Source organism: Cydia fagiglandana, chromosome 3 (assembly GCF_963556715.1).
Source record: "Cydia fagiglandana chromosome 3, ilCydFagi1.1, whole genome shotgun sequence".
Taxonomy (NCBI): Eukaryota; Metazoa; Arthropoda; class Insecta; order Lepidoptera; family Tortricidae; genus Cydia; species Cydia fagiglandana.
Window position 1 is genome coordinate 6,791,774 of NC_085934.1, and position 72,089 is coordinate 6,863,862.

The following is a 72,089-nucleotide window of genomic DNA, read 5'->3' on the forward strand; positions in this document are numbered from 1 at the left end:
GAATTATAAGGGGTAACAGGAGTTATAAGAGGTGTATATTGACTGGGTAAGAGACCACCAGTTACCCTTTATTCAGTTAATATGTCACATGTGCGCCCTAATACCGGGAAAGATTGACGTTGGGCTGAATAAAAGATAATTATTAACATACTTTTACACCTCTGCCTTAAAAAACATATTTATATTGAAGCAAAAACCACCATAAGTCATTTTGTTAAAGTGTTTAGTTAAATGTTAGTACATGATCTTTTATATATTAATGTGAGAAAGATGTTTGGGAATGCAAGTTTATTGACATTATATATATACATTATCTAAGAAAATTTCAATGCGCCACGAGAATAATCAGGATTTATCTAAATTAATGATATAAATAAGCTATTGTGTAAAAACTATTTTAGTGGTTTGGACGGAATTATGAGATAAAAAGTTAATAATACGTTATAGGAAGTGCTAAACTAGTGATTTAGGTTAAGAACTCATGCACAAAACGTTATTGTTGCCCTTAAAAGTTGGAAAAGTAATTTAATTTTTGTAGGTTATATACAATAAAATGGCGGTCAATGTTAAAAAGCAACGTGAACCGTTAAAATTCTAATATGCAGCATACGACTGTTATATATCTGATTAAGATACTTAAGTGAACCACTATAAAGTCCAAGTCGTTCTTTCGATACACTAGTGAACCTCTAAACAGTTATAAGGTATCTTGTGAACGTTTAAATAGCCGCTATACACACAGTCTCAATGGTAGTATAATAGGCTGCTTAGCGGTAAACATGTTCAGCGCTAAGCCGTATTATGCGCCACATGTGTTCGATTATACGTCTATTGGTTTCATAACAGTTCACTCGTTCTCCCTTATAATAAGTCAGCAAAATAAAAGCTGCTTTAGCGGCAAACATCTTCAGTGATAAGCAGTATTATGCGCCACATGTGTTTCATTTATAGGTCTATTGGCTTCATATTAGTTCACTCGTGCTCCCTTAAAAGTCAGCGTAATAAAAGCTGCTTAGCGGTAAACATGTTCAGCGATAAGCTGTATTATGCGCCACGTATGTTCCATTATACGTCTATTGGCTTCATAATAGTTCATTCGTGCTTCCTTAAAAAGTCAGCGTAATAAAAGCTGCTTAGCGGTAAACACGTTCAGCGATAAGCTGTATTATGCGCCACAGGTGTTCCATTATGCGTCTATTGGCTTCATATTAGTTCACTCGTGGTCCCTTAAAAGTTAGCGTAATAAAAGCTGCTTAGCGGTAAACATGTTAAGCGAAAAGCTGTATAATGTGCCACATGTTTTCCATTATACGTCTATTAGCTTCATAATAGTTCACTTGTGCTCCCTTAATAAGTCAACGTAATAAAAGTCCACAATTACCTCCTTATACAGCACATGGCGTAATTTTATCCACTAAACAGACCTTATAACGGTTAAAGCATTTGATAACCCTTAAAGCTGTATATGTTCGTAGCAAATATACCTTTATATCACTCTTTGCGTATTAATGATAGTTTTCAGAGCCGTAATGCAGCTTTTAATCAGCCCTAAGCTATATAAATATCACTGAAATCTATTATACAGCTGTAGGACCACGAGTGTGCTGTTATAAGTGTCTTAATACGCACAGAGCGTTAGATAGAACTAAAAGTGAGTAGTTATAGAGCTATCTGTGCTACTTGGGAAGGCTCTCCGGGGTGCGCGTTAAAGTCACCAAGTACATATACCGTCTCAATGTTTTCACTACTGATGATTGCACTTACCGCACCAAGACAATCCGTAAAATCAGGCAAATTTTCTGACTTGTCCGTAGGCATGTACACGCTTACCACTATAAAAGACCTGCCACTCGTGGAAACCTTAATAGCGCAAATTCTCGGGTTACTACACTTTATCACTGACACTTGTTGAAACGCGGATTTCCTCCATAGTAGTGCCACTCCGCCATACGGCCTGCCTCGCAGCATTCCGGACGTTGTATCCATAGCACACGTTCCCGTACAATTAAAATTTGTATCTATGCTATCTAAGAACGAAATCTCAGTGTGTAATAGCCAGATTTCTTGCAACGCAATTATGTGATAAGAACGGCATAACTCACGTACACTATCAACAGAGCGTTTAACACTTTTGCAGTTAAACGATACTAGTTTACACATATCATTGCTAGACATTATTTTAATTCATTTTCCTCAATGCCATTCACAGCGTTATCTCTTTTCAAAACACGCTGCTTATAATGCGCAAACCGCTTGAAAATAATGCCTTTAGGCCAGATTTCTGCATTCAAAAACATCGGTAGTTTTTCTTTATTAACAAAGAATTTGTATGCACTGTGGTCATCTTTTCTCCTTATATTAAGTTTTTCTAAAACAACGTTTTCATTCGTCTTTGAAAAAATATATCCGCATATGTCAGATTCCAGCGTGTTCTTATGTACCTTCGTTATGAACATCGGTACCTTTGTGTCCGCTGCTCTGAACTTGTCATTAAAGTCGTTCGCAGATCCTAATTTCGACTTAAATTGCATATTTAGCTTACTTTTACGCTTCTTTCCCTCAACAAGCTGCCAGTCCTCCTCTTTCAGGGACTTAGAAGGTTCACTTGACGGTTTAGACGCTTTTACCGCTTCTGCCATCGATTTATTGCATACAAGTATTTGTTTACTTATATTTAAATCCTTATCGCAGCTAAACACCGTCTGGCCGGTCAGCTGATGCGCGTTCAACGAACCCGCCGAACCGGTTTCTTGTGCGACCGCTTGCATCGAAGTTGCATCTAACATGTCGTTATTTGCGTTTAAATTTGAAATTACACTTATTTCTAGTTCGTTCATGCTACTGTGTTGTGTCAGCGATTGTTCTGGCTTTCCACTGCTTAGCTCTAAGTCTAACACTGTATCATTCAAGTGAGGTAGGCCCATTGGACCGCTATTTAGGCACGATGCGCCTCTTGTCATATTTACATTTCTGAAACACGACGACGGCATCGATATTTTAGTAGTCTTATTTACCTGTGCTTGATTAATAAGATCCTCGCACTGTTCTTTTGTCAAGTAATTTGACTTCACAGCGTCTAACTCACATTTTAGGAGAGTAATGTCCTTCAGTATTTTTGTGACGTCCAGCGAGTTAAAGTGAGCCCAAGGTCAGTTTGTTTTCACTTTGTTTTTGTTTAACGTTTAGTATGACATCATCTGAAGTTACGTGGACGCCGGCGTCTGTCGCGGCTGCGGCCCCGTCAGTTTTGAAATAGCACTCGCGCCGCACCAACGTTCGTACAGTGTTTCCAATTAAACAGATCAACATGTCTAACATTATGGGTGAGTCAGTTTACCATATGCAATATTACCTATACCTATCACCCAACCATTGATTAAAATAAAAAAAAATATTTCTAATTTTATAATAAGAGTCGCAAATACCGTTGTTTACGCAGTGTGGCAGATAGTTGTTTAGATAGATTGACGCCGTATGACATTGTACGATTCTATAGATTTGGACAGGTAGAATAATTAGTATTTTTCATTAGATTATGATTGAAGCCGGTACCGCAAATAACAACCGGCTTTATTCTGGCGCAAGGCCAGACTCCGGGCGTGGTTTGCGGCACACAAAATTCGTGGAATCAATACAATTATTTTCGTTAGTTCCTAAGTTAGATCTAGGAACAAGAATATTTTCTACACCATCTATACTTTAAGAAACATAAACGTCCGGGGCTCAATGAGCAAGGTTTTGAAATGGCTCCCACACGCTTAAAAATTTCAAACGTCGATGCCGTTAGGTTTATGAGCTACACCCATGCACCTGATTAAAGTATTCCGAAATGTTTAATGATAGATTGTTTGCATTAAGTAGTTAATCTGTTCATACGATACGTTGTATAATGAATTGCTCATTATACCTGCTCAGTTCCTATCTAATTAAGGCGGTGTACAAAAAACTGAGCAAACTGTAAATATTTGCCGAACCGTGTGGGAAGTTGCACTTCGCAAACTATTTTCAGTTGTCACGTAGATATAATGCCGACATTTCGCGTGTCAGCTACAAAATAGCACTCAATTAGCCGGTTTTTATCCACGCTCTGTGACATTGTTGATACCTAGATCTTTACACAGATGTTGATAGCGTAAGATGAGATCACCAACCAACCTACTCGCTCGTTATTGATGATTGTAGGACGCTAGGATGACATCGGTTTGCGCCTAGCTCAATTTACCAATATCTGAGGAATTGACTGTAAATAGATCCGCCCCTTTATTTTCTAAATGGCTTGTTTAATATATCCTGCCGCGTGTACTGGACTGAACCCGCAGCTTGTACGATTTATTTAATATGAACATACCTACCTACCCAATTTAGATAAGACAGCACTTGTTTTTAGCAGATGACACAGAGAAGTCAGAAAATAATTATAAATTCTTTAATTATTTGACATGCATTCCTAAGAACAGTGTTATTTTCCTCCTAACTATTTTTACCTTGTGGGTAGATATTTGCATACCTGCCAGTACAATAATATAAAGGCAATAACATTAGCATTCAACTAGCATTAAATATTTGTTCCTCTGCTATTTTAGAGGTCAAACATATAATTGCCTAAATTAATAAAATGATGCATCGCAACAGCAGTGTCTTACCTGTAATATCATGAAAGCAATGTCATAGCTAAATTCATCAGATCTTAGATCCTATACATTTACGTAATTATCTAAATAATTAGTCACTAACCTCCAGTAGTCAGTCTCCTGGTCAACGGGCTGATCTCAAAGGATTCCTTAACATTGATTACTCTGCCACCCTTAGTCACGGCATTGCTCATCAGCAACAATACATACATACATCATATATATAAATATATGCCTTAACTAGTCACGAACATTCCAAATTCCAATACAACCTAGTCAAGACCTGGCACCTTCGCGTTACGCTTATCGATTGCTCCATATTTCGTACAACACCCTGATACGACGCCGAGATTTTATTGGATGACATCACCGTCTGACCTCTCCCGCGACTTAACGAGCACCTAGCCGTTCGCGCCATACGCAGAGGAATGCTTATTGCCGAATTATCAAAATGTAGGTAGATATTTGCATACCTGCCAGTACAATAATATAAAGGCAATAACATCAATAATTAGTCAGCACGAAAAATCAATAAAACTGTTTAAGTACTTATAAAGTATGGCGCTGTAGACTAAAGTTGGAATGCGTATGGAGCCACTCACCCGCATACCATAGCTGTATAAATAACTATTACATGCCCACTTACTAAATTTAGAATTCTGTTACCGAGTCGATCGGGCCCTGAATGGCAGCGAATAACCAAATAAGAGTGAAAAGTCTACATGCCTACGCTTCTAGAATATCGTTAGCACTAGAAGGCGTGCGTTGCTTTTATTATGAATGCATTTAGGTTCGAGTTTGCAACAAACATCGAATGCTTATGGAATAGATACGTGTATAGCTTATATTTAACGACATTGACTAATAGTTCCTAACAACACACCTATCTTAGTACTGAGGTCTTAATTTGTTGCAATACGGTTTACAAATACTTAAATAGGTCAACGACAATAGGTGTCGAAGACTACTTTATCTGGCTTAGTTTAGGTACTTTATAACCAATGTGCTTCTAAAGTTTATGTTACAATAGTAATCAGCAAAGAAAATACATTTCCCTACACTGCTTTCTTAAATTTTAGGTAATTTTTACCTACCGTCGCTTTTAATGTAATACTGCGAAACTGACATTTGTTACCTACCTTAGTGGTTTGCCTCCAATGCCACTCATGTTAATTACCTGTATTTCAGATGTGGCCACGGAGGACAACCTCCAGTACCATTTCTACCCGGTGTCCAGTGGCTCCGTGCAGTTCAAAGTGCGCGCGCCCAACGACGCTCACATCGCGCTCACCACCAACCCACAGGAGTCAGACCCTATGTATGAGGTACTTACATTAAGTATTTACTTTCTTCATAGCAACATTTTCTTCCTATGGTTTCTCATCTAAGGTTGGAACCCCGTAAATTATTCCTTGGTGAATTGCATGTCCTTACTTACCCACATTGATCACGGAAACAGTGAGTGACACACACACTCATAATTTTTTATCATCAATTTTTACAATCAAATGAACGCAACTTTCCAGGTCTTTATCGGAGGATGGGGCAACACAAAGAGCGTAATCAGAAGAAACAGGACCAAACCCGAAAAAGCTGAAGCAGACACACCCGGAATCTTAAACGCTGGTGAATTCCGCGGCTTCTGGGTCCGCTGGGACGGCGGCATCATCTCCGCCGGGCGCGAAGGCGAGGCCATCCCCTTCCTGTCGTGGCAGGACCCCGAGCCCTTCGCCGTGGGCTTCGTCGGCGTCTGCACCGGCTGGGGCGCCACTGGCACTTGGAAGATCGAAGGTATTACATCGACCTGAAGTCCCAGCGCAACTGTGGACGAAATGTACCCAACGACTCTAAATTTACTCTTTTATCCGCGCAGAATCGCCAGAATTCAATACTCCGGACCAGTTAGAATATAAATTTGGCCCGGTGGCCTGCGGAAGCTTGGAGTTTGATTACCGCGGGCCCCACAACGCACACATTTGTCTGACCAGCGCGCCGATGGAGGCCGACCCCATGTACGAAATCATGCTCGGCGGTTGGGAGAACACGAAGTCGGTCATTAGGTACTGCAGGCAACAGCCAGACAAGGTAGCGTAGAACTCGTTGTGGGTCGTTGTTTGTTTTCGATGTGGATTTGTGCCACTATTAATGGTAAACGTTCGTAGGTGACCGTCCCGACGCCGGGGTTGATGAATCCTAACGAGTTTAAGAAGTTCTTGATCGAGTGGCGATGCGGGCGCCTCATCGTGCGGGACGGGCTGACTGGCGGCGTGCTGCTGGAGTGGCATGACCCCTCGCCCTTCCCCATCGCGCACTTCGGCGTGCGGACGGGCTGGGGCGCGCGCGGCCAGTGGCGCATCAAGCACTTCGCCGCACGCGGCGGGCAACGTTGAGTCTCCTCTTCCAAATTGACGCTTTATTGTTCAATAGCTGCACGATACAAAATTATTAACGTTCGATGGATGTTTAGTTTATTGGCTGATATAATAATATATCTACCTTTACTTGTAATCTAATAACTCCTTAATTATACGTTATAAAGGGACTAGTGAGTTTCGTTGTTACATCGGTGCATTGGAGTGATTTGTGTGGTACGTTGGGTACATTTTGACAGTTACTATTTGTAGCTTTCTTCCGTTCTTTTGTTCTTCGCTTTAGAATGTTTTCGTTAACAGCGGTTTCTTCCTATCTTGCCCAAGTCATTGTGTTAATCAGCTTGAACTGTAGATGCAATGCACCAGCTATACCCACCCATAGTATGTACCAACATACATACCAACGTATTTGTCTATACTTAAATACGTTCATAACATAACCGATGAAATTTTAGTTACCTAATGCATGGTTTAAACAAAAATGTTTTTTGAATTTTGTAGAGCAAATTTTGTTAGGTACTATGACTAGTATGACTGTTGCGTTCCAAATTAAGCTATCGAAAATTACTTGCTAGAATTGAGTTGCAGTTCTTTTAACCTTTCATCCTGTTTTTAAGGCACAGAAAAGGTAGTCGCTTAGTAACAATAAGTACTTAGTGATATTAATATTAATTGCATGTCCACTTATTTTAGAATATCAGGTAGACGGATGTCTTGGTTTTTAACGAAGTTACATATCAAAAATCAGTCCTGTATCACGTCACAATATTCACAAATACTCACCTCGTCACTAATATTTAAACATCACACGCAAGCAAATTAACTGGTTAAGGTAAATGTACGCTTCACCGAATGCTTAAGCCCTAGACTTACGTTTAATTTTTTTATTCGTTCTGATATTTTCTTACGAATATGTTCAATACTAAAATAGAAACATAGATAAATTTGTCCTCATTTAAACATACCTATAAATTACTGAAATGATTGGACGTGTATTAAAAACATTTTTAAAGTCATTTCTTCCAATTTCCTTGTTTGTACCGTTTACCGAACTAAGAAACGTGATTTGCACATTATACCGAATAGGGAGCCCGCATTACCGAACTAGGAAATAATTGTATGAAAATATGGTGTTGAGTGGTGCTCAAACTTCAGTAGTTCACTATTAAATCCCTACTATGCTTCGTTTTTTAGCATTATAAAGATGGTAAGCGATCTTGACGTGTCTTTTTTATTGAAATAATTCTTTTGAAAAATAAGTCAGTAAGTAAGGTACGCAACAATCATAAAACATGTACGCATATGTATAAAATAATTTGGCTGTTTCATAAATTTTGGCTGGTCCATTTTCTATGGAAGGGTAAATTTTTTTTCACGATTTCGGAGTTGGTCCCATAGTAAAAGTTGCTCAGTATAATCCCAAAACCTCGCTGGGAATGGGAATGTAGTTAATTTTTAGCCACCCTGTATGTGAACCCCGGAATTTCATAACAAAAGATAAAAGTTTAAAAAATCACAATCGCCTACGACGAGAGGAATCTAAAAAAAATTTTTGAACATCATGCTTCATTATTTTTATTATCCTATTCAGTTTTTTTGTCCACATTCCAAGACTATTATCAGGCGTCCAATAAGTATGTTTAAAGTTTGAAAAGCGCTGGCATTGAAATAATGGTCACAAAAAATAAACATATAAATATCGACCTAGCCGTTATCGTAATAAGGATGATATTCTCATGAACGTCGAATAGAAACATGGCCTACGCAAACATGAGTTCGGTAGCAGAGACCATGGGTACCATTCACCGAACGGCCGTTCGGTGAACGAAACATGGAAAATATGTGGAACCTATTTCGCGAACGGATTTTGAAAATAGTATTTTAATCGTAATCAATGTGGTATAACTACAAATCTATCATTAAATTTAATACTTGAATCCATTACAAAACCGTACATGTATAAAGTTCTTGTTAATACTGACGTAAAATATCTAAAATTATTGTTTGATAATAGTCTTGCCAAAAACCTTATTTTGATGCCAAAAAGTCGTAAAACATGAACATTTCAAACGCAGTTTTATAATAATCTATATAGGTTATTGTTGTTCGGCAATTGCTCATAAAATTACAAATACATTAAGTTATTTGTGGAATTTGGTAGTTAATCTAAATAGTTCGTAATCAACCATTAAAAAAATAATTTCAAAAACATACACTTTCCCTGATTTCGGACGCTGTTCGATAATACCTTCCAATCAAATTGTCGGTGTACTCATCACCGAACTGACATTAAGCTTAATTTCTGATAATATGACTGCACTAAATTAATTAAATTTACTAAAATACACAAACTAATTAAGTAGTCACACTGAAAAACCATACTTTGAAACACAGAAATAAATTTAAAAGGTTTTATGACCTTAAGAAATATACGCAACTTCTTACCGATTTCTTTAAGGTTGCCCATACAAAGTGGCAATCGGGAGCAACGATCCGTTTCGATCAGTTGCCACGTCCCAACTGCGGGACAAATTGGCCGACTCTGAGGCATAGTTGAAGGGATAGGTATTTAACTCGTGGAAAAAAAATACGCAAGTAAATATCAGCTGTAAATAATCGACTTATAGCCTAAAATAGAAGAAATTCGGTGATACGGACGGATATTGAGCGTTCGGTGGAGCGTACTTTTACCTTATAGTAGCTAATTTTAACAGAACCCATGTTCGATAAGCGAGTCGTACGGTAAAGTAAACAGCTTAGGGGCCGTATATTTACTGTATTTATTAGCAAGACAAGTTCAAACGCTTAATTGGCATCACAGGGCCATTCCTCGTCTTAAGATCGCTTTACCATACGGCACGCTCCTGGCACGTTGAACAACCTCACGGTACAGGAAACTACAACTAGTTCGTTTCTCCAGTGCCTCCATCCGCGCCTCAAGCGGCAGCGCTGTACGCGTCGCCGCCCGGCTACCCCGGCGCGGGCTACCCCGCGGCGAGCCCGGTCGGGGGGCCAGGGGGCGCCCAGTGGGTGGACGCGGCGGGCGGGCAGGTGCCGCCGGGCGCCGTGGTGGGCGGCCAGGACGTGTCCGGCGAGCCCATGTACGTGGCGCGCGCGCGGCACGAGGGCGCCCAGCTGCCCGGCAAGCTGGTCTCCAGCCACGGCCGCGCGTACGTGCCGTGGGGAGGAGTCGAGAACGGGAAGGACGAGTACCAGGTTGGTTGTGGTTAATTTTGTCGCATAGTGCTTCCTTTGTATGTATATCCTATACAGTACAAACAAAGAGAATATAGTGTATAGAGACGGACTGTCAAAGTAAATTATGTAGCCACTGTTACTGCCATCATTCGACAGAACATAAAACTGTTAGAACGCCATTTGACTTTGATCATGATTTTTTCTTTTTGTATTTGAAAGAATAATGATCAAAGTCAAATCGCTTTCTAACAGTTTTACTCGTCTACTGTATTTACCATGCCAGTAAATCTCTATTTCAATTTATCTTTGGCACAAATAAATAGGTCTCCTTTCCGAGCGTTATGAGATGTGTTGTTAACTTTCACCTATACCTTCAGGTGCTGGTAGGCGGCCCCAACAACTGGGTGCCTTCCAGCGGCTCCGCCATCCCGCCCGGCGCGTTCCAAGCCGGCCAATCCGAGGACGGCGAGCCCCTGTACGTGGGCCGCGTGCGCCACGAGGGCAGCCTCACCATTGGCAAGGTATGTAACCACTAACATTTTAGCTATATGTACCCACTCAGGCGCGGATCCACCGTTGTGGGCACGGTGGGCATGCCCACAACCCTAATAGGGTGCCCTATTGATTCCCCGAGTAGATTTTTGTTTTATAGACGCTTTGGCAGAGAAACATTTGGAAGAATTTCATTAGGTATAAGTACGCAGAGTAGTGAGTTGATCGATACGCAGATTCACTTTTCGTAGAATGATCGTTTGGTGAATGTCAAAATTGCCCGAGTAAATTAACCATTGGCCGAAACACGGTACCTAGGTACATCTATATATATAAATGCAAGTGTCCTGACTGACTGATTCATCAACGCACAGCCGAAACTACAAAAGCCAGAAAGTTGAAATTTGCACACCAGATTGCATTTATAAAGTGTACAAGAGATAAGAAGCGATTTTGAGAAATTCAACCCCTAAGGGGGTTAAAAAGGGGATGAATGTTTGTATGGGGTTAAAGTTTTCTTTCAAGCTAGGAATTTGAAACTTCGTAAAAAGATATATTATTAAAATACAAGAAAACTAATTTCAGCGTTTTTGAAAATTCATCCCATAAGGTGGTGAAAAAGGGGTTGAAAGTTTGTATGGATATCAAACATTTTTTCGAGTGTGGAACTTGAATCTTTGTATTTAAGGATATTATTAGAAGACAGGAAAAGTAATTTCAGCGTTTTGTAAAATTCATCCCCTAACAAAGTTAAAAAGGGGTTGACAGTTTGAATCCACTACAAATGCTTTGAAACTTCTTAGAAAGACGTAATAGCCGATTACAAAAAATAGTAATTGCAACGTTTTTGGAAATTCAACCTTTAAGGGGGTTAAAAAGGGGATGAAAGTTCGTCTTGGAGTGCAAATTTTATTTTAAGCTAGGAACTTGAAACTTTGCAAAAAGGTATTAAATTAAAATACAAGAAAACTAATTTCAATGTTTTTGTAAATTCATCCCCTAAGGTGGTGAAAAAGGGGTTGAAAGTTTGTATGAATATCAAACATTTTTTTCAAGCTAGAAACTTCAAACTTGGTAAAAGGGCATTAACATTGTATTAAAAGTTTGTATTTTAAAGTTTGCATCGATGAAAATTATAGTATTCAAGACGTAAAATGTTCAAGATAAGAGTCCACGCGGACGAAGTCGCGGGCAACAGCTAGTAGTTAAATAGAACTCCTAGCTGTCATACACGCGTATTTAATTATTTATATCAGCTGACAATTCAAATTATTATAGTGATACAGAAAAAACAGCATTTTCTTAAATTGTTAACTTAATGAGTCTTAAATTTAAACAATCAGAAATTTTTGTACAATTTCTTAAAATAATTTCAGCTTTTAATTGACTGTCATATGAGTTTTAGAGCGCAGGTCTATATGTATGGGTACCTATGGAAAGGGTTCCATAGACCTTACAAAAAATCGCATGCCATTTTTGGTAAAATTCCGACTACTTAAGTGTAGGGGCAACTGCTCTACATGTGGACATTTTCCAGATTTTGGCCTTATTATCTGTACCAAATTTCAACTTAATTGGTCAAGTAGTTTCGGAGAAAATAGGCTGTGACAGACGGATATACAGACACACGAGTGATCCTATAAGGGTTCCGTTTTTTCCTTTTACGGAACCCAAAAAATGCATTTTTTTTTAAGTTCACGATGGTAGTCTATAGTTAGTAGTTCTTTAAATACCGACAGTGTCCACAGGTAAAATGAATCATTTATGTGAAACCAGAGTCTACCAAAAATTAGTCGACTTAAAGTTACATCTACGAATAATTGACTCAGCAAAACCATTTTCGGCGAAACGTTGTAAGACTGTTACTTGTAAGCGAATCGACAATCTACTAAAAATTGGTCGGGGAATCATTAGGGGAGGTACCCCAGCTGAATACAGAGCCCTAATTATTTGCAAGAATATAGATTATTTACTAACAGGGGCAATTATTTCTAGCTTAATGCCAGCTTTTAATTTACAGCTGAAGGAGTTTTTTAGCGTAGTTATCCATCTAAGTGTGTATAGACTGAAATAAATGGCTTGCGATCCCTCTGCGAATTTATTGGTCGGTGAATCATCAGGTACCCTCGACTCACACTTGGCGGATTTTGGAGTGGCTGTGACCACAACCTTTTTTGAGGGCTGGATCCGCGCCTGTACCCACTAACATTTTAGCTATATGTACCCACTAACATTTTCATCATCATCAGTAAAATCAGTAAGAGGACGTCCACTGCTGGACATAGGCCTCCCCCAAAGAGTGCCACAATGACTGGTCTTGCGCCACCCGCATCCAGCGGACTCCCGCGACCTTTACCAACCAACTAACATTTTAGCTACTTTGTTTATGCAGTTATCATAATAACACCTGCGGGCGCAGCACGGTTCCATTTTTATCGACTATCACTATGCGCGTCCCTTTCGCACTAACATACTTGTTAGAACGTGACAGGCATGGTGATAAGGGATAAAAACGCGACCGTGCTACGCCGCCTGGTGTGAATTCCGCTTCCGTGCCGCTAGAAGCAAATTACCGTGGCGAACAGGGTTTGAAACTTTGATATCGCCACTCGTTGGATGGCAGTAACAGACATGATTCGTGTCATTCAGCTGTCCAACAGCACTTTTGTCTAGGTAGTCGCATGCTAAAGGTACACAGCATATACATACTTATACATTTATAGGTATTACCAACTTATTAAATTACGTGCATATTTATAAAACTAGATAAATTACGAGTATACTTACTATAAAGAACATATAAAGTACTTACCTACCTACGATTTTACGAAAATTCTGATTTGACATTTCATAGCATTAATTTCCCTCCTCAGGTTCAGCAGTCGCACGGCACCTGCTACATCGCCTTCGCGGGCCAGGAGCTCGGCTTCCCCGACTACGAGATCCTTGTGGCTTAAGTGTTAAGGTCGAAAATATGTTGAAAGTGTTGCCAGCTTTATACACTATTCCACACTGAAGCGTCCCACGAAAGTACATTCAAATTTCGACTTTATGATTGTACACTAAGGTCGGATTTCAAAATTTGTGGCCCCACAGGATGCTTAATTAAGAATTAGAATCCACGCTGGCGTGTTTTTGGTGCTTGTGAGTCAATGAGTTGTAAGCAGTTATCCACGCTATGACTATGTTTATTGCACTGCATAATATTATAGTTATTATTGTAATCATGTTTTTACATGTTTAATATTATATTTTTATTAAATTATTTTAAATTTATACTTTGTTTTCTTTTAACCCGAATTATAAGTGTTATTTATAAGAAATAAGATGTAACTCTAACTCAAATTCAACTTTATTAATAAATAACTTATTGAGATCGAACAGAATAACTTACCAACTGAAAACCGGACTAGGTTTTAAGTACGAATGTTCCCTTTTCAAATAAAGTTAAAATATTCTATCATCTGAAGAAAACCAGGGCAGTCGTCAGGATCTTCAGAAAGCACTGCAAATAAATCAAACAGTCTTTATCAGTACATATGGGTTAAGAATTAAATTGGTAAGTTATTACAAAATAAAAAGGCATACAGACACTGTCTCGAACTCATAAATAATTGATTTGAGTATAGGTAAATCACAATACTAAATAACCTATTCATATTCTACCTATAAATACAGTCAACTGTAAAAACATGGGTGTAGCCAATTTATTCAAAAATATGTCCCATAGTTCTTAATTGGCTGACAGAAAAAGTCTCAAGTTTAAAATTTTTCTTAACTGGCAACATCAGTCATACATTCGGGAGGGTCGTTGAGGTTGACCAGTGTTGCCGGTTTGAACTTGATAAATTGTAACTTGTAACTTTGTGATTTTACACAAATGGATTTCGGCCATAAAGGGAAGTGATTGTAATTTTGTATCGAAAAAATAATATGTATTAAACACTTACACATTCTCCTCGTCTGTTTCATTAGAGTAATCGGAGTCTGGCACATCATACTCTTCAATATCTGGCTGCACATATGACACTCTGTCCGATACGAATATTTTGTTAACACATCTGTCATTCTCTTTCGGAGAGACCAAAATTTCGAACTTTTTCACGGATATTTCTCTGCCTTCATAGGGTATGTAGCAAACTTTGTGTGAAGGGGCTACTTTGCCAGGGATAAGGTGCCCCTCGTACAACGCGCGTCCGATGTAGAGCCTCTCGAGGTTGTCTTCAGAATAGCCGGCAATGAACGCGCCTACTGGTATTTTGTCGTCACAGGTGGGAACCCAAAATCCGTCAAAGCCACAGAGAAGCTGTAATTAAGATGAACTAATGATAAACTAGGGAAGAATAATTTTATTGTTTGTAATATTTGGTTACTGAAAAGGGAGTTCTGACTTCTATGCATTCGAATTAATAGGTAAATAAAGTGCATAGGACATGCATGGATTTATCTCAAACAAACACTAGTTGGCCACAACATGACAATCATAACTTCAGAAGATATTATTTATGTTATGGTGTACTCCGTGTACTAAAACCACATTTATCCCGTGGTAATACATGTGCTGGTAATTAGTATAGGAGTTCCATGCTACAGTAATTCTGGGGCGCTCCACGGGTTATTGGACCATTGATACAAGTAGACCAGAGACCTTATCTCATTGTCATAAGATTTACAATGAGCAATCTATGTTAAAATTACCTCAAACTCTGGTTTCTCAGTAGACTGTCCTCCCCAAGGTATATAAGCCTTGCCTAAGGACCGTACGTACTTCCCAGGGGTCAATGAACCCCTGTGTTTGGCTCGGGCGATGTACAGGTTCTCCTTCTCAAATCCGCCCACTAGCAGCTCTTCAGGCAGATCTCGCCCAGGCTCATATGTGACCCAATGAAGCTCACTACCTGTTATGGGCTTGAATTTGGTCTTTTCTATTGATGGTGGTACTAAAACATTCAAAAATATAATTAGAAACACAATACTATTTGTTTGGCTTATCAAAATATTTGAAAATTTTGAGTTGAAGAAATACTAATAAAACTAAAAAAAATAATGTCTTATTTTCAGGCATGCATATGCATAAAAATAAAGCATAATTTATAGACATATAATGGTTGCAATTACTTTCAAACCTCCAGTGCACAGGATTCCTCTGCTCAACAACTGAGAATGTGACATATTTCATGTCATGCACATCATTGATACAAGAGACTATGGGATCAGAGTATCCATCTCTGCCGAGTCGCACACAGCCGTTGCACCAGGTTAGCCAGAACTTGTGGTACTCATCGGCACTTAGAATGCCAGGTGTGCTTGCAGACTCACAGTGACGACTGCTCATCTTCTTGATAAAGCATCGCTGGCCTTCCCCCAATACTATCTAAATGGATTATAAGCAAATTTGATTAGACTTTAGAGACTTTGAGTGGTTAGTTGAGTAGCTTTTTAACTCCAAACTCGGGTCCTTTACTAGAAATCCATCTATCAGATTATGCGGTTTTGGTAGTAAAAAAAGTAATAAGGTAGATTGCTGAGAGGGTCAAATGGATTTACCATAGTTTGAAGTTAAGCAACACAGTTGGTCTAAGTTGAGATTTAGCCAAATTCTTGATGTGGCTGTAATTAGGATTTCATTGACTGGGTAAGAATATTTTGTTGTGTCCACATTGTCACATCACTTTTCATGCTGCATCACCCGATAAAAAGACACATTATAGGGATAGCTACCTGTATCTTATATTAAATGGTCTAGCTCCTGAATTTGCGGATCTATGAAATGAATTAGTTTTTAATAGCATAGCTCTTAAACAACCTACCCTTAAAGATAATTCCCTTAACAGGAACATCAAAATATTATAAGTAAAAATAAGTGTGAATATTTTACCCAAAAGTCGCAGTTGTTGGCCGGTTTACGAGACAGCCCTAGGGCAGCATTTCCTGCAGCTTTAACTTCAAATGCCAGGGCATTGCTTGTGATTTTGTAGAAAGCATTAAGATGTTTCGGCCAAGTCGTGATCTCTAAATAACATTGTTTTTATTAGGAGCAATAACAATATAAATAAATATGTTTGTATACCATATAACTTACCCACTAAATCACCCATTTATATAAAGAAAAAAGAAGGAAAAGTACTGTATCACCAGTTAAATGAATAAATGTTTATTAACTTGTGCTTTACCGACTTTTAAGCTTACGCTGCTGATGACTGGTAATACAATACAAGAATTAATAATATTAATATGAAATAAATGTTACTATTACATAAACTCTGAACATTTAAATACAATAAGCCGAAATATTATTATTATGTTCACTTTGTTTTATTTATTTATGACAAAAAACCATAATGACAGTTGAATGACAAACTAGTGATGTACCTTTTACAAATAAATAGCATTCCTTTGGTATCGAGTGGGTATCGATCAGAGAATATAATACTCACAATCGATTTCGTTGCGTTTTCCAATCAAGTATTGCACATGGTGCAAAGAACCATTTTGAGACATTAACGTAGTAAGTTATAATAGCTCTTTGGGTTCGACTCTTATCACGATATTTTATGCTAAAACACTTCAGTCGTCCTACTGGGATCCTACAAAAAATCTTCCTAGATAGTTAAGTGCAGTTGCAACAAAGAGTAGTATAATATATATATATATATGAGTTGCAGTTACTTATTACACTCAGTTACACCATTACGATTGTCATGTAATAATACTAATATATTTTAATATCTTACCTTACCTTGATATGAAACGGGGTCTATGATAATAGTTTGTTTAGTTATCCTCAACGCTGGATCCTACAGGTTCTCGGGGCAGAGGAACCGGAAGTGGCGGGACGACCTTGATACATTTTGTAAAGAGTGGCGGGAGTGTGCATCGGATAGGAACAAATGGCGGGAAAGAGGGAAGGCCTTTGCCCAAGTGGCCGTGACACTCTTAGGCACACTTGCACCATTCCACTAACCCGGGGTTAAGCAGTTAAACTATTAACCTAGAGTCAAATTGTATGGCTAACCATGGTAACTCCTGCTTTAACCGGTTAACCCCGGGTTAGTGGAATGGTGCAAGTGGGCCTTATAGTGCTAGTAAAAAAAAAACCTCTGGCACAGTTTCCTCATCAACGGAAAACTCAGGGCCCACTTGAGCAGGTATTTTTAATCTTGTAGGGCGCGTCGACAGCGTCGACGCTTCCCACGGAACAGCCGACGAATGCGCTCACTTTATTAACGTCTAGGTCACGTTACGCTGGACTGCGCGACAGTCTGGTCCGCCCGCGCTCGCGCGGTGACAATTTCACTGTAGGTACTGTTACCAGTTGCCGATTCGCACTGTATAATACCCACTTTTAAAATAAATAAGCTGCTTTGTTTAGTTTTAGATTATATTTTATGTTATTCGTGCACTTTGTAAATAATGTACATAATGTTTGTTTGTATTTCTCTGATGTAAGTGAATTATAATTCTTTTGGAGAAATAAATTCTTAAACCATAAACCATAAACCATGCCTCTTGTCCAAAGCACAAAATAGATAGGTACAGAAATCAATCTACATACAAAGTGCGCTCGAGCAACGCACACATAGACACTGCTCACAGACACGATATCTCGGACCAGTTGGGACCAGTGCGAGCGCGAGTGCCATCCGCTTGAGACACGCTTCTGTGAACTTTTTTGTGCAATAATCGAGAAACAAAAAAAAGTTATTATAACTGTTCAGTGGACGGTTGTTTAAATTCAATATTAAACGGTGAATTGACGTTTTTTAAGCTACTTACCAGTGGTTCCAGAGAGAATGCGAATTTATTATATTGTAGCATGGAGTGACTCACACACAGCTGACCACCCACCGCGAATCGATTTAATAAATTAATTGTTCATATTCCAATTGCCAGGCGACTTACTCAATACGACCAACCTATATGAACAAAAAAAATACGGTTGAACCCCAACAGTATACAGTACATACGAAAGTGCTATCTTCAGTATTGAAATAGAGTCAAGTAACAAATATCATAACAACACAGACAATAGGACTCCCAACCGTATAAGGACCAGAGCAAACAAACAAACCCGGCATATATCATGCCGACACCTCTAGATAACCATAACTCAATAATAAGGATTGTATAAAAAAAAAAACAGACATAATTTTAGCACCAAACTACATTGTATAAGCCATCTATAGACATAAGTTAACTTTGTGTAAACTTAGATATTAAATACCTAAATACCTATAGCAAACTATGATTTCAACATGTATAATCCCATATCATTTACATATATGATGTATTAGTGTAGCCCATAGGCATAAGTAAAACAAAAAAAAAATACACATAATAATGTAAAGACAAAAACAAACATAACTATGTATTTTTGTCTCAAAAAAAAGGAAGGACGTGTAGCATGGAGTGACTCACACACAGCTGACCACCCACCGCGAATCGATTTAATAAATTAATTGTTCATTTTCCAAATGTAATATGATACCATGTAATACGATATTGCAAGCATAAAAATAATGTTACATTTCCTCAACCTTGTACTTTAGACCTAGTGTAAAGAACAAAGGAAATGCTTTCCTATATAAACCGCACATTTAATTATAAAATACAATTGATATCCGACCGTTGCGTGTATCACTCATAAACCACCTTCTCCGAGCCGAAGGCTTACACTTCAATATTACACTTTAAAATATAATAATCGTGCTTATCGCCAATCTCGAAATAATCGCAAGATATTTTCTGTGACAAATTTGTAATATAACAATGACATTAAAATTAAAATATTTGAGTTATTAATGTTATTCATCATCATTAACTTAAGAGGTATTCTCTTGTCGGTGGAGTATTATTAATTTTTATTTCCATTCTTCCCGTTTCATCCTCAAAAATAAATCAAACAACTAGATACGAGATACGATACTATAGATACGAGTGCCACTACCACGCTAGTTTTTTGTGCATAAGCCATAGTTGACAACCCTAGAGCGACCGCCGAGCGTAGGTATGAAAAGTAAAGTACATACATGTGATTGACTTCTGTACCTAGCTCTTTTGTGTCCAAAGGTAGCGAGTCCCACAACCGAACCTCATAGAAAATCAAAGTCAACTTCCAGAAGCCAGATTGTCATGTCACAACTTATTTTAAAAGTAAAATCGCATTTTTGAATTAGTCAAAACACTTTTAATGATAATTAATAACACAACGATGCAAATGCTTTAAAATAATTACAAAAATACAATAACAGCCCCGAAAACTATTTATAGACAGTAATACATTTTAGTAGTACATGTTTATAATATTGTAGGTATACTTAATCATACATTTTTACACCTTGGTACAGTTGCTTCCTGAGTTTGTTAGGTATTCAAGATCTAATTCTAATACATGATAATTGAAATGTATTAGAATATGTAAACTGGGCCGTCAGGATCAGCTCGCTCCGCACTAAAAATAGAAAGCATGACCAAAACTCAAGTAACTTGTCAAAGGTGGCACCAAGCCCCGTTTCCACAGCTGTGTTTTTATTTAAGTATATTAACTTTATTGCACAGTAAAAATATGTACTATAGGCTGTCAACTAGAGGGCCAACCAGATTAGCAAGTAAAATTAATAAATTACAATAATAAGTTACAGACTTATTAAAGTTCTATTTCTAAAAAGTAAAATCAATAAATAAAAAATAACATACTTATACAATTGTTCATATAATGATATACTAAGTAGGTATTAAAAATTTTGATCAATATCAGATACCTTTGGTTGCTCCTAAAACATACCTTTGTTTGCACCAGTGGAAACAAGGCTTAGATTGCGTTGAACAATAAAAGCACTAAGGATATAAATACTGCACAAATAGCTGTTGAATTCCATTACATTTAAAAACTGGACTGAACACGATTATTTTTATAAAAGTTTATTTATCTTACGTTAATATTTGATACATTCGATTATTTGACTTGCCTACGGTAAATTACAAAAAAAAAAGGTTTTACTTAAAGATTTATAAAAATGTACTTAATGCACTTAACCAGTGGGGAGACACTCCACTTCGTTCGAACTCGGCTCCGTTCGGCTCAGCATTGCTCCGAGCAATTATTAGGGCTGGCACCACTTGACTTCCTTGTGCGTGCACGACCACAGATAAGATAATCACATGAATTTTGATAACCCTAAATACCCGAAAGGGATACTGCCATATATTAGAAAGGGATAGCATGATTCGACCCTGAATCACTATCAAAGTTCGGGTTTGTAGGAAGTGTCCTTTCTGTACGGTAGTACTATGATTTCTTCTGTGACTTAACCTTGTTGTAGGTATACTTTCCGTGTTCAAACACTAGCATACTTGGAATTCAACAACTATGTATTTGGTAAGATGTAAATAATATTTATTTTCACTTACAAAGGCTCTTCATCAGTATCATTAGATATATCTGAATCTGCCACATCATAATCTTCCATATCAGGTTGCCAACATCTGTCTGTTACGAAAACTTTATTAACACATCTTTCGTTCTCAGTTGGGACAACTAGAACTTCATATTTCTTGGAACCCACTTCTCTGCCTTGGTAAGGGAAGTAACATACTCGATGTGACGGTTGGACTTTCCCAGGGATGAGGTGTCCCTCGTGTTCTACCCTGCCGATGTAGAGTCTTTCTAGCGCGTCTTCGGAATGGCCTGCTACGAAAGCCCCTACGGGTATTTTATCCTCTACAGCTGGTTTCCAAACTCCATCAAAACCGCACAGGACCTGTAAACGGTTAGGACCGTTCTATTAAAATTTTGAATACTTGGAAAGAAAACGTTTTGAATTAATTGTTGGTAATAATACCTCAAACTCCTGTTTCTCATTAGCTTGTCCTCCCCACGACACGTACGCTTTTCCAGCAGAAAACGCGAACTTCCCAGGCGTCAGGGAGCCCCGGTGTTTTGCCCGGGCAATGTACAGCCTTTCACCCTCAAAGCCCCCCACCAGAGGCTCGGCCGAGAGCTCCTGCTCTGGCTCGTATGTCACCCACTGAAGATCACATCCTGTTATTGTTCGGTGATTTAGTTTCTCTGCTTGTGGTGGTACTAGAACAAGAGTAAGTTTATTAGCCATGGAGGTTTATGTGGCACGAACATAAGGTATACTAATTTTATTATATTATATTAATTTGTTGATGCTGAATGGGATTTCGTGTGGAGTAGAGTAACTTGAACAAGAAATATTGCTCTATATTTGTGAAAACTATTTTTATTAATTATTGTAATAAGCATCAGTAGAGGTCTCAGTAAAATGTAAAGACACTTCGTCAAAAATGTGTCCAATTAAATTTGGGTTTCTATATATTCGTTATATATTGACCCAATAAAAGTGCTATACCATCAATAAATTAAATTAAAGAACTAAAGAGTAATTATATTTCATTTATAAAATAACTCACATTCAAACCGCCAGTGGACAGGGTTCCTCTGCTCCACAACCGAAAATGTGACATACTTAATATCATTAACGTCATTGGCACATGTGACTATGGCATCAGAGTACCCATCTCTGCCGAGGCGCACAGAGCCGTTGGCCCAAGTCAACCAAAACTTGCGGTACTCCTCCGCGCTGAGGATTCCGGGAGTGTTTGCTACCTCTCTACGAGGGCTGTCATGCTTCTTAATCCAGCATTGCTGCCTTTCTCCCATAACAATCTGAGAAAAGTGCAGTAATTGTTTATTGCTTTTTCTCATTTGACTTCTTAAAATAAGTTTTATAAAGTGTGTGTACACTGTGATCATAATACATACAATTTTGATTATGGTATGTAAGTGTCATTGACACTTACCTTAAGAAGATTTTATAAATTTTATATGCATGTATTGAACAGCAAGAATTTCAGCTCATTTAGAAAGACACCAACCAGGAAGAGGTTGAATTTAATTTTAAAGTTTAATTATAGACCGGGAGATAGTGACACATTTTACTGGATCATTTGTACCAGTATGGCGGTTCGTCAGGGGTCTAAGCACGTAATGAAGGAAAGAAAAATGATGGTCATAGCGCTGGTACCGGCGGCCCAATCGCGTGGGCGTTAGTCGAACGTGTCGGATAAAATACGAGTGTCGAACGATTTGTATCACAAAAATCCTCGTATTTTCCGATAGTCCATAAAAAAGAAGTAGGCGGTAGCGTAATGCCATACTTCTCCGGTGTGACTTACAGCCCGCCATACTGAGGCGAACACATTAATTAAAAAAAAACAATTAAATCATTTGTACCAAGCTAATTTTTGCACAGGTGATCATCGTCGAGCAGCTATTCATGGACATCACCATGCCATACTTTTCGGATGGTTCCAAATGGCCGCCATACCGCCGCAAAGGAGTTAATTTTTTTTTTATTGCTAAACGATTTGTACCATCTTGTAATTTTTTTCAAGACTTTCTGTGTGATCATAAATGGAAATCTCATAATGCCATACCTGTAGGCGGTGGCAAATGTGTACAATATTTTTTTTTTATTTCAAGTATGGTGCCCCTTTTTCCCCCTATTAGAAGTATGGCAAATATAATAATGGTCACATTGCATCATATAACTTCCAAAAATCCAAATGCCATACTGGTACAAATCGTCAAAAAATTGTTTTTTGTTTTAAGTCTTGGCTTAAGTCTCACAGTCGTCCGCCCCGTAGTTATAATCTGAAATATTTTTTTTTAGGTATAATTGTATCCAAACAAACAGAATATGATGATGCCATGCTGTAAAAAAATATTTAACGTATACATAGTCGTATTTTTGAAACGTGTCGATTAAATAAGTTTTTCAAGTATGGCAGCACTTTTTCCCCCTACTATAAGTATGGCAATTATAATAACGGTCACATTTTATCAAATACTTTCCAAAAATTTAAATGCAATACTGGTACAAATCGTTTAGCAAAAAAAAAAAAAATAACTCCCTTGCGGCGGTATGGCGGCCATTTGGAACCGTCCGAAGAGTATGGCATGGTGATGTCCATGAATGGCTGCTCAACGATGATCACCTGTGCAAAAATTAGCTTGGTACAAATGGTTGAATTGTTTTTTTTTAATTAATGTGTTCGCCTCAGTATGGCGGACTGTAAGTCACACCGGAGAAGTATGGCATTACGCTACCGCCTACTTCTTTTTTATGGACTATCGGAAAATACGAGGATTTTTGTGGTACAAATCGTTCGACACTCGTATTTTATCCGACACGTTCGACTAACGCCCACGCGATTGGGCCGCCGGTACCAGCGCTATGACCATAATTTTTCTTTCCTTCATTACGTGCTTAGACCCCTGACGAACCGCCATACTGGTACAAATGATCCAGTAAAATGTGTCACTATCTCCCGGTCTATTAGGTAAACAAACAAATAAATGGTGTGAAGCTAAATACTTAACAAATAACAGTGTGTAAAAATTAAATTCGTGAATTTGCCACTGGTTTATGGTTATGAGTAGTTATAACGTGTCACAAGTTATGGTAATGTTAGCTTCAAAAAATAAGGGCTATTTAAATATTATATTACCCAAAATTCACAGTCATTAGCTGGTTTTCTTGAAAGTCCGATTGCAGCATTGCCGTTAGCCATCACTTCAAAAGCCAGGGCATTACTTGTAATCTTGTAAAATGCATTCAGGTGCTTGGGCCATGTTGTTATTTCTAAGACAGAATAGAATACAAATGCATCACATTTGAGGTCATCTCATTACTACTGCCTATATTGAAGATTCTAGGTATAGGTAAAACTTAAAAAAAAATCAGGATGGTAATTAAATTTGTGGCGCATACAAATTAACATTATTACTTAAGGAAAATTATTTTAAACAAACTTACCTATTAAGTCTCCCATGATGAAGTGACACCAAGATACAATCTACGTAAACAGTGTATGAGCTACGCCAATTTCACTGGTATGAGCACTGCAATTCATAAGCCGGAAATATAAAGCCGCTCACAAAATTAAAAACACAATTTAAAACTGCGATCCCAAAATAAGTTCATATGAGATATTACTTACAATACTATTAACACCAAGGGACTACGTACAACAGCTGTTTTACGTACAAACTTAAATTATTTCAATTTGTTTGGAAATAATAAGTGAGAATGATTCAAAGAAAATCTGAGTCATGTCATAGAGCAAATAAACAATACATTAGACCAAAGCATTTGACATCTGATTGACAGTGACACTCATGTGACATTTTTTTTTTTTTTTTTTTTAACAATTATGGCCTGGATGCGAGTCCTTTAAGCCAAACTCATGTGACACTACTGACGCGTTTCAAAGTTTTAACTTACTTCTACACTCCATAGTTTTAACTATGCAATTATTTGGTCTAGCAATACGTAGTCCGTACACCACAGTCACCACACCGGGTAGAACAATAGTTTACAATCGATTGTTCATTATTGGGAATCGCAAATCGGAACTCGCCCAACTCGCAAGACACAATAAACTTTAAAGTTGCTAACACACTATCGCACCGCACCAAGGTCATTGTGGGACGCACCCATAAGTAAGAGGGAGAAAGAGATATCGCTTTCTCCCTTTTACTTATGGGTGCGTCCCACAATGACCTTGGTGCGGTGCGATAGTGTGTTAGCAACTTAATGATTAATCGGATAAACCATAGATATAAGAATATATACAGATGCCTTCCAAGCGAGCTGTCAGTGGGACCACTTTTTGTTTAGTGTACGATTAACAAAGCGACCCACTTCGCTGTAGCGATGTCGATAAAGTCATATCGATAAACTATCGACATTTCTTGCAATTTTAATTTTACTTCAAAGGTTTAACTATACCTAAAATGAACAAAAACGCTTTTATTCTTTATTGTGGTTATCAGATCACAATTTTATAGTCACGCCCCAGGAGAGAACCAAGGGAAAGTTCAGATATTTAATTAAAATACATATTATACCTACTAAAATAGGTGGTCCGCAATAATTGAAATATTTTATTACATCATAATATATTCATTATCCATTAGCATTTCAATTATGCTTATGTTTAACGAAGATATTGAAGCTTCAATTAATCGCTATTTCGTTCCGCTGTGTAGCGTTTATCGATATATAACATGATTAAAATCGACTTTTCACATCCCTAAAAGAGCACACATATACGTTTTTACGCACACATGCACAACCCAGGAAGTTATATATTAATCGGGAGCGAACTGTCACTTTTTTTGTCATACTAAATTGAACCTTATCACCGAGCCAGAAAGTTGTTCGTACCAGACTAGAGAAAACGGTCCACATGAGATAGAAAACCAGAGCCCCGTGTCTCACTCGCACATGTTGCCAATGTAAAAAAGATACCATTGTGGCAGTATTTATATCAATATACTACTGAAAGTAATTACCTTCATATACTATTTTAGTGCTATATTCCGATTACAGTTCCGATATCTTTTAAATAATTTGTTAATCATTATGATGTCAATATTATTAACTGATTAAACCAAGCATGTGCATAACAAAAAAAACATTAAATTGAATATGGTAGAAATTGTAGTAACTTTGGATATTAATTGGTATCCCCAACTTGATGACATATTTTTCGTGTACACACACACACACACGTGTACAATCAAGAAAACACTGTCAAACTCATTAGGGTGACTATGATATCGGTGCGATTTGGATCGGTCTTACAGAATTGTTATTACGTACTTAATGTAAAAATAAGTTTACCTAAATAGTATACTAATAAATAAATAAAGATATACTTATTTCGGCATGTTTAATTATTCGATTCATGTAATGAGAGCTATATAATTGCCAAAAATTAAATCCAAAGTCCTTAGACATTACAGACTCATGTTTATACTTACTTACATAATATTTAATTACTGAAACGTTAATTCTAACTATTTATATAGATGTAATCGATTCTATATAGGTTGGACACACATTTCCGTCAGTATACAAAGGCGGCAAATTTGAAAATTTTGTTGCAGATCACAAATCTACGATGACGCTTACGCCTAAAGAATAGCTTAAGTATGCAAAAGGGAAGTCATCACGTATATGAACACACCATGAGTATGATATTGATAGTGATAGGTATTTTGTTAAGCATAAATAGTGTAAGATGCCGGTTTACACAGTTAAATGTAAGTTTTTATTTCGTTGTGTGCTAATATTTTATTATTTTAGTCAATACTCAAGATAATTTCGTGTATAAACATAAATTGTTACGCCACGCTACGCTAGGGCTTGACAAAATGACTGGTATCGATAACTAGTCGGTATAGTATTAATATAAGGTAATTTGCGATACAAGTGTTGAAAGTAAGAATCAAATTCGTAACGAGTGGTGATAAATTAAAACACGACCGAAGGCAGTGTTTTTAATCGACACGAGCTGCGAATTACCTAGTTACGTAGTACAACGTTTTACCCCATCCTGGATATCTGTCTCGCTCTCTCTTATAGCTGTGTTTTTGATGTAGGTACGGCGGACCACACCTTCCTCACAATCGACCATGATCGCGATTCAATACGCCCATCCCATCTGTAACAGCTTTTATAACGACTAAAAGCTGTTATAACGACTAAATTAAGTAAGGTTGTTGTGAAGCGTTTTACAGGAGAGAAAAGAACTATATCCATCTCTTTTCTGGGACAATTATACTAGCATAGGGAAAATACAGTATGATTCTCTCTGATTATGTACGAATGAGAAAAGATCCTGGCCAAACTATACATTCAATCTTATGCTAATATCCCACATACATATGACTTATGGTCACCCTAATTAGAAAGAGATGGAGGGCTCAGGTTTGATGTCTCATGTGGACACACTTTTTGGCCAGTGTACACTATCCCGTTTACTCTCTACGTCCGTGGCACAACCTGGGTCGCCTAAAAAGGGGCCACTTAGCGATGTTACGATTCGACTTCACAAATCGGTTCAAACCGATTTAGGTCTGAAGTCGACTAAATCGACGTGAGTGTTCCGTAAATCGACTTAAGATACGTTCACCCGCTCTAAACGCATCCTTTCATATTTGCTGATGCGTCACTTTCATTTGACATATTGAGGATTAAAATGTACACAAATCGATTTCAAACCACGAAGAGAAATGTTGCCATGCACATTGCCGCCATTATTGAGTCGAGTCGAAACTTGGTATCTACAGGTAAAGTAAAATGAAACTTATTGTTTATGTTGTAAGGTTCAATTTCGCATGGGCTTAAAGCGATTGATTTGGCGGTATACTTGGATCGGTTTGGCAGTTTTGCGCCGCGTCGATTTGCTAACTCAACGATTCGCGGCAATGACACAAAATCGCACGAGACCGCACGCTCTTTCCTGCTTGCTCGTATAGTGCTTTCCCGTTTTAGCTTTAGAAATTATAAAATTGTGATTTACCGCGCAACAAAACTAAAAAAAATATTACAAAACTTTTAAGTCAAAATTTTTGCTGTCGATCGAATCGAACAAAGCGTAAAATTGACAATTCAATTTCCTCAACTCAAAGACTACGGAGCGGTTTGAACTACTGATACTTAAAAAGTAGAAGTTAAATCGACTTGGCCAAATCGGTTTGCAAACCGATTTGGGTTTAAATCGGAGTCGACTTATTCGGTTTGAAAATTTTACGATTTGGCCCATCACTAGGGCCACTTGGATTTGAAGTCCATCTTGTCAAGAGTATGGTTGTCCTTTTTTGACAAACGGCATTTTTAAAAGAGCAAGGAGAGAGAAATGATACTGGTTGCTGCGCCGTGAAAGAGAACAGACAGAGTAGGGGGCTCGGGATAAACGTAAAACGCCTTAAAGACGTCATTGTTTTAATATTTATTTTTACTTATGAGAAATGGGAAATCCTGAAAGTACCGGATAGAAAACCCGAAAACTAAGTAAACTATCTACTTGTTATCGTAAAAGGGAAAATATATATATCCTGCACTTACTCTGAGACATCCTTGTGGTAGTATACCATATGCTAATTAAGCAGAACTCTACTTATAGTTCAGGTATTTTTCTAAAGTGACTTAAAATAAGTTATAATTAAGTGTTGGAGGGGAGACATGGATTTGGATTGTAAGTAGAAAATTAGGTACTATATTATCAATACCATTGTATACTTGTGCACATACTATGATCTTTTATAAATAAAATAAAAGATAAAAGATCATAGTGCACATAATGATACTGAGAGCTATTTGGGTATAACTTTTCTTAATCATATTTTTTTATCATTTTATTACAGCACATTGCATAGAGATTTGCAAAGCAAATACTGGAGCCATTAGATTTCAAGTTAAGTCTCATTCAGGATGTGCACAACTCTATTTATTATTATTTGTATGTCTTTTCCATATCTCGGGACCATGGGGTCCCGGACCTTTGGGAGGCGTACGTGGGGCCGAAGCCAACAGCGCAGAGGCCCTTTAAGACACTTTAATCTAAAAGCAAGGGATACACGTGGCGGATACTATCCCCGAACGCACAATGTGATACATCAAGAGATGGTCCCCGCCAGGTGCAAAGACTATTGCAGTGCAGCACTTTTGTGCTGCGATGGGAACTAAGGTCATGGGCTATAGATTTGAAAGTTGGATGGACTGGATAATGGGCTATGGGAGAGACTAGCGGACACCTGCCGTGACAATCAGTCTCAAAATTGTATAAGACAGGTGGTGACTCGCCAACTCATTGAGTGGGCCCCGCAATGGCCGCACGCACAGTGCGACAACAGGGCAACACTTTGGAGCGGCTGTGAGGTTGTCGAGAGGTGAGTCTGCGGTAGCCAGATCCCGGTAATCCGTTCAAGGGCCGCCGGCGTTATGACATTTTACACTTCCAACCTGGAGCATAGGTCCCGCTCTTGCGACTCCACTCTGGCCGGCCGGTGAAGGCAAGCACAGAGGCGAGGGCCAGATGACAGGGCCCTCTGGAATAGGGGTCCGCGGTGTCGCCACTCACCGTCAGCTCGCCACAAGCTGCCCCCGCGGGGTTATTATTATTATTATTACGAGCCCATTGTGTCCCACTGCTGGGCAAAGGCCTCCCCCCTCTTCTTCCATTCTTCCCGATTTTGAGCTGCATCTGGCCAGTCTCTCAAAAAGGAGTCTAAGTTATCCCGCCATCGCCGACGAGGTCTGCCGCATCTCCGGTTCGACTCATGGGGCACCCACAACAACGACTCATGGGACAACTCTATTTATCTGGAATAAATCCTCCACACAAAGACCTTTTTGATGTAAGCTATATTATAAGTCTACAATCTAATCTTATTTTTAATTATTTTATTATTAACACATATGTAATACTTGTAGCTAGAGTCCGGAGGAGTGGCGGTAAATTTCCCACAGACGGTAATAGAGTAATTATTTATTGCTAACTTTATAAGATTGAATAACTAAATTATTTATTCACCTGATGAACATTACCCGTAAATTTACTATAATATATGTATATTGATGGTATTAAATAACAAAATAAATAAATCATAAATCTAGCCCTAAATTAGCCTGAGGCATTGTTCCCAGGACGCTGGCCGCGTTCCCCCACTGCACAGCGAGGCTGAGTTTTTGTGCGAAAAAAGGGGCAGCTCGTAGGTTGCCAGACCCCCAGACTAGTTTGGTAGAAATTTCTTTAACCAGTTTTTGGTGTCTGACGACCGTAAATTGCAAGTACTTAAAACAAATTATTTTTGTCAAACGATTTCAGGAACATCCAAATGTCATGTTGTAAATGTTTTGCCTAATTCTCTTAACAAATATCACCATTAATCAATGTAATTTTTCTTACCATATGCAACCTATAAAGATAATTATAGTAAGTATGTATTATGCAAAATTAAACATTTAATCGTTATTTGTTTATAATCATAAACATACTTAGGCAACTCAATTTCCCTCTGTGTGATTTTTGCCACTGCTACTCTGGACACTAATTATAGCTTTAAAATAGGAATAGGTACTTTGACAAGACCACAATATTTTTTCAAAACCTAAAGTGATTAGGCGGCAACTAGTTAAAATGAGGTGATTGTACCTTCATATGTATTTGTTATGCATTGAAACAAAGCATGTGGGAATGAGAGGCAATGTGTTATTATAGTTATTTAATTTTACAGATAACTTTATCTTTTGAATCCAGAATTAGAAACCTTGAGACCAGAAATATGGACAGCGCCTCAGCTGTAACTGCCTTTATTAATTTGATAGACCGGTTCCAAGAGTTTTGGCTGACCTGGTACAATAACGACATTTGTTTGGGTTTTGGTGATAACCCAGAGCCCTTCCTTAGATACAAATATCAAAATGATGAAAAAGAAATGATTGGATACATAAAATTTTTCAAACCACTTCCATTGACAGAGTGGATATATGAAAGTATGAGCACTATGTACTATGTGTCACAAGACTCACAAGATTCTAGTTGGCTTGCTAAGTTCTCAGATTTAAGCTTATGTTGCTATTTGGTAATAATGTTGTTTTATAATTATCTTACAAAAAAAGGTTATTATGAAATCTTGCACTATTATATATTATATAGCATTTTTCATATAGCTTGGGTAAGGTTAAGGTGGCTCAGGACCGCTTCGGCCTCAGTTTCATTTCGGCAACTTCTTAAGTAGTTCTCATTCGCATTTGGTCTACTGTTCCGATTCGCCAGCATTCCTATATCGTCACTTTCTTATCTCGCCCGCTTTCTTACGTGGGCCACTGTAGTAACTTGGTTATATTCCTAATTAGACTACAGTGCCGATTCGTCAACACTCCTAATTCGTCCATAGTGCTTACTCGTCAACATTCCTATTTAGACCACAGTGCCAACTCGTCAACTACATAGCAGCCCTAATAGTACATCATCATTATCATCAAAGTTATCTTTATGGTTAAGGACAAGTGTGACAACAGCAAATACAAATTTTGTTTTACTTCCACCAAACTTCATGCCAGAAGCTTGGGATGCTATAATACGCGAAGCACCAAATACCACAGAATGTAATATTTTCAAAAAATATTTTCTTGACCAATGCCGCGGGTTTAAGTGACAATCAGTATTAATTCTACATTCTCAATTCAAATAAAAGAACGCGGACGAGTTGGCACTTTGGTCGAAATAGGAACGTAGACAAAAATGGTATATTGACGATATCAGATATTGGACGAGTTGGCACTATGGTCAAAATAGGAATTTAGACAAAATGGGGTATTGACGATATCAGAAAGTAGGCAAGTTAGGAAGGTGACGATTTAGGAATTGTAGGCTGACGACATGGCACTGTGGACGATTTATGGAGATGACGAAATGAAACTGAGGCCGAAGCGGTCCTGAGCCGTTAAGGTGACAGCTCTGCCGGCACCATATTTACCATGTATGAGAAATACAGTGTAGATAATACTAATGCATACAAGCTTAAGTCCAGAGCTAAAGTACCTACTCTACAATAAATATGTAGTATATTAATATTACCTACTCGTAGCAAGATTCAGCTGCCTAAATACCAGAAACTGATTTATATTATAATTGTATAATAATTGGCGTCGTCGAAACATAAACTCGCGGCCGCTGTGCCATATTCCGTATAAAAACTAGTTCGAATATGAACTTTATTGTGCAACAATAAGGTGCACAATTAAAAAAGTTGGTATGCGAGGTGCCCGTGGTGGCGCACGTGTATTTAAGGCTTGAAATCTCTGTTGGCTCTCTTGTAATGGACTTAAATAATAAACAACTTTGAACCTTATCACAATGGAATAAATATGAAAATAAAATTGCTAGCTTATCATATGAGGCGTTAATTCTTACTGCAGGTCCTCTGCGGCTACAACGCCACTTGGGTAAAAACGGGCTCAAACAAGATACCCCAAAATGCTTTCATCGGCGGCATTTCCGAAGTGAGAAAGGAGCCCCTTTACATAGGAAGGGCCGTGCACGATGGCAGCCTCATCATCGGGAAGATACACGTCATATACCATACCTGCTACTTACCCTACCAGGGTAAGGAGGTTGAAAAGTACAACCACTTTGAAGTGTTAGTGTTGCCAGACCAAAATTATCGTGGAATATTGGGAGTCCCCGAATTTGATATGTGAACTTGATTTTATACAATGTAACATTTATTGTAATGTTTTTAAAAAAAGTTAGTAAATTGTTTTTTACTTCTGTAAAATGATGTAATAGGTATACTTGGTCAACCAAATTTTGTCAGTAGAAAAAGGCGCGAATTTAAAATTTTCTATGAGACGATAACCTTCCGGGCCTACATTTTTTAAATTTGCCGCATTTTCCATTGACAAAGGGGCTGTGATAGAGTATATGTATAGATGTAATAATTATTTATAATTTTATTAAAAGTCATAATTTTTTCCGTGTTTTTATCTGGCCAGTTTTAATAAACAGACTATAGAAACTTACTTATCCCTTTTCTGGGGTTAAGTTCCTACGGCGCGATTCGGGAAATGAAATAGAGATGCACTAGATAAGATATAGTAAAGATATGTGACGTTCCACGGCAAAAGGTACCATTGTCCCGACTGAATACCTATTGAAGCGGCGTTAATAATAAGCGTAAGCGCCAGCCGCCATAAGGTACCTTTTTTCGTGGAACGTGACATATCTTTACTATTTCATATCTAGTGAATGTCTAGAAAAATCAGGAGCCCTTAGAACAGGATAAGTGGGATAGCTTATTCGTCTGCCTATCTGTCAACAAAATCCAATTTCTCAAAAGAATGTACCGATTTGGAACCTATTCACAAGCCAGTGATGAGATTAAAGCTGATAAAAAAAAATCTATTTTATTTGGCAAACTCACCTTTTCAGCGGGAAAAGACGCGAAATTCAATATTTTATAGTAGGTATAGGTCAACCGCCTTTTTCTACTGACGGAAATAGCTTGCCAAACAATAAAGAGTTTATTACACCTTTCATAACAAGAGTGACACCGCAATACGTGGGACACGGCAGAAAATATTTCCTGTCGTGTCAGTTATTAAATTCAGAAACTTAAGCCAACGCGAGCAACACCGGCTTCCGATTAAATTTGCCGCCTTTTTCTACTGACAAAGTGAATGTGCCAGAGTATAACCTGAAGGTTTCACCGAACCGAACTGCAATCAGAGAAGTGGGTTAGGTTAGGCTAGAACTACGACCCTTACGGAAACGAAATGCTACTAGAAAGTACTGGTTTTACCTCCTTTTCTACATAGTGCACCATGTACCATAATCTTTCACCGGGCCCCATAGAAGTCGGTTTTTTTTTCTTAAAAATTATTTACTGACAATGACAAACTGCTTGACCTTGATATTTCGAAAAAAGTTTTCATCTTTGTGAATTCTGGCTGGAAAAACCATAGCTACAAAAAAGACGAATGCATAATTCTTCTCCAACTGTCATTCTGAAAAATGCAAGCTGCGGTGTTATCCAACTGTTTCAAGAATTTTGAAAACGTAACAGGACTGTTTCCAAATTTAACATTCTAGTTACTGGAGTGTTAAGATGAGTTGTAAGTACATATTGTGTTAATCTGCCTACTTATTCAAATCAAAGTAATTGCCAAGTTATTATGTAGTTCTGGTTGAAGTGGAAAGAAAGAATGTAGGTAGTTCTCTTTTACTCGCGTTTGGATGCTACCTATTGAAAAAAAAACAGGATTATTACTTACCTAATAAGTTCTTAGTTAACATTACCGACCTAATACAGGTGAACTAGCTATCTAACGCCTAAAAACCTAATCGTTTAGTTACATTATCATGATCCATCAATAGATGATTAACTCAGCTCAATTGCCTGGACCATTAGTCCATCATAGACACCTTAGGTACCTAAAGAAGACTACCATATGGTTTTCGAAAATAACGCCTAAACATTTTGATCACCGTTGTTTCAATTTGTTTATCGACATAGCATCCATATCTCTTAACCCATTCAGCGGTAACAATCACGACACGTTGTCCTTTTGCCTCTACGAAAAATTTTCGCTACATACCGGGAAACTCATGTTACCAGCTACGTCGTAGCGCTACGAGTCTACGACCGTAGCCATCACTACTAGCGCGAGCTACGAGCGTAGCCGATAACAAGGAACCCCCGTTTGTAGCCAAAAGCGCGTATACACACAAATAATAGTGATGCGGTATGTACCTATACATGAGGTATTTCGTCCAATTTTACTATTGTATATCCCATGTTATTTCCGTATTGTAGCCAAGTATCCGCCGTACCCGCCCTACGAGCCCACCCCCGCCCCGCCCTCCGTGGCCGATGCCATCGACGCTGGCCACAGCTTGAGTGTGCAGCACAAATCTGTGTTCCGCCCGTCGGTGTACCCGGTGCCAAAACCTGCTAGGCCAAAGTAAATATAAGTAATTATTATATTTTTAGGAACACACAATAGTTAATTACTGATAATCAAAGCTCGGATAGGGCGAGCTATTTGCCTTATAATATAATAGTCCGGTTCCCTCTGTATTCTGTCTCCATGTCTTCATACTTCTGTACGCTGCTGTCTCATAAACCAGCTAGTTATCTAGACGTCGATCTTCGGTGCTAGAATATACGCAAAGGACCCACAAATCTCACAATGGACACACTTCACAAAGGGTTCCTGCCTTCCGCATTATTGAACTTTTTTGTAGATACTGACAGATAGTTATACAGTGTGGAAAGATAAGTCGGGCCCTGGAGGGAAACTACCTTAAATCCTTAAGCTGGCTCATTTTACTTAAAGGAGACATTCCTTTATTTTTAAAAAGAAACAAAACTGCATTTAAAGATTTTTCTTTTTTTCTTCAATTTGGCTTGTCTAAAAAAATCTTGAGTACTAAATATTAGATTTTATGGATATTTTATACGACAGACGAGTGTAAGACCTAATGTTGCTTAGAGAAATATTATCATTAACATTAACTGTATCGACTAGTACAATAAAATTGCAAGTGTTTATTTTTTGGAATTTTTAGTCGGTTCGAGTCCCGGGCGAGGCAAGCGAGTTTTGGAAAATCTTTGAATGCAGTTTTGTTTCTTTTTAAAAATAAAGGAATGTCTCCTTTAAGTAAAATGAGCCAGCTTAAGGATTTAAGGTAGTTTCCCTCCAGGGCCCGACTTATCTTTCCACACTCACTGTATAGTAGTGTACCCTATGATGGGCGTGGAACCAGTAATGGGACAAAAAACCACAAATCCTGTAAAATAAGTGTCTAAAAGTAGTTTATAAACACTGCCTGTATATTATCATAAATAAGAGTCCTAGAGCTGTTTCAGTTTGAATTTTTATTAAATTTGGTTGTTTTTTAAGAAATTGGCGTCAACCCAAAGGTTGTCGTGTCACTGAAAAAAAATACCACTACGAATTCTTAACAACTTCGCTAAGAGAGATGAGTTAATTTATTAAATTTTAATTAATTAATACTTGATGAAAACTAGAATGTGTTTTGTTAATTGCATTTACCATGAGATAAGGTATACAACATACTATGTTGTGACTGCACAGATGTAAAAAAATAGTGGTATTTGGCCCAATCCCATTATAGGAGCTGTAAAACTGCATACCTCCTATAATGGGCAATTTACATAATGATGCTTGCCATGCCATCATTTCATGTTTAAACAATACAGAAGTAAAATGTAGTTACGAAATATGTCAACCAGGAGGTATGCTCGGACTTCGGATAAATTAATATCGTTTTTTAGGGTGGGTCAAATCTTGGTAGCCGAGTTTGAGCCACTTTCCCGTTTTCCGATTGAGTTGAAATTTTGTATTCGTAATTAAATATGCAAATCGGATGATAATGCAATATTATGATAACATGGACCAGATCTGATGACCTATTTCAATATTTTATACTGATAGAGCAGTGTCCATTACTGGGGGGCCCATTACTGGAGCTTTGGTGTCCATGACTGGAGAAAAATAGCATAGTTTTAATTTGTTAAGTATGTGGAAACTCATTGCAGTATCTTTGATACAACACGCCTGAAACATGAAAGACGGGTAGGACTTTCATCTTTCAATACGCTAAGCGGTAGACCATTCACATGTATTAGGGAAATATCACAAATACTCCAAATTCCCTCTTAAATGTCCCATGACTGGTGCTGTTACTATATAGCATCAACTTCAAACACTGGTATTCTTAGGGCCAGTTGCACCAACCACAGTTAACAGACTGATCAATGTCACGCAGCAGAGATCTATGAAACTTCCCATACAATAAAATTTAGCGAACGCTTTAACGGTTTGAAGCAATCGACCCTATAAGGACCATGATTGATGTTATTCTGTTTTAGAACACCCAAAGTAACCGATGTGAAGATGTCCCGTCGCGCCATGAGGGCGCACGCTTGCTGCCTTCGTCGCCACGGTGCGGTGCTCACCGACCGCCTCGAGAGGCTGGCCAAGCCGCGCCGGCGCAACATCATCTACTTGTGGCGAGAACATGCGGAATTATTGCCGCCTGAAACAGTAAGTTTGTACAGTTATCAAGAAATCATGAAATATTTATTTTCAAACTGTTTAGACGACAATGGTTTCAACGGTTGGCGACATTGTTGTATTGTGCACGAGTTGCAGTCACGAGTGCCTTGCAAATTATTGACTCTTGAGTAACCTTTTGCCACCTAAATGCAGTTCCCCAGCCATGAATCTAGTACCTATATAACTGGATCTGGCATGAAAGGTGGGGGGAAGTGACCGAACAGGATAGTCTTATCTTACGTATCTTTCAATAGGAGTAGCAGCGAAAGAGCTATTATTGTTTGTCCTCGTCACAGTCTCACATTTTATTTGTTCCCCACCGTAAATTTAGTATGGATTATGGTGGGCTACAAATAAATTCGACCAATCATAGTGTCGTATTGCGCATGCTTTGTCCCTCACGGAGGCACGCGTATACCACTTCTATAGGATCCTACCTTCTATGTCCACAACACTATCCTGTCCTATGAGTTTGTGTTTAATCCTATAGATAGAACGGTTTCGGAACATGCTCAGCGCGGACGAGCCGTTCAAACCCGACCAGGCGTATGAATACTTCATCACTTGCCGCAAAGCTAAGAAGAGGAATGCGTAAGTGAATCGTGTTTGCTCTTCACTTCAAAAGCGTTCAATATAAAATAAGATAAAAATTAAATAAGTACCACCTTCTGGATTAAAATATTAGCATGTTAGTTAATTTTTTGATTTATTGGAGGAGAAATATATGAAATAAAACGTAAAAACCAATGGTCATTATTATATGTTTATTATTTATTTTTATGTTAAAAAATATCTCTTAGTGCTAACCCGTTATTATTCCTCCGCTAATACTTGTCGGGTGGCACCAAAATTCTCCGTAATATTTGATGTTATTCAGGTTCTTCAAATGTGTCGCTTAACTTCAAACTTGGGTAAATCCATTTAACCCTCTCAGCAAATATCTATTACTTACCCTATTACTTATTCTTAATACCAAAACTGCATAATCTAACACATGGATTTACCGGAGTTTGAAGTTAAGCGACTCATTAGTAGTATGTCATCCACCAGGGCTCACTGCAGCCTCGTAAAGAAGGACACGCACGCGGTGGTGACGGACAAGCGCTTCTTGTGGGCGCGTAATGCGACCGTGGCGTTCGCGCGCGGCATCCAACAGAGATTGTCCCGCCCCGGACGGTACACGCTAGCTGACGGGTAAGGTTGTTTAAGTTCACTCCCGGCAAACACCTAAAATTGTGAATAAAATCAAAGTAAATATTGGTTTGTAGATATTCGCCTAGAAGTCAGAATAAAAAAAACATATGAATATACCTAAGAACACGTTGTTCGGATCCTATATAGGCAGGAGCGCCAGGCTCCCGCGCGTCGCGCTTCTTATGAAGTTGATTTCGATCTCACTGGTAGTCATTTAATCGTTAAATAGGAACCCAAGAGTGCTGGAGTAGGATATAAATTAATTGCTAACTACTTGTAATCTTCAGGATGCTACGCCTGTCCAATGTGATTTTGGACGAAACATGCGGATACATGAAAATGAGGACTCCATCTCGACGATGTACCAATTCTAAGGCTAAATTTATGATGGAAATGTCCGATAAGGTAATTAAAATATGAACGCTTCTCTTGCTTTTATTTATACCTACCTACTTATTAAAACAATATTAATTTCTTACTATGCTTGTCCCTAGATTGCAGTTTGGATTGATGAGATACTATCAGAATCTGATGATCGAATGTTAATGATGGACTTTGATGAGGACGATGGTTAGTTTTACACACTGTGTTAGAAAAATTAGGTAACTTTTAGAATAATAAGAAGAGGCGAATGAAAGGAACATAACTAAAACATCAGTATGGTGAGAAGAGTTATGGTGTGGCCTCCTTGGGACACGTAGTGCACCGTACAATACGTGTCCCTAATACTATAATTAGTTGTAGTACTTGTAGTGCATGTATCGAGAATCTTTAACAGAAGTCTGTTATAAAATCTGTTTTTTGCAAGCCAAAAGAAAAGGTACGTTTCACAGATTGTAACAATTGTTCAATAACGTCACGATACATTCACGATATGAATAACTTTGATAATTTATTCTAAAACTTTACCGTCCGTGAAAAGTGAAGTATAGCGTGTCATATATTTTCTGAACAATTGTCTACAATATCTGACAGTCCTAACCACTTGTTTCTACGCTCTCACTTTTCCCGGACCGGCTGCTTAATCTAAGCGGTATGTATTGATTTGTTACGTCCTATATATTTTATTTAAAGAAGTGGAAAGGAGCATACTAGATGAAAGCAGACCTCCGGTCTCCGTGGTCCCTTCAACTATGACGGTCCTCGCTGCGCCGGATGCCGCTGATACTGCTGCCGGAAGCGGCTCCCCCAGCCCCGTGGCTCCAGTCGCGGTCCCAGGAGCAGCAAGTCCACCGCCACAACCTGCCACCACAGGGGATACAAACCCACCACCGCCACAACCTGCCACCACAGGGGATACAAACCCACCACCGCCACAACCTGCCACCACAGGGGATACAAACCCACCACCGCCACCGGCGCCAGCCAGCAGCCAGGAACCAAAATAATATACGAAAGTGATCGAGGTAACATTTAAAAAATGCTAATAATACTTTGGTCAGTTAGACGCTCTGTGCAGCTTATCTCAGTGCTGCGTATCTGCTACGCTTGCTACCGTCGGAAGGAGGTTGGTTGGGTTGCCGCGAAGACGCCTCGCCAAGGAAGCAACGCGCTTGCGCGTAATGGCATGGAAGCCGTCAGTATGTTTCTCTAGGCAGAAGTATCTGTAGTTGATGCTTTTTACTAACAAAGAAAGTATGACAATTTTGCTACGACTCAGTGAATGCTCATAGAATATAGCACCATGTCGGGTCCTACTATTTACGGCAATCGACCTCGACGTAAAAAATTGGATTTTTCTTTACCATTTTGAGTATACCTCTTGCATTGCAACATCGCTATCGAATAAAATAATGACTTCCTTGTTTCAGACATACTGTTCCCAGGCAGATGGTCAGCAGGCGGCGGCGATGATTTTGCAGATGATTTTCTTAACATGATGGGCGAAGTAAGTTTTGGTCGTTTTTTACAGATTATGTCAGCTTTTAAAGCGCATGAAACTTATTCTGATTGTAATAAGTATTTTTAAGTAAATCAATTTTCGATGTTAAAATCAGGCTTAAAAATTGTAATTCTATTACCTACCTTACTTCTTACTTTCTTACTTTCTGTATCGCTACAACCTTTTGTGGGTCCTCTTTACAGTGCATTTACAACTGGCTCCGGTTCTTTGCCCCCTTCCTGTGTACTGTACCATTGCAAATATTGCAATACTATATACATTATATTACTACGTTTAGCAATAATATTTTTGTAAATTGTACATATTTTTAATAGGAAATTGGGCACTCTACGTCAGCTAAAATCGGCTCCAATAACGCTAGCTTAGAAACAGTCCTAAAAATGCAAGTCACCGATAGACCAGAATCTACAGCTCCTACTTGAAGCAGTCATTATTTTATTATACAATGGAAAAAAATTCTACCGCGAAAGTATATCTTCAACTCTGGCACTCATGAATCAATTAAAAATGGAATTATCCATTAATAACGTAAATAAAAAAATCGTAAAATTAAAATGTCTATTTTTGCACCTAACTCCCGCGTACAAGTGAACACGGAGGTAATTACATTAATAATATACTACCTAAATGAAATACTAATCAATCTTCATTTTCCATTCGGTATCTACGATATTATTATTACACTATTACATGTAATAGCTTCTTTTTCCGCTTATTCGTGTTCATTTGTACGAGAATGGAGAATGAGGAATGATTTATAGTCTGTATATTTTGGTATTAAAAAAAAGAGTACCTAAACAATATCTACCCCTAAATGGCTTCTGAAGCTAGTTGAGGGTCGATGAAAACATTACATGATCAAATAATGTAAGTAGGATGAAAATGTACTAAATATTTGTTTACGTTTAATTAAATACCTAAAGATACAGAGTATGGGTACCTACCTATTTTGTAAATAGTGTGACGTGATGTTTTTTGAAAGGTGTACCTATATTTAATTAAATATGGTTTTATTTATTTCAGTCCACGCTTCTAAGGGGACGTAAGTACTGAATAACATTATATAATCACTTCATATCAAATGAAACATTTGGTAGATGTAGAAACTCACAAATATTAAAAGTATAATTAATAATTTCCAGAAAGTTAATGCATGTACTTTTCATGGTCAGTAATTACCTACTAAAAATGTATTTATTATATTGTATTGTATTATAAATGTATATTAACATTTTTACAAAAAAAAATATAATTATAATACTTTATAAATTAGTAACTACATAAAAGTATAACTCTTAATTCTGTGTTTTTTTTTTCGCGCGTATCTAAAATTAAATTTTAGACAAAGTAACTATTTTGCTAATTACGTAATATAATGAGCTACGACGAACTTAATTTAAATCTTAATTTTATTGTTTACAGCCAGGCCTGCATATCTACAGTTTGAAGGTACTAAAAATAACAGTAGCACAGTTTTTTTTTAACTTAGGTATATATTTTAAACTCTTAAATTATTTCTGTGAGCAGGCGAAATGCTGGAGGCATTTAATATTCTAACGAACTCGATGCAAAACAAAGGAGACGCTAACCTACTTTCCTATGGCAAATTCAACCAAACCTATGCTGAAGGAGCGGATGAGTAAGGGAAACAAAACATAACATTAACACTTTGATTTATTCTTTGACAGTGAGATAATTTATTCTTTTGATTATACTTTACAAGTCTTATCTGACTAGTGCTACACAAAACGCAGAAGAAAGGTGTACGATCTTAACACCAGTCGATTTTGATGATCTCTGTATGAACGGTCCTGCTTCACGGCATTACTGTTGGCTTATTTCTTTAAAAAAATAAGCCACCATTTTCATCGTAGTTGCTAGTATTTTTTTTTAATTTCCAGGTTGAAACAGACTCCCGATTTCACTGCTACGGAATTCAACACCACATTAGCCGGGCAGCTGAACAAGGATCTTGCGAATTGCGCAGCGCCCAATACGCCGGAAAATATCGCCCCCTTCATGAAAGGTGTAGTCCGTAGATTCGTAACAGACCCCGAACTGCTAATCCTTTGTCTATTGTTAAGTAAAACCACACTTTGCTACTTACCTGCAAGAAAGCTTTAATTATTCTTATCGGAACCTGAGCGCGGGCTAGTCCAACGCTCAATAAACCAGTTGGTCTACGAGCTAGCCACGGAAATAGGTGTGCAATTTATAGAGCATAAAAATTCCTCTAGTTACGAGTAGTATGCCATACTAGCTATCATTATTAATTAATCCGGGCGCCTGGCAGCTGTTTAGCGGTGGGTGCGGGAGTGGATGGACAACAAAGGGGTTGTAAAATCAATTGAAGGTGTGCAATTTATAGAGCTCTCGTCTCGTCTCATCAGCATCAAATATATTTTTCGACAAAATTTGAAATCTTAAAACATGTAGGTATAATATCGCATTCCAACGCCCAACATCCGTTCCAATTCTTGGAGTAACGGATTACTTGTTGTTGTTATTAAGACGTAAGAAATAGACCGCTTATATATTTAAATTTGTTGTACATTGTATGAGCTACTTACATAAATTTCCTTTCCTTTACAGAAATGGTTGATATATGCTCAAATTATTTGGCACAACACGCAGAATTTAACAGTAAGTTATAAACATGTAGCCTTTCATATACTTAGTATTTCTGTTATTTTTATTTAAATAACGTGATATCTAAAGCTATGAATTTTTCGCAGAGGATAAAGGGCCAGCTTTCAAAATTTTGATAAAAGAAATGAAAAAGAAGTCCAAAGATGAGCTTTACAAGAAAGGAAAAATTAACCGCACCAATGGACAAGCGGCAGTAATGTTTGTACCTATATTTATTTGTTTAATTAAAGTTTGTTTAGTTAGGTATTTTTATACCTAATTAGATACTTTTAACTTATTATATTAGAACTAGGGGTTTTTTGGTGCTGTTCAAAAGAATATTTTTTCACTATAACGACGGGGACCTACCTGAAGCTATAATTTTAGCACATTGGGTTATCATTTAGTTTTTCTCACTGTGTAGATAATTATTTTAGACTTTACATTCTCATGTTAAACAATATTTAAACATATTAAGTTATATATAGAGGGCGGAGTACCGGTGGCAAATTTCACACTAAATGTATGGAGTTGCCTAAGTATTCTTATGATTAAATAAATAACGAATAAATGATTAATTTTGCATAATATTTTTTAGGAACTTATAGAAATTATCTTACGAGCATACAAATATAATGTTGTATATTATATTAAAGTTACAGGGTTTGTTGGAAATATAATGTAATATAGTAGTGTACCCTATGATGGGCGTGGAACCAGTAATGGGACAAAAAACCACAAATCCTGTAAAATAAGTGTCTAAATGTAGTTTATAAACACTGCCTGTATATTATCATAAATAAGAGTCCTAGAGCTGTTTCAGTTTGAATTTTTATTAAATTTGGTTGTTTTTTAAGAAATTGGCGTCAACCCAAAAGTTGTCGTGTCACTGAAAAAAAATACCACTACGAATTCTTAACAACTTCGCTAAGAGAGGTGAGTTAATTTATTAAATTTTAATTAATTAATACTTGATGAAAACTAGAATGTGTTTTGTTAATTGCATTTACCATGAGATAAGGTATACAACATACTATGTTGTGACTCCACAGATGTAAAAAAAATAGTGGTATTTGGCCCAATCCCATTATAGGAGCTGTAAAACTGCATACCTCCTATAATGGGACAATATACATAATGATGCTTGCCATGCCATCATTTCATGTTTAAACAATAAAATGTAGTTACGAAATATGTCAACCAGGAGGTATGCTCGGACTTCGGATAAATTAATATCGTTTTTCCAAACTTTCATTTAACTTGCCCTGTTAGTTAGTGTGGGTCAAATCTTGGTAGCCGAGTTTGATCCACTTTCCGATTTCCGATTGAGTTGAAATTTTGTATTCGTAATTAAATATGCAAATCGGATGATAATGCAATATTATGATAACATGGACCAGATCTGATGACCTATTTCAATATTTTATACTGATAGAGCAGTGTCCATTACTGGGGGGCCCATTACTGGAGCTTTGGTGTCCATGACTGGAGAAAAATAACATAGTTTTAATTTGTTAAGTTTGTGGAAACTCATTGCAGTATCTTTGATACAACACGCCTAAAACATGAAAGACGGATAGGACTTTCATCTTTCAATACGCTAAGCGGTAGACCATTCACATGTATTAGGGAAATATCACAAATACTCCAAATTCCCTCTTAAATGTCCCATGACTGGTGCTGTTACTATATGTTGTTAATATCTATAATACATAATAATATGTTTTCTTATCAAAACATTATCATTAGGTACTAAATACTAGACTAAGAAGTTATACCTGCCAAACGATATATTATTTTCATGACCATTCAATTACAATTGAGGACTGGAATTATGTGTTCGAGGTCCTCCTCACAATCTACACTTAAGTGCGTATCCATGTTATAAAATGACTGGACTATGGCCACATGTTCCTGGTTTTTCGGAGTGAATCGGTTTCTTAATTTATTGAAGATCCATTTATGAGTGGAAAACGATCGCTCTACATCTACCGATGTCATGGTTGCATGTTTAAGGACTTGTTTATAATTTTCCATTGTAATCATATTCCTTAATTCGTCAGCATCTGGGTTTATATCTAGAACCAATTTGAGTTTATTTCGCACGGTTTCACTTCCTTGGAGGCTTAAAATACTCCTAACTATATCTATTACCAGAAAACTTTCTTCTATCGGAATTTTAGTGCATAGTGTTAAGTACTTACTTCCAATTTACGAGTAGGTACCATACTAAGCTTCTTTAATCATATATATGGTACAAAAACAAGTCAAAAAACAATAAATAAAAATAACTTAAAATTAAACTTAAACTAAAATACAAACTATTCTAAAATAAAATAAAACTAATCTAAACTAAATCTAAAAAAGGCCCCTGTGGCAAGGTCCCCAAGATGCTGGCTGCGTTACCCCGCTGAACTGCCAGACTAAAGCGTTGAGCGAGGTAACTGCCAGCTCTCGGGTCCCCAGTTGCGTCCCTGAGTCTCTTTGAAAGGTTTCCAAAGAGACTCAAGGCGCCAGGACCCCACGGACCCAGGGTCTCGACGCCGAAAGGAACGAAAATGTATTCGGCGCCGAGACCGCGATACTTCCCAACCTTTGCGTTTTCGGCCGCTTCCGCAGCAGCTGCCGCCTTCGCAGAGGTTCCGTGGAGATGTGACGGGGCCAGCGTGTCTACGCAGGTTGCGTCCCACACTAGCACCCGCCCCATACTCCACGGAATCAAGGACATCCCGTCAGGTCTCTTGCCGTCACTTCTCAATATGCCGGTCGGCTCCAATAGAGCAGGCACATTGACCGACGCAAGAGACCGACGGATGATGTCGTTAAGGGCGGCATGCCTGGAGAAGCGGCCCGCGCTCCGCTGGCAGGAGAGACCGTGGTGGCCTAACTGGTCTACGTCCGCACCGCAGGGGCAACGATGAGGGGCACACACCGGGATACCCAAACGGATGCAAATCGAGAGCCGGAGTGTGTTGGGCTCTAAAAAAGTTCCAATTTTAGGAGAAGGATGCGCGCGGAGCCAGTGCCCAGCCTCTCTAGTACCTACTGCCAAGAGTCTAGCTCTTTCCGCAGCGCCGCCGCACTGGTCAAGAAGGGTAGCTGAAGCCAATTTGCACACTGGGTCGTCCCAATTTCTTTGTGAATTTGGATGTTCAGGGAGGTCTTGACCGGGACACGCACGCAGCCACGCATTCTTTGCGTCTTCCAAGCCCGGGATCTCATAGTTTGTGCGAAGGATTTTACCTATGAGACCCAACGAACTGTGGACCGACGACAAAAAAGCTGGCAAAGCTACACCCGACATCCTACGGATGCCTAAGCCACCGTGCCTGATAGGAAGGGACCCTTGACACCATGACCGATCACTGAACTTAATGTTGAGGACTTTCTCTAAATTATTTTTAATTAAATCATCTACTCGCGATAAAAGATCTTGATTCTTCCACAAAGGACAGCAACGGAGCACATATGTTAACTTTGGAATGAAGAGACAAAATTTGATAATAGAGAGTGCATAGTGGGGACTAATTTCGAGTAAACGATGAGAATTATCCTGGAATTTTGATATAGAATTTTCAATGTAATCGGGATAACTTTCCTCGAATACTGGGGATCCTAGGAGGCAAAGTGTACGTCTATCGAGAATTTTAATAGTGGGGGCCAGCTGATTGAATCGTTGTATCAAGCTATTGACATCGACGACGCAGGAATCTGGAATGTAAAGTTCGCATACTAAGTACATTAGGTAAATGAATAATTTTATTATTCAAGCCTAAAATAATAATTATAAAAACGACTCCATACCTTTTGTGTGAAATTTGCCACCGGTACTCCGCCCTCTAGTTATATACTTACATACATAATTTATGCCTTTATGTAAATACTCTACTTTTAAATCACAGTTGTATAAATTGAGCCTACAGTTACTTAACCTCCTCCAAGCCTTCGAATGATTTCGTTTCTTCGTCAGCTTCTGGATGGCCGATTGGTTCTCCTCTAAAATGCTCCTCTATTTGCTGGAGCGTCCTACCGCTTGTCTCTGGTAGAAGGAACCATATCACCACCAGACACATTAACATAGTTACGGAGTGTAACAAATACACTCCATGTAAACCCATAACCGATTCTAGAGCTGGAAAAGTCTTGAGTACCAGAAATATCGACCCAGACACTGATATTAGGCTCACGCTTGCTCCGAGACCTCTGTACTGTAAAGGAAAGACCTCGCCGGCTATTACGGTAGGCAGTGGAGCCGTGCCCAGGCCTAAAGCCAAAGCCTGTAGACTAATGAGTGTGCCGGGTACCCACAGTGAGTCCCAGGGAAGTAAGCCTTTGGTTTTGATAAACACACGTAGGCGGCAAGACCTAACATGCTTCCGACGGACATCGACGCTGTAGTAAAAGTCAGTGTTCTACTTTTAATTTTGTTTGTCACGTAAATAGAAATTACACTGAAGAACAATCTTACGGCATCCAGGGCCACCATCCAAATATGAGCATTAACATCGGGGCCCATCAACAAATTCAAAACGGTAACCGCATACGCTCCCATAAGCGTGCCACCTGCGAAGTTCATCATAAAAAACATCGCAAATACCAAGATAATTGGCTTGTATAACTCTTTTTTCTTCGCGATTGCACTAATTTGGTGAAACCTGTTTTTCTTTATGATTTCTTTTTGGTCTAGTATTTTACTGGCTTGTATCAGTCCCTCCAATTCAGCCATTTCTTTTATCCCTCTTAGCCATATGAATGTTTTTTTACATTCGGCATGTTTGCCTTGCTTCGCCAGCCAACTAGGAGACTCTGGAGAATAAACCATCATGAAAATACTGGCGAGAGGAAAGGCCATTGAGATGACTGATGTTGTTTTATAGCCGGTAACAGAGCCGACGAAGTGGACGAATAAGATGCCGAATGATTTGGTCAAGTTGATGAGACTGAGGAATTCGCCGCGGTGGCGAGGGCTGGTATACTCGCCGATAAAAATGGAGCGCAGCGGCATTAACAAACCAAATGCCAAACCTTGAAGAACCTTACCAACAAATAGTCCCTGAAAAAAAAAGCTAAATGAAAAAGCGTAGCGTTGAAGGATGTAAATTACCTAATACGCATAACTCATTTTCTTAGTTGCGTTGTTGTTTCGGGGTTGCGTTGTCATCGTTTTTGACACCAATTGCATAGATGAGGAGTGAATTTTCAAAATGGTTTATTTTTGTATAGTTTTCATAGAGAAATAAGCCCTTTTGAAAAGACTCTCTTCGAATACGACTTAGTTATTTTTAAAATATTAGTGAAAATGTCAAAATACTTCTATATTTGTGGCCACGGCTATGATCGGCCAACCCAACAGCATAACCAGGCTGGCTATATACTGCGCTACCTTGCGCCCGGCATCTTCCATCACAGGCGATATCAAGAAGTCACCAAAGACCATAGCGATTGAACTTACTGCGGCTGGAATAAAAGGAAAACTATTACTTTTACGAATACTACTACTACTACTTACTTACTAGGTTGGCGCGATGACCCAAAATGAGTCTTGGCCTCCAACACAAGAGCACGCCACTTTGATCGGTCCAGAGCGGTATCCCGCCAGCTTTCGCCGACTCCGAGCTCACGGAGATCTGCCTCCACTCTATCTGCCCAACGGTATTTAGGACGACCAACAGGACGGCGTCCATTTGGTCGACCCAAGTAGGCCTTTTTGGCTGCCCGATCTTCACCCATCCTTTCGAGATGGCCAAGCCAGCGGAGACGATGCGCTTTGGTCTCACCTATTATGTATTGTCACTTTCCTATTATTGTCACTTTTACGAATATCATTTAATATTACAATTAAATAATACTAATAGGCAAATATCACAAGAAACTTTCTTTTCAGTACCGCACCCTGAACTTTTGAACTACTCAAAAAAACGCATTTAACCGATTTGCAAGACCGAAGTGATCCCATAAGAGCACCGTGAACAAAGTTTTGTACGGTGCTCTAAAAAGTAGTTATTCATATGATGTTTCCATGCCAAACATTGTGAATATTGTGATGGCTAAATCCTGCGTATTTAAGCAGAGTAAAAAAAATCCTATGTGTAGAATGCCGCGGTTTAGCTGTAGGTTTAGGGGTTTTGGGTAGATTAGGGACTTGGCTGACCTATCCAAGATGCCTGGTCCTTTGTAATAGTGATACCGGATTCGGGCTGGTCCAGTTGGGGCAGCAATACTGCGGGGAAACCAATCAGGCAGCCCTGCCCGATGCAGTTGGCGCACACCGCTGCAGTCACGAAACAGTGAAAATTTACATTTTAAGTACAATCGCCATCAAATACATATATCGGAGCGGCCTCAATGCGATCTGAATAACGAGCTGAACATGTACTTTAAAGCTTTGATAAGACAGACTTTGTTCAGGTACTTGACAATTTATTTTGAATATTAAGATATTTTTCGCGTATAGATTTTCGTACATTGACCCGCCTCGCCTGTTGACATCTAGCTTTATTTCTTGCTTCCATGGTACATTTTTGGGTGGTGTTTACATTTCTTATGGATCGTATTTACATGGACCCTGAATAGGGTGTAGCAAACATAGTAATTAAGTTATAGGTACTTAACACATCTCTAAGTGAACAAAAAAAATCATCAGCTGGTCGTATCGCGATGGAAGGACCGTCTGCTGATCACATGAACAATATGAACAGTTATTATACGTAGGTATATCAAGATCTGTTCCTGGCTCGTGGGCTATGTTAGATAGTTTCTGACTTACTTGTCTTATAAACGGTGTGGATTTCATCATTCTTCAATACGTGTACATACTCGTATGTGTATTTTAAAATACAATTTTACTACAATAAGAACTACTAGCCCTATTTTATACTATTTGACACTTTCTAATAAAATCAAATAGGTATCTTCACATCATTCATGCACGTCACGTAGGTAACTAAATTATATGAAATAGAAATATAAATGATTTATTGTATTATGTAGCGTAGATAAATAAAATTTTTGGCCGTGATTAGGGTGACCATAAATCTCGTTACTACGTTAAAAAAATCTCATATCTCGCACTACTACTCAAAGTTAAAACGCAGTAACTCTGTATGCATCCCATACATAATTACCACATTTTTCTTTTGATTGACAGAACAAGTTTATAGTTTTTTCAAAGTAGTCACGATCTCTAATATTGTAAACCGATATTTTTTCCAGTAGGTAGGTATCTACATAAATAAAATCTCAATGGATGGTTCTATAGAGATGTTACTACCTTTTTTTTATTATCAGTCCCTCAAATGGGTCAAAAAATGTTTGTTAGTGTTATGCGTCTTTCCTGTGGACAACATAAAATATATGGACTTTTAATTTTCAAACCTTCTTGTTATAAATATCCTTAGCTATATTAGGCATACGAGTAGATGGGTTACTGTTAACTTGGAATTATATATTGATTATATTCGTTAGCAAATATAATACTTAATAGGCAATTATTACGTGTCCCGAATTTAGCTCCAGAGTTCCGAATTTTTGCTCCAAAGTCCCGAATTTTTCTATTCCATAAACAGGAAATCAGATCTGCGGGCGCAGCACGGTTCCATTTTTATCGACTATCACTATGCGCGTCCCTTTCGCACTAACATACTTGTTAGAACGTGACAGGCATGGTGATAAGGGATAAAAACGCGACCGTGCTACGCCGCCTGGTAACCCTACTCGTAATATAAGTATATTTGCTCAAGTGATAACTATTTTTATGAATATAGTGAACGAACGCTTCTCTATACAAACATAGTTCCCATTTTCCTCCCTGGGTATTAACACTAAGGGCGAGTTACACCAACCACCGTTAACAGACTGATCCACGTCACGCACCAAAGATCTATGAAATTTCCCATACAATAAAATTTTACGAACGCTTTAGCGGTGACTGACGGTTTGGTGCAACCGACCCTAAGTAAAGAAAATATTTTACCATAGCTATGCCTCTTTGTTAGATTTTTATATTTTGAGTTAAGCGCTTTTAAAAATTTGTAAGATGCAGGGGACAATTTCGACTGTTCGCACTTTACTCTAATAATAGCAAAAAAAATGCTGAAAATCAAACGAAGTGGGGCATAGCATAGCTTTTTTTAAATGTTTTCCATGATGTCAATAAGAGGAAAACAGGGACTACGTTTGTATAGGAAACCGGTTGTCCCCTTTCCTCTTAATAAATAATTGAAATTTAAAACTTCACTTGAGTAAACAGTTTTACTCAAATATGCGTGACAATACACAATACACGTTCTTAAGAATAGGCTGCGAAGTGGGAACTCCATCTTCCCATACCATAGCCAAGTTGAAGAGTAGCAATTTTCGTAGAATTGATTGGTTTATACCCACAAGTGATATCGTTGGAATCAGGCATGGTCTACTGATTATCAAAATGCATCTTGTCACCTTCTAAAGTGATGTAATTAGTTTTTATGACGTCACAAAGTCGGCAGTAGGTACAAAGTTTTTTTTAACATACCATTTGGAGTAACAAATGAAAGGGCTATGTGAGTAGATTACAAATATATAAAACAGTCTAACATTTTCACTACTTGGTCTAACAAATTATTAGAAAACGCTCAAAACTGTCACCATGCAGAGTTAGAGAAATAAGCTATTAAAAATATATAATTATCATGCTTTCTACAAATTAATTGCCTTCATATTTTGATTCCACCTACCGCTTGTGATCGTGTTTGACGCTCCCGTATTGGCTTAGGTATAGATAAAATTCTTTCAACTGAGCTTGTTCACTTACCTGTACTAACAATGGCATTGTTCTATTACAATCCTATTAACTGCTTTTGTTCTCGTAGGCGCCAACCAATTTACTTACAATATAAGTTAGAAGTACATTGCATGTATATTGAATTCTAAACCTTATTTCTTGTTGAATGGGGTTAAAATGGTCTAAAAAGATAATATCATATTCAATATTTTGGAAAGTCACATGCACCTTAGCCACGACAGGTGTCGATGGTTGTTAAATGCAAAAAAAGTTGGGTTAGCCATTATTTAGTTAGTGTATTTTGTAGTCTATTGTTTAAAGAAATAGAGTCGTTAATCTATACTAACATTTCAAGGCGGTTATAATCTGCTTTTACTACGAGGGGATTATCCTAATTTGTGGTTTCCAACTCAATGGTATTGTATTCTTGAGACTCTTTGAGTAAACTAGCTCAGATCGCTTGATTCACACCATACACAATACAGCCACGATAAACATTGTCGTCCTACGAGTACTTGACACTGCTTGTATAGTCTGTAATCTGTAATAGACTCGAAGGCCAATGATGATAATGATTTGATTCCAGACTTGAGAAAGCTAAAGGGTTGGAGGCCGACCATGACGATCCCAATCTATCTCAAGATATACATTCGAAGTTGTCTAATTTAGTGAAGACCGCTACTCCAGAAGAGCTGAAAACCGATATGGCTGGCAAGTTTCACTACCTAGTACATAAAAGTCTGTTGGTGGCCTAGGCCACCTAGCGGTAAGGCGTGCGACTTTCAAACCGAAGATCACGGGTTCAATCCGATGAGTTTCCTGAATTTTTTTGCCATAACTCAAAAACGGCTGGACCGATCATGTTCGCCATAGTTTCAATTTAATGGTGATATTTACCTGTTGATTTTCGGTGAAGGAACACGTCGTGAGAAAGCTGAACTAAATATTTAGTCTCAATAACTCCTAGTTTTCCTTCTGGGTTGAAAGGTCAGATGACAGTCGCTTTTTCAGTGGACCTCGCCGCCGTGGCAAAATGCCTGGTGATTAATTTGTTTCTATCGAACCTGCAGTGACTGATGTCTGAAAATAAATAATGCTTTGCATTTGCGTTTTCAGAAACCGTGGACATCTGCTCTAAGTTTCTGTCTCAGCATGCTGTGGATGAACGTGAGTCACTACCATGATCTTTTAAAGATTATAAAGCACCTTTAGGCACGGATCGCCACAAATAAATTCTGACTTTTTCGTATGAATTGGCAGTGGAACGAGGACCTGCCTTTGACATATTGATTAAGAAGTTGGAAGCGGAAGGGTCTCAGAAGTTTACACCACAGTTCAAGCCTTTGGAAACCAATTTCATCGCGGCATATGTGTTAGTACCTACATATTTTATCTTAAAATAGCTAGCTGTTTCCTAATAAGTACCAAATTACCGCCTTTCACATTATTAGTTCTTACTGTAAAATTTAAAGACTGATACATGCATTTAACCGTTTTATAATCTTACTAATTACTAATATTTGATAGCATGTGTTTGGAATAATGTTAAAAACTATTTAAGAGCCAAATTTTTGTTTAATATGTTAACTATACGGTGTATACGGGGTGACGGTTTCAAAATTACGATTGAATCTATACACATGTATTAAATTGATGCATGTAGTCGCTAAACCCTAGGTATTGCCTTGATTAAGCCGTTTTAACGTAAAACTACATAACTAATAATAATACCATGTAGGTATTATTATGTAGAAAGAAATGCACATTTATTAAGCTAGAAACGACTGGTTGAAGCTACGGGTGGCTGGCTCATTTCTTGCTCAGCGTATTGCAATAGACCGCGGGCCAGGAGCAAATATCGTCAGTCATCGCCTCCCTCTTGATATTTTGTCAGATAATAGTTTAGATGCTATCATAGATAGTCGTGGCTGCCATTCCTCAACCCACCAACGGAGCGCCAGCTGACGTCCATAAGGGATCATCATACATAGCCGTTAACCAATATACGAGTTATCACCCGGGAGGCGATTGGTCATGGAAATCTGTTTGTGACTCGCGGTCTACAATCTTTTCCTGTGTGGTAACGCCGCCAGTCTCATAAAGTTCAGGGCGCGTAGCCAACGTGCCAATCGTTAACGCTCCGTAGCGTACCGTAGTCATCTCTCTCTATCACTCTTCCACATATATAACTCTTTCATAGACAGTGACAGTTGCGTTTCGTTCGCTACGGACCGTTAACGATTGCACATTGCATCGCTGAGCACTGAGCGGGACGGCCGGGCATGCCCAGGCTCGAGGATGTTTTATTTAAAGAAAAAAATCGACAAGTGTAAATACGAAAAATAACAATAAAAAAAAATCTAAAAGTGCGTACCACTTAGAAGATTTTTTTATGTTCATTACATCGTGTTATGATCTAAAAACCGCTACAATTTTTTAAAAACTGTTGCACGTTACCCACTGCACGATAAAAACACTAATCAAAATATTTATTTAATTAATATGATTTGTTCCCTAAGTTGCCGCCAGGTTTTTAATATCCGAATTTGTGTAGTTTTATTTATTAATTAAGTTGGCATTCTGTTACATTTCTTTGTGAACTAAATTGAAACCGTCCTCATCAGACTAAAGTCGGCGCCAGGCCTAACCGGCATCACCCCGGATCCGGAGACTGCTCCAATTTTCAAGAAAGCTTTGCAAGCGGTCGCTGACAGCGTTTGTCCTCAAAATTTGAAGAACGATATGGCGGGTAGAAATAATACATATGATACCAATATGGCGTCAATCCTAGTCGCGAAAAGATAGAAACCAAATTCATATCATAAGTTTAGAAATCTAAATGTACCTGTGCCTAACGGGATAAGCTAATTAGTTAAAAGACTAAAACACCCAAATATATGTTAGGTTGTGTTGTGCTGTAGGTATCTCAGTGTTGCACTCACATTACCCTTTATACAAAAGTTTTTTGAAATTTCATTCTTCTTCTTCATTTGCCATGCCCTAACGGACGTCGCCGTCGGCGACCACCTTTGCCATCTCTCTCCTGCTCTTAGCCATTCTTGCCAGCGTGGCTGCGATATCCATGTTCGTATACGCCTATATAGCCACATTTCAAATGCTTCTATTTTCTTTTCCATAGCTTTATTAAGAGTCCACGTTTCGCAACCATAGAAAAGTAGTGATAGTACATAGCACTTCACAAGTCTCCAACGAAGCTTTAGGTTGATATCCTTGTTGGAGTAAATAGACTGCATTTTTATAAAGGAAATTTCATTGAATGTCAGTAAAAGAAGTTTATTTTGTTTTACACAGACTCCTATTAAATTCAGCGCGCCGGCACGCTCGCGACCCGATTCGAACTTTAAGATACGTCAATGAATAATCTAGAAACGATATGGATTAGACAAAATTCGAATCGGGCAGTCAGAATCTTTTTATATTAGGTACCTTTTAATCATTTACAGATACGTTTTTAACTTTCAGAGGTCGTCGCACGCTGTGCAAACTATCTATCAGCCTTCATTCGTGACCGAGGTGAGTTAAAGCGTAAATCTAAGATTTCTTATTTATTTTTGTGGAGGAATTTATTACGTTAACCATCGAAGCGGTACAGTACTTAAAAACTGTAAATCTCTGAAGTAGAGTAACATAAAAAGCCTTACCATAAAAGAAACTAATAAATACATCGTCATTCAGACTCGGTGACAATTTCAATATGGCGGTTTGTTTACATAGTTAGCAAGTTTCATAGAATTACAGTTTACATAATTATACCTCGTTTTTTTTAGCATTAGAAAAAAGGTAAACAATCTTGATGTGTCTTTTAATTGAAAAACACATTTTAAAAATAAGTTACGGCAAATATGTAACAATTATGAATCTAATACGATCATTTATATTTTTCTGCTTTCATAAGTAATAGTTTTTGGTTTTTAAAGCTAAAGCGTTTTTCAATTAAAAGACATGTCAAGATCGCTTGCCTTCTTGCAAGTTCTTTCTAATGCTAAAAAAAACGAACTAAGTATATGTATAGTTGGTCAAGCAAATCTTGACAGTAGAACAAGGCGGCAAATTTGAAAAATGTAGGCGCGAAGGGTTATCGTCCCATAGAAAATTTGATTTCGCGCCTTTTTCTTCTGACAAGATTTGCTTGACCAGCTATATTAATTACTATTCCCAAATTCTTTAATGGACAACGGTAACTTATTTGCAGTCAGGCGTAAGGCCCCAGTATACAATGGGCCATCGCCGGCCACTCCAAGGGACGCAGCCTTGCGGTAGAATGAGATAGCAATATCACTTGTTCCCTCTAACGCATAAATGCGTCCCTTGGAGTGGCCGGCGATGGCCCATTGTGTACTGGGGCCTTAGTAAAAACGAAACAGTCGGATATGTGCATGGCATGACTTTGGTAGGTCAAATGCTAAGATAAAGACATGTTCTTTCAGAAAAGGCTTTGCAGATTGTGATAGATGCAATGAAAAAGAATCCAACTAAAGAATTAGCGAAAAGGGGGCCTTATTCTATGGACTACGGATATGGAGCCATGGAGTAAGTGAAATTATGGATAAAACAACTTTAATACTTGATGTTGCGTTCCTGTTATCCCTATTGTTTTAGGGATACCTATACTTATGTGTATATAATATTAGTACATTATTGTCGAGGCTCGGAAGTAGCTACTTGCTGGCTGAGGTTTCGTTTTAAACGGACGACCTTGGGAACCCGTATAATTGAATTCGAAGCCAGCAAGTAGCCTTGAAGCCGAGGCATATAAAAATAACGCAAGAAATATAAATAGGAAGGTATAATACATATACATATATATAAATATTTTACAGGAGCAACCTTCTTACGTATATATTTTCACAGACAAAAGTAAAAACAATTAAAAAGATGCTCTTTAAAAAATATAATAAATCGCATGATACATTTGTTAGTAATGCCAGGCGTGGCTCACTCCGCGATTTCGTCGCTTTGCTACAGGTAGCTAAAAGTCCATCCGTTTGACCCTAATTTTGGGGTTTGCCTTAAGCCGCGCGTGGCGCTGTCGCCACCTAGCGGCCATATCTGTGCTGATCGTGACAGACGCGTTTTGTTAGAGAGTGAGTCTTCTGTACCTAGTACTATTATTTATTCTGTGGTAATGCACATAAATATGTACAATAAACCTACCTGAATACCTGCCATACCTGCCAGAATGAAGACCGTAGTGTACTTAATTAAATGAAATCAATTGTTTATAGAACCGAAACTGCGCCTACAATTGTTCCATATCTTCCCATAAAAGATATCGCGGATGAGATGAAAGGAAAATTAAACAAGGATACGGAAAATGTAACTCCTGCAAACTTGAAAGTTGCGGTGAAAAGTAAGTGCCTGTCATTACGACTAAGAGCACTCGTCCATGTTTTTTGCGGGTACGGTTTTTTTTCTGTAGTATGCAAACAGAATCTTCGTGTGCAAGTTACTATATTAGAGCCTATACTACTAAAACGAGATCCTGCAAAAAACCGTACCCGCAAAATACTGGACGTTAGTGGGAAACAGCTCTAAAGGCCCCAGTACACAATGGGCCATCGCCGGCCACTCCAAGGGACACATTTATGCGTTAGAGGGAGCAAGTGATATTGCTATCTCATTCTACCGCATGGCTGCGTCCCTTGGAGTGGCCGGCGATGGCCCACTGTGTACTGGGGCCTTGACATGCATAAATCAAGATCTTTCTTGATTTAATGGACGTTTAACGTAGGTACTGTAGATGAAGCTATGTTGAAATTAAATCAAACCAATTGTCTACTTTATTTATAGTTCATTCGCGTTAAGAATGCAATAAAATCATTATTGACCGCCGGGCTAGCCAAGCCCATTAACCAATCAAATCGTTAGTAATTACAAAATGGCATACTTACTAATTACATAGATACAATATTTACGAAGTGGATGCACGTCCCGTTCTAGGCTCTATTTGAGGGCCTACCGCGAACCACGTTCGACGTGTTGCCTCCCTGTTACACTTACGTACGAATTTACAAATGCGACAGAGAGGCAACATGTCGTCGTTCGCGGTAGGCCCTCTGAATAGGGCTCCTTGTTATTAGTAGAAAATCACTGTAATTATTTTTTGCAGGTGCGGTTGGAGACGTTTCTAAGCATCTCTCACAGGGTACAGCTTTACGGAGTAAGTTAAACGATATGATGATAGTAAGACAGCTAGGCTTTTAGGGTGTAATAATTAAGTAGGTAACTTAATAGCACATTTCGATACACGTGCGAAAAGTAGAAAGTTCGCAACGAGTGCCGATAAATTGAAACTAGGCCGAGTCGAGAGTTATGGATTAACTTTTCGCGCGTGTATTGTACAACGTTTTACAGTAGGTACATTATGACCCTTTAAATTTTTGACAGTAGCACCGCAAAAATATGACGTCAATCTGCAAAAAGTGCAAAACACTAACCATTAATATATTTAGGTACTTATGAGCATTGCATGCGCATGGTAAGTTGATATTATACACGGTGTAACATGAGGAAACCGAATAATTTTAAGAGCGTATTCCTGATCATATTTAGAGACAAAAATGTCCTATAAACTTTTTTGTAATTCGCCTAATTTCAGAGATGATAATAATTTAAGAAAAAACAAGTTTTTATTGTTACATAGTTTAAAAGGCCTTTTTGATGGTGATGTTGCTGCCATGAGACGTAGTCTAAATATCCTTACTGATAGATGTCAAAAAGTGACAAATAACACTTTGCAAAAAGTAAGTTTTACGAAAAAAAAATGTAAAAATCAATTTTAAGTGACAAGTTTACCAATAACATTTATTTTTTATGCACAAATACATTCAAAAAATTAAAAAAAACAAAACAACAAGATTTTTTTTTGGCGTAATTGACCCAAAACTCATGTTACATTTTTTCCTTCTTTTGACCTTAGAAATGCGTGGTTGAAATTATTCGGTTTCCTCATGTTACACCGTGTATAGTAGACATACTTGGTTATTTTAATATCACGAAAACTGGCCGGGTAAGGTCAATGTGGCTAATTCCGTCAGAGGGGGCTATTCCGTCCACGAGCGTATATTTCTTTGATTTTCAATCGTAGGAAAATAAACCGTTTGCTTTTGATTAGGTACTGAAACTGAAAGCAATCGCTGCTTGGTCTATGAAATTACCAATTTTATTCGTTGTTCGAAAATACAGTTTAAAATACACGGTGTAACATGAGGAAACCGTGTATAGAATATTTTATACGTGATACAAACGTGCAAATTACGGGCAGTTTTCAAAAAGTTGGAACATCCCGGAAATCACTGGAAAAAATCACAATAAATTAAGAAAGTTTCCATTCTGAAATTTCAAAAAGTTTATAGGACATTTTTGTCTCTAAATATGATCAGGAATACGCTGTTAAAATTATTCGGTTTCCTCATGTTACACCGTGTATACGCCCAGGGAGATGGTACGGAGGATTCTCGGGGGTGTAAAACAAAAGACCGTGCGTCCATCTGTACATAGGTTTATTACCGGACCATTCCTTCCTAGTCATTCGATTTCGAACAGTAATTCTTATAGTAGAGATGCGTTTTTGTTTTAAGTATGATGGCAAGTATGTTGCCGCTACGGACTAAAGGGTTATTAATACACTATTGCCGGCGCCAGAGGCCGCGTGGGCAGACTTAACCCTACCCTCCACCAATAAACAATACTTATATTCATACATATTTCAGGCAAAGCAGCCGGTGAAAGATATCCGCAGAACCTGTTGTCAGAAGTCATGAAATCAGCCGGGGACAAGACACTTTACAAACATAAAAACTACACTGACACTTACGCAGGCGGTGGAACAGAGTACGTTTAAAACTAGTGTAAAATAAAAACTTTTTACAAAAAAAAGAAACCCGACTTCAAATAGGATGAAATAAAATATTATCCTTTTTAAGTCTATGCGTTACCAACTGATATGTTTGAAGTCGGTGCCAAGCCAAGTAGTAACAATACCCGTCAAAAATAATTTATAACTATAAATCCCATTAGAACTGTACTAATAACTATTATAAATGTGTAAGTAATTCCCTCAATTCCTCATGGATTCCATCATCAGACCAGAACCAAAAATAATACGGAGACACCTTGGGTGAACTCCTTCCAAACAAAAAAAGAATTACTCAAATCGGATCACAGGTGCCGGAGTAATCGCTGAACATACTACATTAAAAAAAACATCATCATTATCATCAAAACAATCATCATCATCAGGTCTACTTCACCAAAGTGGTGGTTTTCGGGAGAAAATGCTCGAGTTGCTTAAGAAAACACCCAAATCACCATGCATGTGCCTTTAAAAATTGAGGAGTTCCCTCAATTCCTCATGGGGGATCCATCATCAGAACAGAACCAAATTAAAATGGGACCAACTCGGAGGTAGCTCCTTTCATACAAAAAAAGAATTACTCAAATCGGACTACGGATGTCGGAGTAATCGGTGAACGTACATAGAAAAAAAAAAGATAGCCACAAACGAATACAGAACGTCCTCCTTCTATGAAATGGAAGTCGGTTAAAAAACACCATGTTCCTCGTACCTTATCAAATGAAACTTGATCATTGTACCCAGGTTTAAAAAAAACATAATTCCTTATACTATTAGGTAATTAAATAAAGGCCTGTTATTTTTTATCGGCTTATTAGCTTTGTCCGACTGTAGGACCCGACACTTTTCTGGAATGGCTCCAAAAGCACTCCACCTCAATATTGCCAGTGTAACTCTGGCATTAGTTTACTCTATTTATCGGTATTGTCTTGGGTCGTCCCATTCGTTTTTCGTCAAGTTCTTATGTTAGTCCTATTCCGCTTTCGTCACCCATTCTACATTCGTCACAATCGTCGGTGGCTTTCAAATTAATGTAGAACGCCGACGATGCGCGACGAAAGCAGAATAGGACTAATTTAAGAACTTGACGTAAAACGAATGGGACGACCCAAGACGATACCCATTTATCTTGTATCGAAGCAAATGTCACCGTTCAACAGGTTACAGTATGCCGGTAAATTACAAGCTGATCCAAATGCAAAAGATTTACAAATCGAGATCGATGCTGAGCTACGCAGAGGAGTACCAGACAAAATTGCCCCAACGATCTCGAAAAGTTTGGAAGGTGAGCAATGTTAGCAGCAGAAGTTAGTATGTGTAAGAGGTGCTAAAATTTTTAATTTAATGATAATGAAATAAATGATGAATATAATAGCAACATAAGTTCTACAATATTTGTTGCTTTTCATGCGTGCAGGTACAATGACAGATGCTGCAAATCATTTGGCTAAGTCGGGAATGGCAAAAGGTGAGCTGCTTTTGTTATTGATGGTCACTTGAATTTTATACGAGATGCCACATTTCTTGCGTTGAATGTCCGTATTGAAACGAGACGCAAGTCACGCAAGCGATGTGGTATCCCACAAATATCAATCTGATGTGGCCTGGCAACAAAACTCGTAGCATACATCCAAATATCTACAGTAATGTGTATATGATATGCGACACGTCTGGGGTTGCAGGCGTCCATAGGCTACAGTGATATATTTTTGTCATGTGGGCCGTATGTTTGTTTGCCACCAAAGTTGCTATCAGAAAATGCTTCAGGCTTAAATACAGAACTATCTTCTGCCAGTAACTTAGTGCACAGAATGATGATTCCCTTGATAAAATCCCAATGCCTATTTTACCAAATTTTATCTAAATCAGTCCAGTGGTATAAACGTGAAGAAGTAAATGACAGATGACAGATGAGGAAGATAAAGTTACTTTCGCACTTATTATAGTACCTACCTATTTTAAAACCTGCGTCAGGTTTGAGAGTTTTGGATAAGTCACTACAGATGTAGTGCATAATCATTTGCCGTCGTATTTTTACGGAACTGTTCGTATTTGTCATGCTACTTCAGTCAACCTAAGTACTTATTGGTCTGTTTGTACTGAGACTGACTGAAATAGCATAACACGTTCGTGCGTTTTCGTTAAAATTAGATGGTTAAGGATTATTCACTACATCTGTACAAACCCTCCCTTCCTAGAAACGACTAGTTACCTAACTTTGTTGTTGTAGGTGAGGCTCTGGAGCACCTGACAAAAGAGATGAGGAAAAAAGGCGATACTCCATTGGCCAACCTCCAAGGCTACGAACAAACTTATAAAGATGGTGCTATAAGGTATTTAAGAGAGACTAATTGCCTAACTCGTACTTAATTAATATTTGAGTATTTTCAAACAACATGCGGTACTACTGGTACCTACATGACCGACCGCGCAAGAATGTATTACTTATGTAAAAATACATATAAAAATAAGTGTTCCGTGAACAAAGTACGTGTACGAAACACTAAAAACATTAAGGGTGCTTTTGATATGTGGATCAGAGGGCATATATACTCAGTCATTCTACGGATCAGAAGTATGGAAAATTGGAAATTATGTATTTATATAATAGCTGATATTTTTAGTTTTACGAATATATTACTTACAATCCACAGGTATATAACATCAAATAAAAACCAAAATTTTAATAAGATTTCTTATCATAAAAAACGAAAAAACATACTTTGAATATGTACAGTGCTCTAGAGCAGAAGTGTTTAACTCGGGTGAAAGGCACCGTTTCGGACTCGGAGTATTGGCTAAACTAACACGATAGAAATGGGTGACTTTCGTCCCTTGGTTAACAATCTAAGGTAAAAGTACCCTTCACCGAACGCTTAAGACCTGGACGTACGTTTCTTTTAATTAGGTCTGGTATTTTCATACGAATATGTTCAATACTAAAATAGAAACGTAGATATATTTGTCCTCATTTAACCCTTTAGTGGGTAACGGCAAGATATTTGCCGTCATACCACTCAGATATTTAATTTTTTTTCTCAATGAACGTGTTGTTCGGTTCGCATAAGAGAATATACTCGTAGCAATCTACGAAAAAAAGAAGAGCTGATAAACGTTATTACATCCCTTGCTAAATGATGATTCTTAGGCCTGAACTTAGATTTTTAACTATTGCCTACATTTGAACAATAAATGTTTGTAAATAAAATTTTCTTCGCTGGATTTATCCGATAGTCACAATTCTTTAGTTTCAGAGACAATTTTAGCGATATAAAGTTTAATGAACAAAAATCTATTATTTGATAATTTAAAAAAATGAAGACGGCAATATATTTGCCACTATCCGTTAAGTGTCTGGTGTTTATTAAAGGAAAGGGTAGGTTAGGCTACTATTGTTATTGATTTATATATGGAGCAATAGCTTAATTCAATACTTTAAATTATTCCATGCTAGCAACCTATCCACAGTTTTGCTGGGATTACAATACCTACTTGGAAATAATATACAATACCTACATATAATAGTACTTATATATTAAAAATATTATAAATAGAATAAACAAATCGTTTTAAGTTAAATAAAGTTTCTTATAATTATCATTCTATTGGTTTTTAATTTATTCATTTTAGATATTTCATGCCACCCGTAGTTCCCCCGGCAAACTGACATGACGGTCTCGTCACTTACTGCCCTTGGCTGATAGCGGCAAACATATTGCCGTTTTATAATTCGGAAACCCCGAATAATATATATATTTGTCTTTCTCAAAAATCATAAAAAAAACATGTTGTGCGTATCGTTAAAGTTTTCGATTCATTGCTATAAAAAAATAATGGTCAAAGGGTTAAACATACCTATAAATTACTGAAATGATTGGACGTGTGTTAAAAACATTTTAAAGGTAAGTAGATAAAGAATTTTTTTGGATTACGGATTTCAGATTCCATTTCGCTGTGTAGTATCTACCTTATGAACAATAAGTATATTGTTGGTTCTAGGATTGAAAATGCCGACTCTTTACACAACGACAAAGTGGATAAAGGGGCGTATGAAAATGTACACGGAAAACTCAAAACGCTAGTTGATAACAACCCTGAGCCGACGGTTGCGAAAGCTATGCCGAGTAAGACCATTAAAAATGCTCATTTTCATTCGTGACTTTTTTGGAAAATATATCTCTTATGCTCAGGAAAATTATGTATTAAAACTCCATACATTTTATGTTATCGCCATAACACAAATTGTACAGCCGTAGTGCGTAATTATTTTCCATCGTATATTTACGGAAACGTACGAACGTGTCTTGCTATTTCAGTGTCGGTACAAAAGTACTGAGGTTGGCTGAAGTAGCATGACAAATACGAACGTTTCCGAGAAAATAGGATGGAAAACAATTATGCACTGCATCTGTAGATACTGATCATAGAAATTATCAGGTAAACGTCATTTCCGATTTTTATCTCTATTCACCTGTCCATCCCTATACACCCTGGATTGCAGCACTGTGGAGAAGACCGGCATATTTTTTATTTTGGTGGGGAAGACTGTATAATGGCAAGAACGCTCGTGTTTGTATACGTAATTCGCTAAGACAAAGCCAGATAGGAAGAGCTTCGCTCCTTCTGCTCTATCGATTTCTCTAAGTGGAGTGGAGTATAATATATGTACAAACACTACAAACGCAAGAGTTAAGAAGTGACGAAAGAGCTTGTCTTGTCTTCTCGACATTCACTTTACCTATATTACTTAACCGTTTATTTCTAAAATTTTAGGAGTGGTCGACGAAGTTTCTCAGTATTTAGCAGGACCAATACCCGAGAGTAAGTCTAGTTTACTTTCAATTAATGATAAATTCGATGTCGTCCTATTCACTTGGAATCGGCGCAGCATGTCTTTCTCTTCCACACCTCTCTATCACCCGTCATTTCATCATTCACTTGCGTTCGTTTCATATCATCTATCACACAGTCCATCCACCGTTTCCTCGGTTTTCCTTTTCTCGTACTTCCCTCCACATTCATTCGTAATATCTTTCTTGACACATGCCTTTCATCCCTCCACATCACATGCCAGATAAATTCGATGGAAATAACAAGTTTAACCATTAATTTACTAATGATATAGCTGAAGCCGACAAGCGCAAGCTCCTGGGAGACTTGATGGCGAGGAAGGAGGACCAAGTATTAACGCAAGCGGGAGATTTTAAAATGACCTTTACTCAGGGCGGAAAAGAGTGAGTATGTTAAAAATACATTTAGCTCAAAATGTAGTTGTTTAAAGGTGCCTACTAATTAACAGTCCGCCGGACGGTATCGGCCTGTCAGTTGTTCGGAACTGTCAAAATTTTGTTCTAACTGACAGGCCGTACCGTCCGGCGGACTGTTAATCAGTGGGCCCCATTAGGTCGAATTCAATAGAAATTACAAGAAGTTCGTTTTTTTAGCATTACAAAAAAGGTAAACAATCTTGACGTGTAGGTATTTTTATTGAAAAAATAAACACTTGAAAAATTCTGGGCTTGGAAAATATGTGTGTAGGTAACAATATTGAATCATATACAATTATTTACATTCTTTTGCTTTCATGAGTAATAGTTACTAATTTTAATAGATAAAATAGTTATTTACGATACAAGTGCGAAAAAGCTGAAATTAATAACGAATTACCTATTCGCACGTGTATCGTACAGCGTTTTACAGTACATATGGCCCTTTAAACTTTTGACATCGCACGAAAAGTGCTATTTTACGCATTAGTGCGGAAAAATAGGACCATATGTACTGTAAAGTGTTTTTCAATTAAAAGACGCGTAGGTAGTCTTTTTCTAATGCTAAAAAACAACCTATAAAAGTTGCAATAAAAAGAGGCACTTTGTCATCAAATTTGGTCAATTCTTGATTTCCAGAATTCAAAAGGCTCCTTATGGGGTGACCAATGCACAAAACGATGGAAAGAAAACTGAAATCAAAGGTCAAATTAACACCGCCGTACCCAGCAAAGAACTGAAAGATCTTCTTCACAGTACGTAACGAGAGCTGTTTGTATTACAATACCTACATTTACTTTTTCTCTCGGACTCTTTCAGTTGCGAAAGACAGAGAAAGTTATATGTTGTAAACTACACTTGAAAACATACCTAATATATTAAACTTATTTTAAACGGGTTACTTGCGTATTTTAGAAAAATCGCTCAAAATCTTTAGATCAGTTTCGAGGACCTCTACTGGAGATTCGTTAAACTGTCTGAAAGCGAGTGCGCGAAGACGTGAAACTATTGCGTAGCGTAATAAAATACTTAAGTAACCTATATAAAAAATCATGTCCGAGTGTTAGGAGAAAGTTAAATCTGTGATATAATATTTAAAATCTCGATTACAGCCACGACTGAGGAGGGATCCGCTTACTTGGCTGACCAAGTCAATGGATTAGGAAAGTATTGGTTTCTTTTAACATTATGTTTGTCATACTACACTTCATTTTGCAATCGGTGTTTCGAATGGAGAGAGGTAGAGGTGGAGCTCCGGAATACACCCCTGAAATTAAACTTCTTTAAAAAAACACCGTGTAGTTAGTTAGTTTACACTATGTTTATCTTCAATCTATTGGTATTCGTATACTAAATTAATTTAAAACTACTTTAATTACAGGGGAGGCTATGAAACACATCCAAAATGAACTTAAAACCGAAGGAGACAAAAGGTTCTTGGACGTTGGAAAGTTTGAGAAGACTTACGAAGGTGCTGGAGAAATGTAAGTAATATGTCATGGCTCTTAATCTTATAACGGTACTCGTATCCGAAGAAATTAACTTTTCTTTCAAATCTATGCGACTAGAATATTTGCGAGTGTACCTACGTTCTAAGTACCCACTCTAAGTATTTTCTTTGTAATACAATTAGCAATGAAAATCCATACCAACCAAACATAACAACAAAACCAAATAGTGCGTTACTTCGAGTGTATGGCGGTAGCTAAGTTATTTTGACTCCGTGGAGTTGTCCTACGTACAGACTTTCATGCACATGTCGTAAAGTACGAAAGTACCCGCGCTCCTCCTGACGACTACGTTAGCCCTATATGAAGCGCTCCCCGCTGGGCATAAGCAGATCTGGAAAGCCTTGAACAGATTGCGTTCCCAAGTCGGCCGTGGAAAACATCCATCCGTCCATGTGGGACAGCTTGCCCGCATGCCTGCTCTAAGCAGGTCCGTGATGCAACAGACAGGGCGATAAATGTCGCTACCTTCTGGTCTCGAACAGTCTTAAACCATCGACAAGAAGAAGAAGTGCACATGCCAGTCATCAACTAGTTATTGGCTGTGCGCATAACTGTCAGGGCGGCGTCGATGCCAGGCCGCCATTAAACAAGGTTCAGAAAGCTATTTAATATTTATCTATTATACCCATCACGCATCAGCTCTATAGCAGGCACTACATACTAGATACAGATACTATGGCACTGTACTATAGACGTATAGATACTATATTTAAGACGAGGTCCCATTTTTCCAGGTTGAAAAGAGCACCATCATTTGGAGGAGAGAACCCGAACGGGACGATTCGCGACGTGGTTCGCGAACGTTTGGACAGTCTGGACAAGCGGCGCGCGTCGGATTTAGCCTTGAAACATATGGACAGTAAATAAATTTTCATTATTTGATATTTTTGACCATTTGAAGATATCGTCTTGGGTTGTCCCATTCGTTTTTCGTCAAGTTCTTAAATTAGTCCTATTCTGCTTTTGTCACGCATTTTACATTGAAAGCCACCGACGATTGTGACGAATGTAGAATGGGTGACGAAAGCAGAATAGGACTAATTTAAGAATAGATTTAAACTAGCTGTTAAGACAAAAGATTCTGTCTCTGGCAATTTAGTTTTAAATAAATATAATGAAAAATACTGCAAACATGGAAAGTATATCCACCTGGTGCATCAAAATATTCAATGTATTAGAGGAAAAAATTTGCAGATTGAACTTTTTTTGAATGATTTTAATATTGATATTTTATGTCTTACTGAACATTGGTTACATAATAATTAGGGATGTACCGACTAGTCGCCGACTAGTCGGGAAAGCCGACTATCCGGCCACATTTGTAGTCGGCGATTAGTCGGCGACTAGTCGGCAAAAATGGCCGATTAGTCGGCACTTTATTAGTGAATGAAAAACAGACAAAAAGAAATGAACAGTAAATATTTACCATATGTTATATGTCTATTTTACTAAAATACCTATTCAGGTTGCATACGAAAACTTTAGTTCATATAATTGACCGTTTGATCGTTATCGTATGTTGGTGGGCTGGTGTTTTCCTCTACAGGTCGATCTCAACTGATTCTCGTGTAATTTGATATGCAAGTTCGATAGTTAAATAATTTTATTATAATTCCGTTTTTGGCTTTTTTTATGGTGGAGCCATGGGGAACTATTAATGATATTGCAAAATTTTCAGACTTAGACAGGGCACGTTGCTCGTAAAGACGCTGACCACAGGGGATAGGTTCTTCGAAACGCAACTGTCACTGTCGCACTAATATGGAAGAGTGATAGAGAGACACAAAGCGTTTCGTTGTCGAAGCGATAGCGATTGTAACCTTGGCTAGACCGGCAGGATCGCAAAATAAAAGAAAGACAGAAATTGAACCTGTAGACTCTACAGGTTCAATTTCAATTTCAATTAGCTTGGCTAAAAGGTGTTCTCTACACTGTAGCGTAAGCAAAGGAGCAAAACCCCCCTACCTACTACCCGGACTACCTGAACTTATACGAAACTAATGATCTGGCCGACTAGCCGACTAGTCGGCCGACTAATCGGCCATTCGAGCGCCGATTAGTCGGCTAGTCGGCTAGTCGGCCAAATCAATAGTCGGTACATCATTAATAATAATGAATTAATGCCCCAATTTAATAATCACCAGGTGGGAAGTTCGTTCACCAGACTTAGTTCCATACATGGTGGGTCATTAATTATATTAAATAGTCAGTTAAAATTTAAGGAACGTAAGGACATTGTATCCATGTCTGTTGAACGGACTATAGAACTAAGTGCAGTTGAATTAGAGCAATTTATTGTTGTCTGTGTGTATAGGCCGCCATTAAGTAATTTTGAATTATTTGAAAACATAATGGAATCTGCCCTACGTAAAATATCATCTTCTAGTAAGAAATTGCTTATATGCGGCGACTTTAATGTAAATATTATGGAAAATTCAACAATGTCTTGTAGATTATTGAATCTTTTTAAATCTTGTAATCTCAACCACATGTTTATGGAGCCCACTAGAGTGACTGCTACTAGTGCAACCTGTATAGATAATATTTTCACAGATATTTTTCCTATTGCTAAAAAAGTTATCAGCAATTTAGAATCTGACCACTTAGGTCAATTAATGGTATTTGAGGCATTTAGGAAAAATACCATGAGAAAACAAATAACTTTTGTACCAGTAACCTCGGACCGCGTGGAAAGAATGAAGCTAAGTTTAGTTCAGGCGCTACCCTTTTTGTCTTCCGATATGAGTCCTAATAGTATGTATAATTCATTCTTTCACACTTTTATGAATCATTATAATGCGATATTCACCTCAAAATCGGTCGTAGTTAGTGGTGCATCAGTTTTTAGTGAGTGGGCTACTGCGGACTTACATCAAAGAAGACGTGAACTGTATGCCTTATATGAGGAACGGCGGTTTAATCAGAGTGATGAATTTAAAGAACATGTGAAGGCGTATTCGAAGAAGTTTAAAGTAGATTGTCATATAGCTAAGCGAAATTATCTAAGTCAGAAAATAAAAAGTAGTTCAGACATTATTAAAGCAACCTGGAAAGTAATAAATGTGGAGACTGGTCGTTCGAAACACACAATTAAAGAACTTAAACTAAACATTGATAACAAAATTATAGATTCTAATTTAGAAGTAGCTACAGAATTTGAAAAATTTTTCACCGAGGTACCAGTATCTACAACTAAGGATTTAAATTCATCACCCTCATCTGCTGTTACATTATTAAAAGATAACGCTCCAGAGTGTTGTGGAGACCTTCATTTTGAACATGTTTATACCTCAGATGTAATAAAGGCGTTTAAATCAATTAATGTCAAAAAAACTAGTGACCTATGGGGAGTCTCTGTCCATGCTGTCAAATCCTTAGTAGAAATTGTAGCGCCTGACTTGGTAGTTATATTTAACAACAGTGTTGATTGCGGCGAGTTTCCTGATCTAATGAAACATAGTAAAGTAATTCCTTTATTTAAATCTGGTAGCAGCTCTGACCCCACTAACTTTAGACCGATATCTGTGCTACCAACATTTAGCAAGATTTTTGAAAAATTAGTTCTTTCTCAATTAGTACGACATTTTAACGTTAATAATTTGATGCATAATAAGCAGTTTGGTTTTACACGGGGTCGCTCAACAACCGATGCTGGTGTTGAGCTAATTAAGCATATTTTCGATGCCTGGGAGGAGTCACGAGATGCTTTAGGTGTCTTCTGTGATTTATCTAAGGCCTTCGACTGTGTTTGTCATGAAACATTAATCAGGAAACTTCATTATTACGGCGTTAGAGGATCGGCACTGAATTTACTTAAGTCCTACTTAAATGGTAGAATACAAAGGGTCGATGTGAATGGACAGCGATCACCTGGGTCATTGGTCTCTATGGGTGTACCACAGGGGTCAATATTGGGGCCTTTCCTGTTCCTTATCTACATAAATGACTTGCCATCCCTTGTTAAGACCCACCATGATATAGTATTGTTTGCAGACGACACCTCACTTATTTTCCAAGTCAAACGACAGCAACAAGCTTACAATGATGTAAACAATGCTATTTCAAAAGTAGTAAATTGGTTCAATGTTAATAATTTAATGTTAAATGAGAAAAAAACTAAATGTATTAAGTTTGTCACTAGTAGTAACGTAAGGCATGTGCAAGCAAGTGTCATTGTGAAGGATGAGGAATTGGAATTAGTTGATAGTACAGTTTTTCTTGGTATAACTTTAGATTCTAAACTCCAATGGGGTCCCCATATTACTACTCTTTCGAATAGACTGAGCTCTGCAGCTTTTGCAGTGAGCAAAATCCGTCAGTTAGCTGATGTGAAAACAGCTCGATTAGTATATTTTAGTTACTTCCATAGCATTATGGCATATGGTATTTTACTGTGGGGCGGTGCTTCAGAGATAAATACCATTTTTGTTCTGCAGAAGAGGGCTATTCGAGCAATATACAAAATGAACCATAGAGACTCACTTAGAGATAAATTTAAGGAAATTGACATAATGACAGTGCACTGTCAATACATTTATGAGAATATTCTGTATGTACATAAAAATATTGTAAATTTTAGGAAAAATTGTGAAATCCATAATATTAATACTAGAAATAAACATAAGTTCGCAGTGCCCTTCACTCGGCTCCATAAAATTAAAAAATCATTCATGGGTAATTGTGTAAGATTTTATAATAAACTTCCAAACCATATTACTGAATTATCTATTAATAAATTTAAGAATTATGTAAAGCGTAAACTTATTTCCAAAGCTTATTATACCACACAGGACTACATGAATGATAATACAACGTGGGATTAATTGTTATTCGAAATGATTATTTATTTATTAGATATATTTGATTATTGATGAGGAAATGGATATTCCGATGTAATACTATCTACTTGTTTGTTACTTATGCTTTTTTTGACATTTAGATTTTATTCTAGAAATTCTAGACTAGTATTTTTTATACAATTTTTTTTTAATGTTTGACGATTCTTTTGTGAAATTCTTAGTTTTAAATTTGACATGTATAATAATCCAATTTTATTATGGAATAATATTAACATCAATAAATTGCTCTGATAATTAGATTAAGATTAATAATTACGATTCATAAGAGCTTGTTGCTAGGCCTACATGAATAAAGTATATTTTGATTGATTTGATTGATTGATTGAGAACTTGACGAAAAACGAATGGGACGACCCAAGAGTCCAAGACGATACCCATTTGAACGCCAAGAACTTTTAATGACGTCTTAAGAAGTCGTGCTTGTGGCGCCAAGAACGCTTATGAGAGTTATGAGTTATGACTTGTCAATGAAGTAACTGCAATGTTTCCAGTACGGTTTATATTTGCTAGCTTATGCCAGAGATATTGGCGTCAGCTCTATTAGGATGGAGATATTAGTACGGCGAGCAGTCCATTTTATTCTCAGCAACCGTCTCCACAATCCATAATTACATTAATTACCTTAAAATTTAAAATTGTAACAATTATTTCATTAGGTACAGAACCTCCACTCATCTTCCATATTTTAAGTATCTACAGTTTTAGAATATATTTTTTTCTAGAAAGTAAAGAACTTACCTAAAAGTATACCTAATTAATAGTCCAGCTGCCCAAGTTGCCCAACCTATCTTAAGTTTCTTAAGGTACGAAAGTTACGAAGCTATAAAATTATAATAATTAATCTATTTAATTCTTGAACATAATTAAATCTATGTGTATTTTATTATAGATGCCGTAAATCTAGCATCTAATTACATTTCTGACGTGGC

At 37.8% G+C, this 72,089-nt stretch overlaps 5 protein-coding genes and 1 pseudogene across 6 annotated transcripts; 3 read left to right on the plus strand and 3 right to left on the minus strand.

The window, feature by feature from the left end:
- The first annotated feature begins 3,204 nt into the window (after nucleotides 1–3,204).
- Nucleotides 3,205–13,969, plus strand: LOC134679930 (uncharacterized). The gene is made up of 8 exons (XM_063538878.1): nucleotides 3,205–3,323; nucleotides 5,820–5,956; nucleotides 6,158–6,422; nucleotides 6,505–6,716; nucleotides 6,794–7,016; nucleotides 9,924–10,219; nucleotides 10,579–10,722; nucleotides 13,567–13,969. The coding sequence occupies exons 1-8, from the start codon at nucleotides 3,308–3,310 to the stop codon at nucleotides 13,648–13,650; spliced, it is 1,377 nt and encodes a 458-aa protein (XP_063394948.1). The 5' UTR covers nucleotides 3,205–3,307; the 3' UTR covers nucleotides 13,651–13,969.
- A 58-nt stretch (nucleotides 13,970–14,027) lies between these two features.
- On the minus strand, nucleotides 14,028–17,023 carry LOC134679932 (uncharacterized). The gene is made up of 6 exons (XM_063538882.1): nucleotides 16,776–17,023; nucleotides 16,572–16,705; nucleotides 15,812–16,067; nucleotides 15,392–15,633; nucleotides 14,644–14,999; nucleotides 14,028–14,198 (listed from the first exon to the last, which is right to left on the minus strand). The coding sequence occupies exons 1-6, from the start codon at nucleotides 16,789–16,791 to the stop codon at nucleotides 14,189–14,191; spliced, it is 1,014 nt and encodes a 337-aa protein (XP_063394952.1). The 5' UTR covers nucleotides 16,792–17,023; the 3' UTR covers nucleotides 14,028–14,188.
- Nucleotides 17,024–19,895: 2,872 nt separating this feature from the next.
- Nucleotides 19,896–24,845, minus strand: LOC134679931 (uncharacterized). Of its 2 annotated transcripts, XM_063538881.1 has the most exons (7): nucleotides 24,722–24,845; nucleotides 24,538–24,623; nucleotides 24,230–24,363; nucleotides 22,130–22,385; nucleotides 21,535–21,776; nucleotides 21,104–21,453; nucleotides 19,896–20,144 (listed from the first exon to the last, which is right to left on the minus strand). In XM_063538881.1, the coding sequence occupies exons 2-7, from the start codon at nucleotides 24,551–24,553 to the stop codon at nucleotides 20,102–20,104; spliced, it is 1,041 nt and encodes a 346-aa protein (XP_063394951.1). In that variant the 5' UTR covers nucleotides 24,554–24,623; nucleotides 24,722–24,845; the 3' UTR covers nucleotides 19,896–20,101. The 2 variants fall into 2 exon arrangements, with proteins under 2 accessions (XP_063394951.1, XP_063394949.1); XM_063538879.1 differs by lacking the exon at nucleotides 24,722–24,845 and having other exon boundaries at nucleotides 24,538–24,697.
- A 9,285-nt stretch (nucleotides 24,846–34,130) lies between these two features.
- On the plus strand, nucleotides 34,131–40,695 carry LOC134680432 (formin-A-like). The gene is made up of 10 exons (XM_063539564.1): nucleotides 34,131–34,191; nucleotides 34,893–35,040; nucleotides 36,975–37,149; nucleotides 37,652–37,752; nucleotides 38,212–38,355; nucleotides 38,643–38,760; nucleotides 38,850–38,925; nucleotides 39,430–39,723; nucleotides 40,167–40,243; nucleotides 40,573–40,695. Exons 1-10 carry the CDS (start codon nucleotides 34,185–34,187, stop codon nucleotides 40,678–40,680), a joined length of 1,248 nt encoding a protein of 415 aa, XP_063395634.1. The 5' UTR covers nucleotides 34,131–34,184; the 3' UTR covers nucleotides 40,681–40,695.
- A 6,078-nt stretch (nucleotides 40,696–46,773) lies between these two features.
- Nucleotides 46,774–47,945, minus strand: LOC134680517 (facilitated trehalose transporter Tret1-2 homolog; annotated as a pseudogene).
- Nucleotides 47,946–54,389: 6,444 nt separating this feature from the next.
- On the plus strand, nucleotides 54,390–60,822 carry LOC134680433 (uncharacterized). The gene is made up of 7 exons (XM_063539565.1): nucleotides 54,390–54,396; nucleotides 55,131–55,181; nucleotides 56,096–56,198; nucleotides 56,894–57,018; nucleotides 57,778–57,828; nucleotides 59,381–59,501; nucleotides 60,684–60,822. Exons 1-7 carry the CDS (start codon nucleotides 54,390–54,392, stop codon nucleotides 60,820–60,822), a joined length of 597 nt encoding a protein of 198 aa, XP_063395635.1.
- Nucleotides 60,823–72,089: the final 11,267 nt, after the last annotated feature.

Excerpts from the sequence above, each read along its gene's own strand:
- LOC134679930 (XM_063538878.1), top strand. Across the intron at positions 6,423-6,504 it reads TGGCACTTGGAAGATCGAAG|AATCGCCAGAATTCAATACT; the intron begins GTATTACATCGA and ends TTATCCGCGCAG. Across the intron at positions 10,723-13,566 it reads GCAGCCTCACCATTGGCAAG|GTTCAGCAGTCGCACGGCAC; the intron begins GTATGTAACCAC and ends TTCCCTCCTCAG.
- LOC134679932 (XM_063538882.1), bottom strand. Across the intron at positions 15,634-15,811 it reads TGTGCACTGGAGGTTTGAAA|TACCACCATCAATAGAAAAG; the intron begins GTAATTGCAACC and ends TGAATGTTTTAG. Across the intron at positions 15,000-15,391 it reads CTGAGAAACCAGAGTTTGAG|CTTCTCTGTGGCTTTGACGG; the intron begins GTAATTTTAACA and ends TCTTAATTACAG.
- LOC134679931 (XM_063538881.1), bottom strand. Across the intron at positions 21,454-21,534 it reads ATGAGAAACAGGAGTTTGAG|GTCCTGTGCGGTTTTGATGG; the intron begins GTATTATTACCA and ends AACCGTTTACAG. Across the intron at positions 20,145-21,103 it reads GATACTGATGAAGAGCCTTT|TGCGGAGCGAGCTGATCCTG; the intron begins GTAAGTGAAAAT and ends TTCTATTTTTAG.
- LOC134680432 (XM_063539564.1), top strand. Across the intron at positions 35,041-36,974 it reads CCAAAACCTGCTAGGCCAAA|AACACCCAAAGTAACCGATG; the intron begins GTAAATATAAGT and ends ATTCTGTTTTAG. Across the intron at positions 40,244-40,572 it reads TTCTTAACATGATGGGCGAA|GAAATTGGGCACTCTACGTC; the intron begins GTAAGTTTTGGT and ends TATTTTTAATAG.
- LOC134680433 (XM_063539565.1), top strand. Across the intron at positions 56,199-56,893 it reads TACGGATATGGAGCCATGGA|AACCGAAACTGCGCCTACAA; the intron begins GTAAGTGAAATT and ends AATTGTTTATAG. Across the intron at positions 57,829-59,380 it reads ACAGGGTACAGCTTTACGGA|GCAAAGCAGCCGGTGAAAGA; the intron begins GTAAGTTAAACG and ends TACATATTTCAG.